The sequence below is a fragment of the Melospiza melodia genome, chromosome Z, assembly GCF_035770615.1.
Source record: "Melospiza melodia melodia isolate bMelMel2 chromosome Z, bMelMel2.pri, whole genome shotgun sequence".
Lineage (NCBI taxonomy): Eukaryota > Metazoa > Chordata > Aves > Passeriformes > Passerellidae > Melospiza > Melospiza melodia.
The window spans coordinates 32,216,765-32,277,712 of NC_086226.1; the positions used below are offsets into that span (position 1 = coordinate 32,216,765).

At 39.7% G+C, this 60,948-nt stretch overlaps 3 protein-coding genes across 3 annotated transcripts; 1 reads left to right on the forward strand and 2 right to left on the reverse strand.

Moving 5' to 3' along the window:
* Positions 1–8,529: 8,529 nt before the first annotated feature.
* ESM1 (endothelial cell specific molecule 1) lies at positions 8,530–17,241 on the reverse strand. Its single transcript, XM_063180092.1, has 3 exons — positions 16,671–17,241; positions 12,627–12,782; positions 8,530–10,545 (listed from the first exon to the last, which is right to left on the reverse strand). The coding sequence occupies exons 1-3, from the start codon at positions 16,993–16,995 to the stop codon at positions 10,445–10,447; spliced, it is 582 nt and encodes a 193-aa protein (XP_063036162.1). The 5' UTR covers positions 16,996–17,241; the 3' UTR covers positions 8,530–10,444.
* Positions 17,212–60,207, reverse strand: CDC20B (cell division cycle 20B). Its single transcript, XM_063181365.1, is given in 10 exon segments — positions 17,212–17,340; positions 30,860–31,903; positions 33,873–34,024; positions 54,332–54,457; positions 55,442–55,670; positions 58,166–58,193; positions 58,196–58,253; positions 59,125–59,168; positions 59,171–59,390; positions 60,181–60,207. Coding segments are annotated over 8 exon segments (747 nt in total). The 3' UTR covers positions 17,212–17,340; positions 30,860–31,903; positions 33,873–34,009.
* Positions 41,376–46,626, forward strand: LOC134431811 (granzyme A-like). Its single transcript, XM_063180009.1, has 5 exons — positions 41,376–41,567; positions 42,273–42,417; positions 44,090–44,228; positions 44,882–45,160; positions 45,934–46,626. The coding sequence occupies exons 1-5, from the start codon at positions 41,507–41,509 to the stop codon at positions 46,123–46,125; spliced, it is 816 nt and encodes a 271-aa protein (XP_063036079.1). The 5' UTR covers positions 41,376–41,506; the 3' UTR covers positions 46,126–46,626.
* Positions 60,208–60,948: the final 741 nt, after the last annotated feature.

A 60,948-nucleotide genomic window follows, 5' to 3' on the forward strand; every position in this document is an offset into this window, starting at 1 on the left:
CCTGGTTTTGAGGAGGGAAGCAGGACTTCCACATTTACATGCCACTGAAATGAGTTTGGGAAATAAAACCTAGGACATACAGTGTTTTTGCAGCAGGTCTGAGAACTATAACAGGAACTGATATTTGAGTTATCTGTCCTTCTGGACTTCAGTGCTTCTACAGTCCTAGCAGGTTCAGAGAGATACGTGGGCAGAGGCTATGGAGAGGATCTTCCTGTGATTTAATTTATATTCCTTGAGAAATTTATAAAATTTAATTGCAGGTGGCAGTCAGTATAATTTATGTGCACCATCTGTCTTATATACAAACATACTTGTGTGAAAAAATGCTAGTTCCCAAAATACCTGTGTGAATAAAAATGTTTTCACATGAGTCTCTCTGGAGAAATGGTTGTAAAGATGCACAAGCCTGCTGGATGCAAACATCTGTCCAGAGACAGAGAAAACATTCATGACTGTTGAACAAACTTGCAGAGTTCTGATGAGTAAAAAAATCGTAGCAGTCTCATGCTCGGAGCTTCTTCATTAAAATTGTTAGGCTTTAGGATACAGAAGAAGTACACACCTTGCACCATAATCAAGTTTTTCCATACCAAATTATAGCAAAGAGAAATAAAGCTAGTTGACGTTCCTCTTCATATTGAACCCCAAGATACCTGAAGGTGTGCCTTGCAAGTGTTTAGAAAGCACTTCATGAAAGAAGATGATGCAATAGGTAGGTCACTGGACTGGTACCCACAACAGCTGGCGAGAGAGCCCTGGCCTTGGCACAGAGTACCAGTGGGGTCCTGGGTGGGAAGCTTGGCCTCCTCTTCCCTCTACTTGCTGCCTTCAGTGCCTGTAGTGCCTCTCTGTCTGTGAGCGTGGCCATGGGAGCACACTAAGGACGGCAGGATACTTGTGAACTGGCGGAGGAAGCAACACATAGGGACAAAAATTTTGTGTAATACATGTTGTTGTTTGCTGGAGAAAAATATTCTTACCTGCCTAACACAGATTCAGCCAAGTTCCTACAGACATGGCATCTGAGCTTTTCAGAGAACAAAATCAAGAGGCAGCTCATCTGCTATTTCTCTGTGTGAGCACTGCCAGCTGAATTCTCAATGTTTCTGTCTCCTCTCTTACTAAGGGTGCTATTTATAGCCCCCTCTGGCTGCATTCCACCTGAAGGTCAGATTGTTTACAGGGAGTAAGGATATATTGTGTTTTTTAAATAGAGAACACATATTTTAATTCATTAAAAAGAACACCAACTCTTTTCCCTGAGCAAGATAATAGACATACCCTACTCCTTACTCACAACAAAGACCTGGCTGCAAATCCAAAGCATTCCAGAGGGCAGAGATGGTTGAAAAATTGGGAAACTTCAGTAAGGGCTTTCACATGCATGCAGGAAAGTGAGGAACATCCAACTAATAAACACAAATAAATAAAGATGAATGCAATGGCATTTCAGTCCATTGAATGCTTAACCCTGGTTTAATGTTTCTTTTTCTTGCAGTGACTCCTGGTCTGCTGCTGAACAGCATATGAAGTTTCATACTTTCCTGCACGCTTTCATACTCTGCAGGCATGGTATTATTTATTTTCCTGTCACAGAATTCTTTACTATTTCCTTCACTGGAAGCAGGATTGGGATTGGCTCAAAAGTTTTTGGGCTCTACTGACCCAGAGAAAAAAGGAAAATGGCAGATATTGCACATATAAACAAAATGTTATTTTAGATATATTGTATATTGTATATATTTTTTTCTCCAAATTTTGTATGTCATACTGAAGTACTTCATGTCCTGGTGAAACAAACAAGTTCCTAAACATGACATATTATGGTTCTCACCTTTCTTCACTGCTTTGTAGTTCTGCATCTTCTCCTTGTCAACAAGGGGGAAAATGTCGCAAAGAAGAACTGGTCCATAAGAACTGGTCTCTCCATTCAAATGCTTAAAAACATAAATAAAGAAATGAGCCATTCTGGTACTTTTATAGACCAGTCCTTTGCAGCATAAAGCACATGGAACAGGCAGAAACTTACACGTGGACCCAGGTAATTTACATCACTGAGCAAAGAGAGCTATTTTTGGCAAATAGGAAATCAGGTGTCCTGAGAAAGAAATCTTATCCAGCGTATGGTAAAAGAGGACAGTGTATGGCCAGTGAGCTGATTATAGGCTCAGGCTTAATTGGAGAAATAAGGTCTTCAGCCTCTCCTCTCCTGCTAATTCCAGCCACTGCCATGTCACATGCAGTTGCAGCAGTACCACCTGCCCCTGAAATGCAGCCTTTCAATAGACCTTTAAATCTGATCTCCTCCTTCCATTACTGAGACTACTGCAAAATTAAGAGCCTAAGGAACAGGATGAAAATGTTTAAAAACAAAATGGTTTAAATTTAAGTGATTGGAAAGGGCTGTGTCATACCTACCACCCTGTGAAGGCATCCAGGGAATTGGGGTTGGAGCAGGGTAGGTAGGTGTGGCTGATGTCTGCCCAGGCATATGGCAATGGTGGCAACTCCCTCCAGTACATGAAGGGAGCATGAAAGCCTTCCAATACCTGAAGGAAACCTACAGGAAAGATGGAGACAGGCTTTTTAAAGGACAAAGGTGAGCTACTTTAAAGTGAAACAAGGTAGGTTTAGATTTTTACTTTTACTGTGTCACTTTTTAGATTGTCACTTTTACTGTGACAGCAGTTAGGCATGGGGACAAGTTGCTCTGAGAAGCTGTGGATGCCCCATCCCTGGAAGTATTCAAGGCCAGGTTGGATGGGGCTCTGAGCGACATGGTCTAGTGTAAAGTGTCCCTGCCCATGGCAGGGGGGTTGAAGCTGGGTCATCTTTAAGGTTCCTTTCACCCCAGACCATTCTATGATTCTATGTAAAGAAAAGATGCAAACTCCACAGCTGAATTTTTTAAAGTACTGTGAACAGGGAGGCTCTCATGGCTCAAGTCAGATAATGAACTCTGTGGACCCAGGACTTAAGGTTGGATGGTGCTTCTTAAAAAATTGCCTGATATAATAGAAAACCATGAGTTTCAAAAAATTTGTCTTATTTCAGACTACAAGAAACTGGAAGGTGCAGGTGGACAACAAGTTCAAGAAGTGATTAAGCTGGGGTCTGCCCAACAACTCTGTTCACAGATGAGTCATTCGGCACAGCACAAGTATCTCTGCTGCTGGCACAGTTTGAAGTACAGAAGAACAATCTTGTTGTTATTATAGATTTGGTCAATAGAAAAAGCTGCCAGATGCCAAGGAAGTCCTGAGAAAAACACTGTCTAGTTTGATGGCTGTTAGGGAGCTAAAGGTCACTATGAGGAATATATTGGGCTAGAAGAACCAATACGACTCTTCTCCCTCCTTATGTTACATTCTTACTGCAGCACTGGATAACTCTATCTTATCATGTGTAAGGGTTGAGCTCAGCTACCACATACTTCCTATTTGAAACCATCAAGTTCCAGGTGTCCCAGTATTTGCACACTTGAATCAGCTGAGGCTGATCTCACCTTCTTCTACTTTTTATGTGTCCATCCTTGACATCAATAGAAAAAAGCCACCACGCTATGATTATCTACTTAGCTACTTATTCAAGACAAAGCAAAGCTACCTACAGACTTGAACACAGGGAGAGACCTGGACCCAGCTATAGTCCAGCTCACTGAATTGCTTTTGTGTGGCCAGGTTTGGTGGAGTGAGGGGACTAGAAGAGTGACTTCTGTGAGAAGCTGACAGAAGCTTCCCCAGGATCCAACAGAGCCAATGGGCACCCATTGCCAAGTGGACCCACCACTGGCCAAGACTAAGCACATCAGAGAATATAATGACACTTCATTAACATATTGAAAAATTGACTTATTTTAGAAGGAAAAAAATATTTTGCAGATATTATTGCACTAACAGAAGAACGGAGTGAAAATATATGAGAGGAACAACCCTGTAGATGCCAAGGTCAGTGCAGAAGGAGAGACAGGAGATGTTCCAGGCACCAGAGCTGAGGTTCCCCTGCAGCCCCTGGTCCAGACCATGGTACAGCAGTTCCCCTGCTGTACCCTTGCAGCCCATGGAGGTCCCCTGGGGATGCAGAGATTTACCTGCAGCCCCTGGAGGAGACCCACGCTGGAGCAGGTAGACACCTGACGCAAGGCTGTGACCCTGTGAGAGGCCCATGTTGGAGCAGGGTCCCAGAAAGAACCTGCCCACCCATGAGAGAGGAGCCCATGCTGGAGCAGGTTTCCTTGTGACCCTGCAGGGAACCCATGCTGGAGAAGTTTGTGCTTGAAGGACTGCACACTGTGAGAAGGGACCCACACTGACATAGCTCCTGAAGAACTGTAAAGCATGGGAAGGATTCAGGCTGAAGAAGTTCATGGAGAACTGTCTCCCATGGGAGGGACCCCACACTGGAGAAGGGAAAGGACTCCTCTCCCCAAGCAGAGGCAGGAACAATGTGTGATGAACTGAGCACATCCTCCATTCCCTATCTCCCCGTGCCACTGCAGTGAGGAGGCATCACCCAGGAAGGAGAGAGAGGTGGGGACAAAATGTTCTTTTAAGATTTGTTTTATATTTCATTGTCCTGTTCTCTTTTTTTATTGGTAGTAAATTCTAATAATTTCCCCATGTCAAATTTGGTTTGCCCATCATAGTATTCAGTGAGTGATCTCTCCATGTCCTTTACTCATGGGTCTTTTATTTTATTTTCTCTCCACTGTCCAGTTGTGGAAGTTATTGACAGAGAATCTTTGGTGGTTATCTGGTATCCCTGGTAATTATTGTAAAGGCTTGATAACATTTTAAAATAATTTATACCAACCTTATTAACTTAATTAATGCCCAGGGCATTTGCACATAGTTTTCATCAAACACTGCTTTATTGGTTGCTTCAAGCCCGTTGTGGTGGTAAAGTGTTGTGGATGGCAGTGCCAGAACTCCCATTGGACAGGGCAAGCCAGACATGGCTTGACATGGCCACTACCAAATTTCAGCGGTTTGAAGAGACTTTGTAAAGTAGAGAAGTGAGAGAATTAGGGAAGGGAAAGAGGTACTCTGCTGTTAACTGTGATTGGTTTTGTACTTTCTGTTGGACAGTGTCAATATCGCCAGCCTCATGCTCGCAGCCTCTTCTGGGAGCCAAGTCCCAAGAAATCATGACATCAGTTTTAATGTGCTAAAGGATTTAGTCTGGGCTTTTTAGCAAAATCTCTTGGACTGAGCACATGGCTGCTGATTTCTGCGTCTCTAAGTGCATACAGGCAAGGAAGTGCATTCCCCTGTAGAGAAGTTCATTGCAGGGTAAACAAAAATTTTCCCCAAAAATCTTCATATGTTTTTAAACATCAGATGAGATTCCTAACTAATTGTTTGCAGATAGGTCCTAGGCTGCTGGCAAAGCATTCAGTCATGACACAAAATTTGTGGTACATTTTTAACAGGTGTAAACATCCTCTGTTCTGTAGATAAGTTACTTGGCCCTATAAGATTACAAGTACTTCAATATATTAACAAAGGAAGAGGGAAAAGATGCAAAACTTCTTTATGATACAAAGTTTCGCCAGAGCTCATTTATATTCCTTTTTTTATTAAATGCCAGGCTGGGGAGTTAAGGTGAGACTGGGTACTGCTGGCTTCCCAGGTGGAAAGTGCAGCTCATACTTGCCAACAGAACAAGCTTGAGTTTTCTTTGTGTGTTGCTCTTTTCTTATGCTTATGAAGCCATAGTATGTTAAAAGCTGAGAACTAGCAATTTAAATTTCCTAAATGCCTTTAGAAAACCAAGAACTCAGCCACTGCCAAGACAAACATGACTTCCTGAAACTGGACAGCATTGCTTGGGTTTCCTTTGAAGAAAAAAAAAAAAGAAAAGGAGGAAAAAAAAGGAGAGCCAGCCAAATGCCTGAAATATGTAAGACAGAGCGATACAGAGTTAAGGGGAAGCTACATAGGAAGCAAAGCAAAGCCCAAAATAAAGGGCAGGAATGGAAAACTAAAAATAACAAACAGGAAAGTGTGACACAGCTGCAAGGGCTCTGGCGCATTCTCCCCTAGCATTGTACCTTTTTTTTTTCAGGAACATACTAATAGTGTGTTTGGATTTCAATGGCATTCCAAACCATTATTTGTTCTTCAAAAATAGATGTTTCTCCTGTGAGGAAGAAAGATGTTTTCAAGTAATGTTCATAGGATTTCTGTTGTTTCAGTTTATCATAAACCACTTTAGTTAGGGTCAGTGTTTGCAGAGCAGAAAAACTGCATCGATTATGTAACTTTTTGAAGAATTAGTCTGTCTCCTTAGAATAGCGAAGATAAGCTCATGCATAATCAATCAACTGCTGCCCTTAATTTCAATTGAGTTTTTTTCTTAATAGCTTTCAGAAGTAGGAAGGGAGCAAGCACATGAATCTGAGATGCAACCACTTTGGAAGCAGAGTGAATGGAAGAGGATCAGGGAGTATTAGGAACACCATGTACTAATAAAGTTAAAGGAAATCTCCATCTTTCTCTTCATCTAAACACAAGTTTGTTTATTTACACAGAGCATTTTGTGGGACCAGGAAGGCAGCTCAGGGGACGTGGGGCTGCCAGAACTGTGGCTGGATCTCCACTGGTGCCTGCAGAACAGCCATTCTCCCCAGGCATGGGTGCCACACACCCACCCAACCATGACTGAGGTACTCAGCACTTGTACAGGTGTGCATTGGCTGCTGCCAATGAGAGGGCAAGGAATACTTCAGCATTTGCATGTCTTGCTGTTTTAACACCTATTTGGTCATTAACTCACCCATCCTGAAATAATTAAGCCAAGTAGTTGAGTTGTGCGTGGTTTCTGGCCACCCAGAAGATAGATGGTGCCACTTTTGGAAGAGAAAAAAAGCCTGAACATATCGGTTTGTCAGACACAGTTTCCTTGGACAGTGACAAACCCTTGTGAATACCATATTTATACAGGCCAAAGTGAAAATCATGATGTTTGTGAAGTTATCTGTCCAATTTGTGAAAATACTATTTTTGGCAGACACGACAAGAACAGGAAATATTTACCAATTTTGCAGGTGTCAGGAAATATTTTCAAAGTGCTGCTGTGACCTGACAGTCCATTTAAATAGATAGCAAGCATGTACATATATTTTCATTTAAAATATGTACTTTGATGTGTTTGCTCCAATATCTTTGTCCTAGCAGGTTAGAGTGGCAAATTCCTATTGTTAATCACGCTGTAGTGATAAATCTCACAGTGATAAATCTCACAATACAAGTGTCAATGCTTTATATCATGAAATCATACATTAGGGTACATTAAAGATGTTTCTCATAGTTGATATTGCTAAGGCTGTTTTTCAGTAAAATTTATTTACACTGTAAATATATTTCTTACATATTATTTGAATTGTGGGTGAAATACATTTGAATATATTTTAGACTTTTCGATTCCGTGTATTTCAGACACTGCTCTAAAACATTTGATTATATATTGTTTGAACTGTAATGGTGTCTGCAACACCCTATAATAGAGACTGTAATACAAACTGCATTATAGCACAGTTCTTATCAGTGTCATCACACATTAGATAAAAAATGAGAGCCTTTGCATACATTATGTAGCTTACAGTTCAGCAGCTGAGAAAGTAACAGCTACCTTCCAAAAATGAGGCCTATTTGCCAAACATGTTCATACTGTAAGTAATGTATGACCCCACTAAAACCAAAATAAATACTAGATGACAGGACCACATTCTGTGATGAACAATTTCACTGCTTTTACTTCAGGAGTAGTAGTGGATTTGGCAGTGTCAGGTTAACAGTTGGACTCAAACAGTCTTAAAGGTCTTTTCCAACCTAAACAATTCTACTATTCTATGTCTCTATGATAATTTCCATTATTTCTCATCCTGGTATAGTCCCATTGTCACTAGTAACAACAGATAAATTTTTCAATGGATAAAGGATAAAATAAAAGGATGAAAGACTCTAATTTCATCTTGAAATCTATTCTGTGTGTAACGAACTATCACTGAAGCAGCTAAAGAGATACAAAAGCATTTTATAAATTTGATGAAAAAGAGTAAAAATCATCCAAAAAAATGTTTTCAAGGCATTCCTCTCCATCTCCTCCTTTCTCCTGACTTGCCAGTTGTGGATTCACAGGTTATTCCTCTATGAAAAATGAAAGAGCATCAAGGAGTTACAGGCTCTGCTCCAGAGCTACATAGTCCCTGGCATGGCAATGGCCAGGCCAACAAGAAAAGACAGCTTCCAAATCCTTCCTGACTGGAATTGGCCAAAGAGTGGCTGCTCCAAGTAGGCAGCTAGGATCCAGCCACCTTGTTTTGAAGGTGGTTGAAGTGGTGGATGTGGGACGCCAGTCATTTTCTGCAATCATGAATGGTCCCAGAAATTTGCTGAAATAGATGCAGATGTCATGGAACAGTTTCTGTGGATTTGAGACCAAAAGCATACCTAACCTGCATGTGGCATGACTGTACCATCACCAGCAGGCTTACTCTTGACAGATAGACACAATAGACAGTGATGCTTTCAGCTGTTATTTTTGTGAGTTTTTTATTGAACAATAACAATATTACACTCTTTAAAACCAACTGACTTATTAGATTTACATCCAAGAACTCATAATGTCATTTATGACACTCTTGCAAAATATTAATAATGTATGCAGTATTTAGTACATTCTTTAAATATTTCTCATCAGTCTGCTGGAAGACCAAGGGTTTGATCCTGCTCTCACTGAAATCAAGAAAAAAATTACTTTTGATATCAGTAGATTAGAATCAATTCACTTGCTAGTAAATAGCCCAAGAAAACATTATTCCCTCTCAGACCCTAACATTCAATACGGGTTAAAATGTGGTATTATGCTAGTTTGAGATTTATGTTTGTATGTCTCCAATTATCATGGCAAGAGAATCTGCACTTTCATCGTGACATTTGGATGTCTACTGCTGTCATCATTCCTCTTGTTCCAGATCAGCAGGATTCATGCCTGCTTTCCCAGGTGAAAGCATCCTGCTTTCACAGATGTTGACTTTGGATCTCTTTAAAGGCATCCAACTTTCTGTTGTTCATAGTTTTAAAAGCATGCTTTTAGATCCTGAACTAAACTCTGGCTGTTGTACTGTGTGTTCTTTCTTTCACTGCAGTCATTGTCACAGCTCAGGTTGATTTCAAAGGAAATGTTAAAATCAAGCCACACTTCCAGAGAGAGTGCCCTGTGTTACAAGGCTGTTCCTAAACTCATGGCATCCAGGATCACTCTGACACAGCAACATCAATTTTTATTATCTGTGGATCTGGTCGTTTTCAGGCATATTAGCAAGCCTTTCTTGGTGGTGATTTTTTAACTTACGCAAATATCATCCAGCTTAGGCTGAATGAGGGGCTGCCCATTCCTGCAGCGCTCTAACACGTGTAAGTTTTTCTCCTGGCTGAAATGGGATCCCTTGCTCATGCAATTGAGAAACAAAGGACTGGGTACCAAAATACTGTAGTCTGTGGCCGCACTATCACTTGCTGAGGGTTCAAGGCTTCCCTGGTTCAAATAAATGCCCCGTGAGTCACATCTGGGCCATAGCCAGCAGTGAAGATGGAAAGCATGAAGGTCCCTTTGCTGGTCTCTCACCATTCTTCCAGAAAAAAATGCAGATATTGCCTTAATGACACCAACTAGCTGGTTTATAGAAACATATATACTTAAATAATGATAAGCAGCTTCTTTTGTTTCAGATCCCCTTCTACAAATTGGTAGAATTTACCAATCTGCTGTTTTTCTGTACAAAATTTAACTTTAGAAATTCAACTAAATACAGAATATGTCTGCAGTGCCTTGCCTAAGTTATTCACAATGTATAAACTGAAGTGCTGGATGTTTTCTCTCTGAAGAAAGGCATATTTGTCTCTCAGGAATTGTCACCAAACTTCCAAAAACTAGAAAATTTTTAACAACTTTTGTTCGTTTATTTAATTTACCCTGTTGTGCTTTTGCTGTCATTATTGTTATTGCACAGGAGTGTTCCTTCCATCTGAGGTGTTGCCTATATGTGTTTCTTTCACAATGGTTCCACATCAATAGTATCACTCACCCAAACAGTCCCCTTCATTCAGTGAGAGCTTTTCCAGCATCAGGTTGGCAAGAGTCAGCCTCTGGCACTATTTGAATGATCATGTTGGGTTTTCAGTATTACTATACATTCAAAAAGCCATAATACATTTCTCTGTTCAAATACTTATCAAAACAAATATCAAAAGTCATATACACTGTACAGTCTATTTTTAAGTAAACATTTTTTTCATTAAAAACAGGTCACATTCGAGCTTCAGAGATTACATATTCATACATTATAGATCTACTTTGTTCTTAAAGTGTGTTGTTGCATATTCAATAATCTGTGAGAAATGCATTCACTTGAAAGTCTTACAAGTGTAAGTAAATATCAGCGAGGATTTAGCCATTTCATTACTGGAGAGCGAATAACTTTCTCTTTAACGAATTCCTCTTTTACAGAATTTCCATCCCCTGATGCCATGTCACTATCTGAAAAAAAACACAAAAATTAAGGTGGATTTCATGAACATAAGAGCTTTAAAATATTATCCTGCAGCATTGTCGTTGGTTTTATGAATACTTCAAAAAATCCTTAACTGGTATGTTTGCAGAAAACTCAGTAAATTACCTCCAATTACTTAGCTGCAAAATTTCTACCAAATTAAGGCACAATTTTTCTAATAGTTTAAGCATAAGGCTGATGAGTTGACTTCAGTTTCCAGTTCTGACTGTAACACTCACTCCAGTGTGACACAGAACCAAGCAACACATCCTCAATAACTACAGCAGTAAATTAAACTCCCCTGCAGCTATTCTCTGACTGAGGCCAGCTGGCATGGAATAGCCTGGTGTGTGCCACCAAACTCTCTTACTCTCCAAAAATAGGTAAAAGATGCTCAGTTTGTCAACTGGAAACAGTCCCTGAGGCTGTCCCTGAGGCTGAGGCTGATTCCTAAGCTGTCACTGGGGTTTTTTGGCACAGCTAGCTGGCTGGGGACACAGTGTGCTGTCCACTGCCCTCCTGTCTGACTGTGAAAGGAGTAAAATTGCAATGTACAGCACCTCTGACACCTTTAAGTTTGTTAGGCATATGTAGGCATATACATAGTGTTTTGTATAAAACATATGGGTCAGAAACTTGCCTGTTTAATGCACAGAAGCATTTACAGCTGTTTTAATTCACTGATGATCACTTAGATGCTATAGTTACTTCTGAAGATCCCTTTCACATGAAACCCTGTGTGACCACCCCATGCAGTACTACTCATAGTGTCCCTGATCTGCTAACAGTGACAGACCTCTGAGGACAGAAGTAATTGGGAAATTTTGCAAGGGTAAATAACACTGTTTGTTTCCATGCAGTGGATATCTCGTCCTGGCTGGGGTATGTCAAGCAGTTAAACATTGAGGCAGCAGAAAATCTGGGACCAAAGGCAAGTGGGGAAGAGAAAAGGGGAGGAAGAAATTATGCAAATGGGCTGTCTGGGAAGGTTTGGAATATAGGCTAGATACAGAAAAAAGCAATCACACTCATTATTTTGACACCCTCAGTAATAAATAGAAGAAGGAAAGACAAAAGAGCACAATCATGCTGAAAAATACAAAAATATCAGAGCTGATTGATCTTGTAAGAGGCTTTTTTGAGATTATTTTAAATGCGATGTAAGCTGCAGAACTTTGCTTCTATCTAACTTTCTCTGAGCAGAGAAAGAGAGAAAGATAAATCTTGTATTAAGACAGCAAATTCTACACAGTTTAATATAACAGAAGAAAACTAAAAATTGCACACAAGCTGCAGTTGGAGAAGAAATGAAATCCAAAAATCTTTAGTGAAACCCTACAAAAGATCCCAGTAGACCTAGAATCAAATCTCTGGAGAGGTTTTCTGACTTCTACACATTTGCATTTATTTTGGTTTCTCTTTATATTTAGAGTAAGCATTGTTCAGTCAAACATACCTTAGTATCATCAGGTGGGGAAAAAGGGGAAAAATTTTAATCCCACCTCTAAAAGCTTCAGTGATCTTTCCTTGGTGCATCAAAAACATTTTTTCTTTTTTTCTTTTTTTTTTTTTTTTTAATTTTAATTCTGGACAGATCTATTACAAGCTTCAGACACAAATGTAAAGGAAATAAATTATTCCAATGATACTGTGACAAATGACTACAATAAAACATTTAATAAAACCTTTCACTGACAACTGAAAACATATAAAGCTCTATCCTCATGGGGGAAATGAAATTCTATTTTTACTATGCATTAGCTAACAATAGTAAATGCAATGTAGTGAAATCCTGAACTGACATGCAAACCCTAGCACAGCCTCCTGCTGCACAGGTGAGGCACTGCTAGCACATGCAACAGTTGCAAAATATTTCAAAATGTTTCTAGCATGTGTCGCGGCTCACCTAATTCCTTGCCTCATGTTAAGGAATAGGAAAAATAAACCTACCTTGTGTTATTAATGGTTTTCACAGCTCCACCAAAGTACCCACCACTCATACACAGAGTGGTAGTAGATCATGTGCAAGGTGTTTTCTGCCAAAATCATCTGTCCCACAAAGTCTCACCTGTGTGTGAAGATATTTTTCGTCGATTTGGAGGCTTTGAAGCAGACAGTTGAAAAAACGGGAACTTCAGACACTTCCCTGTTACTCTGTCACAGATGCCAGAGGGACAGTTGCAGGTTTTCCTGCATTCCATTCCATAGCTACCATAGGGACACTCTGGAAATAAAATATAGCAAAGCAGTTTTCAGTGATCCAAGTCAGCTGCTATCTTAATAGCTGGTCTGCTTGAAAGTGGAAAACCTTTGAGTGGAGGTCAGCTAGACCTTAGCCACAGGATTTCAGCATGCTGACTGCTTTTTTACAATATCTTCTAGTACTAACAAATCTTGACACACTTTACATACATCATTACATTTCCTGTAACTTATTTATACAATGTGCTACTGGTAATCCTTCTCTGAAACACTCTTAGATTTAAGTGCATTCTTACATTACATTGCCTTAGTTAAAGGCAGCATGAATATGTAGGTATGTAATTATAGAAGATTTAGTTAAAGGGCTAGCACTGAATTTAGAAGGGAAGATGACTCCAGAAGTTCCCTGAACTCACTGTGTGGTTCACTGTGATATTATCTGACTTTGATGACCATTGATATTTAGAGCTGCAGTCCGATGCTGGTGCGGGGCTGCTGTGGCCTGGGCCAGCAGCCTGGGAGGAGGATGCAGCCTGACCATGAGGAGCTATCCAGCAAACTCACCATCCACCTGGAGATGCTGCTGGGTCCTCGGGAATAGCCTCCCACCCAACACCTTCTCAGACAGCCAGGTTCTGCCTTCCCATGGCAGACAGCTCACCTGCATCTCCAGCCTGAAGAGTGAGGATGGCCTAAAGGGATCTCTGGCACTAAGGCAGCTCCCTGGTTATGCTGCATCTGGTCACATAATGCCCCTATTCAAACCTCACATCCCTGAGCAAGCTTGGGGAGGAGCACTACAAAGCAGTTGCTAGGATGGGAACAAATGTTTTCCAAAGAAAATTACGTCAGGAACAGAAGATTTTCCCTATCCCATAGCTGACACATATCACATGCTGTGCCATATAACTTCCCAGAGGGTTTAAAGTAGGGGCTATGGCCCTTGTCTTCATCTGCATTGCTGTTGAATAGGATACCTTCCTAAAACCATTGCTGAAGAGGCTGAGACTGGGAAAATCCATGTCTAACATGTCCTTTCCAAACCCACAAACAGGTGATCATTCCCAGGAGAGGTTTGAGATATCCCAGGAGAAAGGCTTTTATGTTCAGACTGTCCTTGCCAACCCAGGGTACATGGTCACCTTAAATGGCAAGGTCTGGAGAGCTTCTGATTCACCTCCTAAGGGCAGATGAAGGATTCAGGGCTGGACCAAGGAACCATGTAGCCCAAGCCTCCACAAAACTCTTAAGGAGGGTGGCCATAGTAAGCACAAATAATACCTCTCCCCTCATTTTGTCTCTCCTTTTCAGCTATGAGACCTTCTATCCAGACATAGTTTTTTTGTATATAACACCCCACAATAAAATCACCTTTTCAGTTTGTTCAGTCTCCTCTTGAGTGAAATACAAACTTTTAGCTTTGCCATACAGCCTAGGTAATATGAAAATCAAGCTATTGCACTACCATTATACAGTTATAGTGTAGCCAACATTTTACAATTCTCTGTGTATCAAATGGATTTATGGATTTATAAGAATAAATCCATAAATCCATTTGATACACAGAGAATTGTAAAATGTTGGCTACACTATAACTTAATTATTCTTCCTGAGGGCTAGGAAGAATAATTTTCTCTCAGCGCACTCCCTTTCCCAAGAATGAATCTTCGATCTGCTGCTTGTCCACATAAAACAAATGCAAAATCCCACCCAAGCAGAGCTGTTCTTGTGTGCATATTCTCCCTGGGAGACAAGCAAAGAGCACACACTAAATGGAGCATCAATCTGCCTTCTACAGGTGCTCAGCCTGGAGAAGTGTGATGCAGAGATGCGCACAACAGCATAGAAACAAGTCTGAGCCCAAAGCACTTGGCTCTGTATGGAATAACCTTGACATTGGTGCTGCTTTTTACATTTCTTGACACTGACAACTGAGTAAATTTGTATTTTAGAAGTTTTTTGTTTAATAGGATTCTGCTCCTAAATAAATTGCAGATAGCTCCCCGTGGTTTAATAGAAGCAAGGGCACCAAAAAGTATTTTGCTTTGGGCTGTAATGACATTGCTATTCATAATAGCACAATGCACTGTCCTAATAATAATAAAAGTATCCCAAAAAATTGTTCTGGAATATATACGGCCCATTTTTGAAACAAGAAGTTGAAAAACAGAGAGTTCAGATAATTTTTGCAGAACTTCAAAGTAAATTGGCAACAGGAAGCCAGGGAGAATTTAGCCATCCTGCATCTGTCAGTTATTACAAACATGGAAGTTATTAAAATGAGTGAGTGACCTGGTATCCTAGCTGCACATGGATATATAAAATAACAATATCTGACTCCAAGGAGAGACTGTACTATCTCAGAGCTGAGATGAAGAAAGAAAAAGAATTCAAAATTATACCTATAATATTTAGTGGAAATAAATATATGGGGAATAGAAACTGTAAGCACCAATTTAAATTTAAAGCCAAGATATGACTTTACTGAAATTAATGAGAGTTTTTCCACAGAACGATTGGGAAAAAAACCCAAACATTGGATTTTGCATTTTCTACAGAGCACCCAAGATTCAGCTATGGGGATTCAGATCTCAACTCCCATAATATTTCTTTTTTCCCATTCAAAGGGTGCTATTGCTAAGAAATTCCTATGAGGAAAGTGAAAAGTACACACTAATTCAAAACAATTGTTAATGGAATTATAGGCAGTATCTTGCACTGTGATTTTTAATAAACTGAAGATCAGTCAATTATCTCAGTAAAATATTTTCCTGGTGAGTGCACCAAAGATATAATCTTTATGTGTAAGTTCTACTCATTTGCAATAAAGTTTTGGGTTTCACATTCAACCATGCACATGAGTTTATTTTAAATAAGGTAAATAAGTGTGTGCTGTATGTGAATCAACCGAAGTGATTTTTGCGGCATCAGGTCCTAAGTCATTACTTTAACTAAGTCTGTTAATACTGTTAATATTTAACTGCCAACTTATTCCCACTTTTAAGGAAGTTATTCTAAGGCTTGTCTGTATCTACTTACTGAAGTGGTACACAAACACAGCAAGACCCACTGCACTAATGCTTTGCAAACTCTCTTTTAAAAATAGTTTATTTTTTAAAAAATTCACCCTGCATCTTACAAATAGAATACATTGCCACCCTGTAAAGATTGCCCTGTTTAAATGGAGTGAGAATAGCTCCTAAAAGAAAAGTGTGATTATAACTTCTGACTAAAGAAATCAGCATGCAACATACCTGGAATAAACTGAACGCAGTGCCTGTCTGCTCATCTCACAGTCAGCTTCTGCTCTGTTATTGCCATCCTTCAGGCAGGAGGGTTTCTGTTTGCCTCCCCTGACCACATCCCTAGGATGACTGAGCACCTCAAAGGCAGACTAAATTAAACAGGACAAAGTCTCCAGGCACTCAGGCTGTGCTGCTTTCTCCATCCCCCAGACCCCAGCGTGAGCACCTGGTCACTGGGCAGGCAGTGCCAGAGGGAGCATCGCCCCCAGGAGTGTGCAGCTGCCACGGGGACCCTGTGACAAGGTTGGACTTGCAGGATTAAAGTTTTTATAATTTATAGAGAGCCACCCACCAAATCAACAGAAAGAACAGGACTAGTGCCTGGGTGTCTCAAGCTCCAGTCAAAAATCTCATCTCCAAGTACACCCTGTCGGTGTTTCCTTACACATGTCCCCAGGTAATATGTAAACAATATCATCACATTAATAAACCTGCCCCAGTACATGTAATGCCTTCTAATGACAGCAAGTATTTTTTCCCTTTTTCCTTGGCTAAGGGATGAGCTGTAAAAATCTCATTTTACTCCTTTCAAGCAAGAAGCGAACTCTGCATGTATGTTGCTGTCAGATTGCCACAGTGGGTACATACAAAGTGAATATCATTACCTTTGCAGATACCAAATTCATCACCAAAGTCATCCTCCTCAGTGTAAAACTGGCACTTCAGCCCAGGGCCACACTTGACACCATCCATACCTGAGACAGTACGATAGCAAGTCTCCCCCAGTGCAGCTGCACACACTCTGCAGCAGCCACAGTCATCCAGCACCGTTCGCTTGCAGCGCGCGGTGCTTTTGCATGCGTTACTGTCACAGGGATCAGGGCAATCTACTGCGTATTTCGCACTCCAGGCAGCTCCAGCAGGCACGGGCAGCAGGAGGAGGGTGAGGAACAGGAAGCCCTTCATGTCTTGCAGGGGTAAATGCTCCATCCCAGAGAGCAGCTCTCAGTGCTCAGCCTGCTGGTGCCTCTTGCCGAGGGAAGCAGCGGTACAGAATCCAAAGTGGTAGCTGCACACATCAGCCTACAAGTTTATGAGCTTTATAAAGTGCGTTGCCCACATGTTGCACCGTCGTCAGCTTCCTCAATCCGGCAGCGCTGCTCCTGCCAGCCTCCCTTGTTTCAGTTTATGAAATCCAGGATGAAGGTTGGATTAGCACTCTGCTGCCATCCAGGAATTGAAAAGCCTGAGCTGATGTAATCTGTTATGTTTAGTTGGTTGTTTTGCATGAGGACTAAAAACTCTCTCACATCCGTTTCAAATGCTCAAGGACGTCTGCCAAGAGTAAAAAAAAAAAAAAAAGTAAAAAAACAATCAACGCCGAGGAGGTTGCATACCTTCCTGCAGGACAGGGATTGCTCTGACGCTGGGCACACTGCTGACAGGAGAGCTCTGCCTGGCTATCACGGCATGCATGGCCAGAAGAAAATCACACTGAATCATCTCACTGCTGAAAGAATAATCTATAATTGAATAAATCTTTGGCATACTCTTTTCGGGGATGTGGATGGTTATTTTGGGGAATTAAATGAGATCATGTCATTCAATAGCCAAGCTCAGATTTTTCAGTAGTTTTTCCTGATTGCATTGAAACAGTACTTTCTAATCAGTATTTAAGTGGAGGTGAATTAAACATTTCACTCAAAGATTACTGCTAGAACTAAAAACTGGTCAGAAAAAAAACATCATTTTGTGGGATCTTCCACAGGAAGTTCAGGAGAATGAGCAATGAGCTACCCCAGCTTCACAAGCAACGGGGAAGTCCCCATCCATCATCAGCACTGTCTGCACAGCATTAACATGGATCCAGGGGGCTGATTCTTCTCCCTCTACACCACTTCTATTCTGACAAACTCTGTGGGATGCTCTGATGCTGCTCTTCAATGAAGCTAATGTAAACAAACAGAAAACAAATCTCAGCTTCCCCTGTCTCCTCTCTTAGACTTACTTTATCCTGCCAGAGCCTTGACAAGAAACAGCAAACAAGTGGAGTCCAGTGAAACTGATGAGCCACTGGAGAGATGAAAATTTCTGCATTAAAAAAAATCTACAGGAAAGGAAAAGAGGAATAAAGCTAGCCATAAATAAACCTCTGAATACCAAAAGTTGTTGCCAGTGAAGTTAGTGGGAACAAAGCAAACTGAACTGAGTATGACCACCTTGTCACTTGGGAGTCTTGTGTCTCAAGTGGGCTAAGGACACTGCTAGTAGGCTGCCAAATAAAATGAAGGACTAGACTAGAAACACAGAAGACCAAGAAAGCCTTTTCTTCATTAACGCAAATGTGAATTGGTAAACCCAAAACCAAAATGCTTAACTCTTCTGTCTCTCCCTCATAAGAACACTTTTTAAGGTGTTTCTGACTGGCCTAGTATGTTTGGCACTCGTCAAAAGTCAATGTAAAAAAAAAGAAATAAAAAATTAAAGAGTTAGGTTGAGGTCTCATGTAAACCAAGGCAGTACTATTGGTAAGCATGAGCTGACACCAATTAGTTCAATTAGCAGTAGATAGCTTTATGTTCAAAATGCAAAGCAACTATCCTCTAAGAGGTGAAAAGAGCACTCCAAAGATGGAAATGAAAATTGCAGCCAAAACCAGAGGAGGAACGCAAGTTTAAGGTTACAATGAGGAGATCAATCAGAAATTTATGTCCTACCGCTGACCCCATCACAACTGGACTATTGCAAAATTCTGTTTAAAAAAACCAACCCAATATTTCTTCCATGGTTCTCAGGTCAGCAGAGTAGTGCGAACCACTGTCCACGTCTGCTGGCATAGAATCTACTAAAACTGACATTGTTTTATATTTATAGGTCAGGCTATAACCTGTGGGGCTGAGGAGCCAGTGTAAATCCCATAGGGCAGTCCCTCATGTGGGAGAGAGATGCTAAATGTTCAACCCGAGAATCAGGGAACACAGCTAAGGCCAACAACCCTCTCAATACCCGGGGCAGATCTGCTCCTAATGGTGAAATAGTCCAAAAAAGAGCTTTGCACACTTGGTGCATCACAGGTCTGCAGCAGTAAGGAGCAGTTAAGAGAATTAAGTGAATTAAGTTAATTCACACCTGCACTTCAAACTCATACCTGCTTGCTCACTCAGAGGAGATAAGAGATGATGTGTAGTGTGCAGACCCATCCACACATATACTTAGACATTTATGCCTGGTATTAACTACCAGCTGGTAAAATCCTATTCTGTAAATATTTATAGGAAATGCTCCTTGTCTAAAACACCAAATGAGATCTTAAAGGGCTATATGTTACATTTGGGCTTCTCACAGGAGACATGTCCTAGAGAGATGATAAATAAAAAAATTACACACAGATGTGGTGAGGAAAAGAAATCGTAAAAGGAATCAGCACACTCCCCTAGCAACTAGCCAATATTATTTGGAATAAGATGGAAACTGTATCCTATGCTTGGAGCTAGAGGCCAAAGTAAATTATTACAATGGATTAAATAAATACGTGTAATGGAATAAAACAATATGAACGGATAAATATCTGGATTATATACGAGTATCATGGAGGAAATAAGGATACTATGATCTTCCACACTGTCCATTGATTAAATAGTGAAATAAATCCAGTGTCACTCTCTTTGGTTTTAATGTTTCTCTGTTGTTTTACCTGTTGAATCCATTAAACTTTCCTTTCCAGTGAAAAGTTTAATCCTGTAAAACCCTGAACTAAGCTCTTCCATGAAAATGGATGCAAAGGGAATTAATGAAGCTTCCCCAGTCATCAGCAGCAGAGAATTTGCCACCACTATTTAACTTGTGGTATAAACATATTTCAAAGGTGGAAGACCTTCTGGATCAGATCAGGGCTAATTTTTTTTTCCAAATTTACAGCACAAATTGTCTTTTTGCCAGCTTATGTCATAATTACATCACCATATATAATGTTTGGCACTTCTTCTAGAAGCAGAAAAGGTTTCAACCCTTGGGTTCCATGTTTTACAGGGGACCAACAATCTAATATCAGTGAGTTGTGTTTCCAGTAGAATACTTCTGAGAACCATTTTTGCATTTCTTTTGTAAATAATCTATTTATCAAGTTAAAACAGTGGGACTGTCTTGAGGTTGCATTTATACACTCTGAAAAGTATGACCCCACCTGTTAAATACCCCCATGAAACGGCAATCTTCATGATTCATTATTAGTCTGTGCTGGTGTATGGGCACAGAATCCTCACTGAGCTAATAGGCTTTGTTCATTTCACTCTGTAGATAGAGAAACATTCACCTCCAGTCTTCTGAATTTAAGTGTTCTGGCCACTGTTGCTATCCAGTCTTTTGAATGTATGAAGTTGGGATAAGCAGGAAGCACTAATATCTCTTTAAACATAGGAAAATATTTAATGCATGACCCTTGTTGCTCATTTCTAAAAGACAGTCCCCAAACTAAAAATATGTTACCACACATTCCTGAACAATCCAACCTTTTCCCAGGCTTCCTCTTCAAAAAGCCGTAAGCACAATGCTATATGAGAAGCAAAAATTCAAAGGGAAACACCGAAAGGAAGCTGAGCTGCAAAGTCCAAAATAAAAAGCCAGAAATAGGAAGTAAGAGATAAGAATCAGGAAAGTGAGATAGCGGCAAGGACTCCCCTTTGTATGATTTCTTTTCTTGTATCTTTTCAATGAATTGCTAATTACCCTTTGTTTCAGCTGTAGCATAGCAACTCCACTCTGGTAAAAATAGGTGCTTTGGGACATTTCCTACTTGCTGAAGGCAAGAGATGTTTACACGCTTTCTCCAGGCAGACCAGGTGCTGTGCAGAGAACTGGGGAGGCACAAACTGCAGGAGCTACCGCAGAAATTACTGGATGTGCTGGGTTACCTGCAGAGAGCCTCAGGAATGACAGCCGCAGCTTCCTTAGAGCATTGCAAAAGTGTGTCCACGTGCAAATACGTCCACATGCAAATGTGTGGCATGTTCAGCCTGGGAGCAGCTAGCCAAAATCACTGCATATGATTTATGCTCTCTGAGTTTGCCATTGAAATTGGGCTGCACCCTGTCAGGTCTGTGCTGCTGGCTGAGCCCACGTAGCAGAGTCCTGTGCTTCCATGGGCTCCAGTCACGGCTGGCTCTGACTGCAGGACCTCTGCCCTGTGTGGCCTCTTCACAGAACAGGTATTCCCAATGATTTTGCAATCACCATAATAATCTGCATAGCGTAAATCTCTGGCTTTCTCTCAAGTCGGTTACAAATAAGCAAAATAGTTCTAAGCTTGGAAAAGGTGTTCAAGAGGCAAAAAAAGTCACAGAGAGGTGTAAAAGTTCTACTACATTGCAATAAGGGTAAATTTTTTTCCGTGGTGGGAAAGTCTGGGTTTGTCACACCCAATAAATATGTAGTTGATTTAAAGAGGAAACATGATGAAAAAACACATTGTGACTCTGTTATGCTGAAAACTTTTAAATGCTTTCAAGACATCTACATGTCCAGAGCAAGAAAGGCCTTTCAGTGCCCAAGACCTCCAAGATCCATACTAGGGAATTTCAGAACAGTACGAGAAAGTCACATACCTTTTCTATACTTCAGGAAATCTGCTTCTCTGGATACGACTGGCCACTCACAGCCCAAAACTCTGCATTCAAACACACACCTTATCAATACTTTTGTCAGGAGGTGCGTCTTTTGTGACACTTCTTGTTTCTAGAAATCTAAATCACCTCAGATAAGTCAAATGTACACCTAAGCAGAAATAAAACCTGTCCGTGCAGTAAAACATATTTTCCGGTCTGATCTTCAGATATTCTGTTTCTTTATCAATAAAAAACTCCAAGATGTGAATGATGGTTCTTTGCATGTTCTGCTTAGAGGGTCAGGTGTCCATAGGGTAAATGGCTTTAATGCTGAGATAATGTGCCTGTTTCATCCTTCACTGTTTGACATAGTTAACTGATGTAACATGCGCTCATTTCTCTATTGTCACAAAGCCTCTGCTCTCAGTAGTTCTCTGCAGAACTAGAATAAAATAATTAGATTTGAAAAAGCATTTTCATCAGGTTTTTTTTTTGGACATGAACAGTAACACAACAGTCAGTAAAATCACAAATACTGTATGGATTTTATCTTTTCTCTATGCGATCCAAATGGTAGTCATACTCCAATTCTATGAGTCCCTGATAACTAAGCCAAATTCCAATTGAATAAATATTTTTTCTTGGTACCTGTGCAGAATTTGAAAGTGCACTGTTTTGGTTTTCCTAGATATAGATATTAGAATCAGATAGTTTAGGATTGGTGGGAAATATACTCTTCCTTGCAACTCAAGTTAATTCTGATCTCTGTTTTTAAGATTAAAAAATTGATAACTTTATAGACTTTTATGGAAATCAGATAATATCTTAAGTATTAATGTGATTTCTACTTTTCTGAACTAAAACATGTCTTTTGAAACTTTCTTGCAGTTAAGTCATGCTATTGTCTTACAACATTTCTGCAAATGTTTTAGCCATGTTTTATACATAGTTTGTACTTGACTAAGTAGCTATTTCCTGTAATGAATGACTAACCTATTAAAAGCTTGTTATCTTCTTGTGCTCTGTGGGCTGCTAACAAGCAAATCTGTAGTCATATGTGTGAAATGTTGAGTTGTTTAGGTTAGGGTTATGTGTTTTCACAAGCTAATGCTTCCATGTATTCTTTGCAATATAGCCAGGATGATTTCCATTGGCAGAGAAAAGGCAATTTGAAGTAATTGACTTAGATATGCAACTATATCAAATTTATATGTATCATCATTTTTCTTTTAGGAGAAATCTCTCCATTTCATAAGTACTTGTCTTTGAAATAGAGAAGTTTTCCAGAATAACTAGGTGATCCCAGAAAGGCCAGAGGAGAGCTTCTGCATTTCCTAAGTAATGCAACTTCAGGGAAGAACAAGAGAAGGTCTGAAAGGAGTAGGGACACCAATGGGAACCTTTTTTCAGATTTTTTTCCAGTGTTACACATACTTTCTTTCCTTGGGATGAGTGGCTATTTCATTCTTCCTTCTCTCTGCCACACAGTCTCTCTGGCTCAGCCTTAGTCCTCATTATACTGTTTTACTCCTTCATTACACTGTACTTTCTCTCTGATCTATGTGCAAGTTTACTTGTGACACACACAAAAAGAACCCTAAAAATAAGAGCTCAGCAGACTATATTCCTTTATTCCATCTTTATTACTTTCTCTTGTTCACAGCTCTCACACTCCATCCATATTGTCTATCCCAGCTGAAGCCTCTGAGACTTTGTATTAACAGGAGCAAAGCCTTGTTAAAGGAGACTTTTGGCAGCTGGTCCTTGGGAATTTCTGTGCTGTATGAATTGGTATCTGCTTCAGTGAACAGGTTTGGAAACAAACTGAATTAATATCTTGGCTTTTCCATGTTCCATGGAAAGAGACACAGGGTCTCCAAGAACAATGCAATTGGAGGGACCTAACACAGGACCGTTTGATTCCCCAGTGTGGCAAAAGGATTTTCACGCACGTTTCCTACATCCTTTTTCCTTTGTTCCATAGATCATATGGCTCTGTTTGCAAATATATTTTTTTTTTTCCCCTGGAGCACACATATTGTGGGTGAATGCTGACCCCAATGACATAAGGGCTGTGTCACTCGTTTCAGCAGGGTCAGGATTTCACATGATGCTTTCAATGTTTTATCATCTTTGCTATGTGTTTTTTGCTCAAAATATGGAAAGGAATGTTTGCAAACGAGCTCTAATCAGAAAGCAATGAGCAACATCTGCATATTTCCTGTGACAAATTTGGTCTCATTAAGAAACAAAACTGCTAGAAATCTTAAAATTATAAGCTATAAACCTACGAAGAGCACTTCCAAATCCATTTTGCCTTGTATTTCATTAATTTCAGCTTTCTTAATGTATTGATCAAAGAGGTGTAATAGCTAGCAATACTGCAAGTGCAGAACACAACCTTGCATTTTTACTCAGAAATGTGGTAATTTATATGCCCCATATACATTCAGCTTATATGAGAGAACAAAATATAATACATAAGTAGTCTTTTTAAAATTTTATTCATTGATCAATGTTAGTTATTTGATCAAATCTTGATGGTAATTTTCAGTCATTTAACCAAATGCCCACAAGATTTATTTTTTAAGAAAACTCCCTGGGAAAAAATATTAGTGAAATATACAGAGCTGGAGCTATCTTTCCAAGTTGTGAATCTGACAGACTGAATATGTGATATCTCCATAATGGCACATTATTCTTCTTTTTTTGCTTTGTCTTCTGAATTGTCATGGACTGAGCATGAGCTATTTTAGGTGTTTCCTTGACCATGATAGAATATGCTTTTTAAGCTAGAAATATTTCTGAAATAGTTCACAATCAGATGCACTTTCTGAGACGATTTATTTAAAACCAGATAGCTGCTACTCAATCCCATGTTTTAATTGTGCCCTGCACTGTATTATGGATCCTCTTCCTGCGCTATAATGTTCTGGACTGCGAACACTGGCTGGGTGCTGGTATTTCACCCAGACTGTAAAGAAGCTGCAAAGTGAACAAAGAGGAGGTCAGCTGCAGATATTTGTTGACAGTAGGAAACAGCCCCAACACCACTGGCTGTGGTGTACAGCATGTTCCCTCCTGGATCCCAGGAGGCCACTTGGGCCAGAACTGGGCAGAGTACCTTCAGTGCTGGCTATGGTGGCTTTTTCTGTTTCATAAAACTAGAAATGTTTGGTTTTTTCATTTATGAAGCATTGGATGTAAAAATAAAAAGTCCGTTTTCAACCATCAGCATAAAGGGAAGGAGGTTTTCTGTTTGCCTATTGCTTAAGATAAGTGCCTGAAACAGGACTTGGAAACCACTGGCTGTGCAGATGGAAACCCTTTCCAAGTCACTGGAGGCATTTGTCTGGGCAGACACTTCCCAGGATGGCTAAACTGCAACCAAGCGCCATGAGGAGGGAAAAACCCAACCCAGCACTGCTGGTGGAATAACAAACTCTTCTGGAAATTGTCACCCAAATATGAGTAGCAAAAGGGGTAACAATTACTGTGACCCTGCCTTCAGTAACTGGGTGCAGGAAAAACTAGGGAAAGAAAAGAGGTTTGGAAGAAAAACAATTTACACATTGCTTTAGAATTCAATCTAGCTTTTGTGTTTTCTTACCACCAGCAGTCCTCTCACCTTGTTCAGGTACTCTCAATCTTTCTGCTCAATGAGACAAAGACCGCTCGATAACATCATTGTTCATAAGACAGAATAGTCTGTTATAAAGTAAGGTGTTTTTTAATAATTCAGGGCTCTGACGTGCAGTCCCTGTCAAATCTCACTGTGGCACTCCCTGACTGATTGTTTCTGCATAAGTCTCATTCCACAGGGCAAATTAACTTCAGCCATCCATTTCTGCTCCTCTGTGAATGTGGTAACTTCTGAAGCTGATGTACCTAGAATCACGAGCACCACGGCACTCTGCATCTGTATCACACCACAGCACTCTGTATCACCCTTTTCAGCACCCTATTCTCACCCTCCTATATTTGATTATAGACCCACACCAAGAAAACTAGCTTAGAACCCACCTAATATTGCCGGAAGAAAATGAACAACACGTTAGTATCAGCAAGTTTCTTCACTGTCTCTGTCTGTGCAATATCTTCAGTGACACAGGCATAATTGCTGCCTCCACATTATTCTTTTCATTATGGTGTGGATTGTATGTAGGAGGAATTTGTTGACAAGTTCTGGCTGGACCACTTTGAAAGATAGGACCTCTCACAACCGCCAGTGAAAGGGAGAAGTGCAAGTTTTTCCACAGTCCTCCACCAGCATACTCAAAGTTCTGATAATAATTGTGAGCTCAGTGCAAATATTTGTTACTTAAACTCTGTTAAGACCTGTACCCAGACAGGACTGTGGCTTTTGGCAAGGGATGTGCATGCCCAATATTTCAATCAGTGAAAGCCATGTCACTGTCAATGTGGTCCATTGCCTTTGAATACATCACAGGTTTTGCACACATTCTAGTCCAAAATACATCCTATTTTCATGCACCTACTTTCAAAGCATTTCTACTTTTTTCTGGTATCAGTTTTTTTGTATTCTTTCTCAGCTCAAAAATATATCTGCTTTAGTTTCGGTCCTAACTGCTTGAGACAGACTGATCCTCTACATTCCTTCAAGACAACCTCAACCAACAGCCATGTACCATTTTTCCATTTAAATGGAAATCATAGAATCATATAATCATATGGATTGGAAAGGGCCTTAAGTATCATCAGTTCCCACTCACCTGCAGTGGACAGGACACCTTCCACTGGATCACATTGCTCAAATCCACACCCAACCTGAACTTGAGTAATTCCAGGGACAGGGCAACCACAACTTCTGGGCAACTGGTTCCAGATCCAGTCACTATCCTCTGAGTAAAGAGTTTCTTCCCAAGATCTCATGCAAACCTACGCTCTCTCAGTCTGAGGCCATTCTCCCTTGTCCTGTCACTACAGGCTCTTGTAGCAAGTCCCTCCCCATCTTTCTTGCAGGCTCCCTTCAGGTACTGGAAGGCAGCAATAAGGTGACCCCAAAGCCTTGTCTTCTCCTGGATGAACAATCCCAATGCTCTCAGTATCTCTTGGAGTACAGGAGAAGTGCTCCTTCCCTCTAATCATCTTCATGGCTCTTTACTGGACTTGTTAATTAATAGTTAACGAAATACTCATACCTATATACTTTTTAGTACAGGAATTATTAAGAGTGAGTAAAATAATATTTAATTTTTTTGTTTATTGATATTGTTTCTGCTCTAATTATTCCTATCTTGATTTTTCTATATGGCTGCAGAGAGGCTTGGTTTTTTGCTGAAGTAAAGGCACTGTAAGAATGTGTTAATAGGGCAACTTTTCTTGCTTTTTACCAAAAAAATGTAGTAATAATTCAGAAGAATTAAGTCTCTGAAACCCTATTGTTTATATATTTAATATATACCTTTGTAAGTAGCTGAGGTATATAAGTTCCTATTGTATTATTATATAAGGGCTTTTATAATAAAGGCTTTTTTGCTTATCTTTCTGTGGTTCCTTGCCTTGAAAACAACCTGTGCCATCTTGTATTGAATTGTGATTAAATTAAACCTACTTGTAATCTGTTAGACATTAACTATGAAATGCATAAGTCAATCCAAAAAGCTCTTTCAGATGATTGTGGAGCTATAAGCATACCAGGGTAGATGTGTCTGAACCAGTTGCCTGGTCAATAATAAGATTATGGTACATTCTTTAAATTTGCAATCTGTAATTAGAAGATATAGCAGACATATGAAAATTACTTGCTGTGATTTGTCTGACTATGATGAACTGATTCTTCTGGCAAGTATTCCAAAAAAATTATCTTGAAAATCTGATGGCTTGTTTTGTTTTAGTTCTGTTTTCTAAATGTTTCTTCCTGGTGCCAGATTGCATTGCCCAAAAGGAAGGTTACTTTTACAGCTTGCTAGATAGCAGGCAGTTCTGTGGTCAGAAGATAAAACAAAGGCTTTGACTAGAAGCTGTGGAGGCAGTCCATGCTCCAAACACACCACCACATTTTCAGGAAACAACAGTTGTTGACAATAGATAATTACACCCTCTGTACTGAGAAGTAGAACCTTGTTTAAAAAAATAAGTAACAAAAAATTGAACGTGCAGCGCATTACATGTACAGCCAAAAGTAAAGCTGTAAACACCAGGCCCTACTGCCCAGCACATGAGCAGTGTGAACCTAGGGACCAAACCTGACTGGCCTCTGCACCCCAGTGTGATGTGTATGAGCTGTCAGTGCCCTCTACAGATAGAGGCAAGGGCTGCGTGTCAGCCCTGAGTGCTCTGCTCAGTGCCGCACATCACCTGTCAGTGCCACTTGTCAGCTCTTTGCACAGCCTGGTCAGCCTTAGGGGCTGCTCTCTGTGCCCAGACATGACTATGTGACAGGCAACAAGCAAGTCAGACCTCAGAAAATAATCCTTAAGGAATATTGCTTACCTGGAAGACCTCAGTAAAAACAGATAGAGAGGCCAAAGTGTGACAGAGAACTCAGCTCTGCAGAGACAAAGCTGAAAAGCGTGAGCATAGACAGGAGCATATGCCTGGCCACGGGCAGAAGGATTCGTGAGGCAGGATCCCTTAATCCACTCATAAATTTCCAGTGGGGACAAAAATGGCACAGGAGAGCTGGTCTGATAGAAGAAGCCAATGTTTAGGAGCTAGGAGGTACTGCCCAAGGGGGCACCTCACGGGCACCTGGAGATTAGTGCTAAGGCATGTTGGGTTCAAAGAGTCAAGACTAAATTTCTGTCACTGAGTAAAAGTGGAATTGCAAATGCTGTATTATTATGTTTAGTAAACTCTGCCACAAGCTGTTGAAAATTAGCTCTTCTGAATCTGGTAAAGAATGTGTTTCCAGCTTAGTTTTTTCAGGCTTTGTTGGTGTCTGTCATTGCAAAACTGTAACATACATGGAGCTACTCTCTGTGGCTTTCCTGCTTTGATTTCAATTCTGAGAATCAGCCCAGCAGTGCTTTTAGCAGTAAATGACACCAGTGGAACTTTCCCCGGACCTTTCTTCTGCCCATCTCTGGCTGCAGAAACAGTTATCCTCCCACCATGTGTTTGCAGAGGTGCTAACAAAGTCCAGAACTGTGGGACACTTTGCAGGACTTCTGCCACTCTTCCTGGCCCAAAGTGCCCCTCCTCACACACAGGGCAGGCACTCCCTCAAGACACTGGTGTTTCAAAGCTAGCAAAGGCTTCCCTCCTATTACACAGGGAGGCAGCAAAGCCTCAGGGTGGACAGAAATTGAGTCAAGGCTGCTGCTTGATGCTGGGAGAGGGGCTGCTGGCCCTGGGGGCTGAGATGGGCTCTGGTAAAGGTTGGGGGGGAGCCACAGGGGCTTGGCAGGAGCAGTCAGGCCTAGCAGTAACACCCTTCCATGTGCTCCATCACCCATAAACATAAAAAAGATGATGTGAATGAAGCAATTGAAGGGGATCACACACAGGAAGCCCAGCATCTGAACTGTAGTGAACCTGCTGGGTTATGGTTTCCAGATTTTATCACTCACTTTTTTCAGTCAGTGACAGATCAGCCACTGTTCACATGAGTGAGGGAGTGAAAGTCTTGCCTTCGCCAAGCTGAACACACCATTGGGCTGCATGGTGTGAAAAGTCTCCAGTCATTTACCTCACAAAGTTAAAAGGGACTAATTTGTGTTGCAGCATCCTCTGAGACCCCCCAGCAATAAAGTCAGAACAATGGTACATTATTCTTTCCACTTTTATATATCTTTTGCTTTTTTCCCTCAGTTTTTCACAGTTTTCTCTGTATTCCAGTACTGAGCCAAATCCCACTGACATCTTCTAAGATCTTCCTTCCCACAACTTTGGACAAGAACTGGGTCTAAGCACCCCCCACACCACAGTGACAGGTTTTATTGCACTATGGTCAATGACTGACCCAGTTTTGTGGTGTTCTGTTGCTTCTTTTCTGCATATATATTCTCTATGAGCTTGTTCTGTCTGCTCAGAACTGTGGCATGGCTCCTGATCAATAATCAAGGCCAGTAGATTGTTTTTCTGGAGCTATTTATTCATGCCTCTGCAACATCTCAAATTTTACAGTACTTGGTGTGTGTTACTGCAATAAGCACAGAAGCAGAGAAACTCTGCAGATGGTCACTTCAAAACTGTTAGTTAAAAAATACTGAGAAAATATTTGGAGGGTGATGGAGTACAGCAAGCTAACCACAGATTTCTTCAGAAACACACCAGGTCCTTCTGTTATTAGAAGTCTGTTGAAATCCATAGCCAGAGTCCTGTTTGTTTTGACAGATGTTAGGAGCTGTGTTAAAGAACTACAATTACATCTATTACAGTCAGTATTTATACTTTTTGAGTGAACTATTAACCGAATGAATGCGATTATGAACCAAGCTCGGAGAAGATTTAGTTGATTTGATCAAGCAAACAAAACACAAACAAACAAACAAAAAAACAACAGACCCAACACCCCCCCCCAAAAAAAAAGAAAAACACATGCACAAAATTTAAAAAAAACAAAAATTAAAGGAAGGAAAAAGAATCTAGGGAAAAAATACAGACATTCTTATCTCTATATTTGTATATTTATAATAAAGACTAATTGGAAAACTGCTTCTCTCTGTTTAACATTTTAACTCTTTGAAATTGAATTTAGATAGACATTGAATAATGGTAAAATGAAGTATTTGTGGTTTAGTAATATCACAGATAAATATTTGAACATTTTTAAGCTTTTGTTCTACTTTTTCTCATTCTGCGGACCTCTTATTCACTGTCATTCTGAAACTGAATTTTTGTGTAAGTACACGTTAACAAAAGTTGCTTTATCCCAGGTGCAATGATTACTTTCCCATCCTAGTAAGAAGTAGAGTGAAATCCAATACAAATTATGTTTTCTATGCGGCAGTTTCCTGCTAAAGCTTAGTAAAAGCATTGTCTGTACAAATATGGATGCTTTGAACTGTTCACAAAAAGCTGTGGTGGTGTCAGCAAAGCTGTAAAGCTGGGAGGTACATTTCAAAGGCAGAGCACTAAAGCAGCAGCATCCAGCTCTAATGCACAGCACAATATTTATTAAAATGCTCTTGTTTCATGAATCTGTGTAACTGGAATTCATTCTTTTTACCCAGTCAATATATTCTTCAGTCAGCCACTTATAAACTCCAGGTGTGCTAGTATTTTTACACATGCTTCTCCAAAAGAAACAATCCCCCAGTACTGACCAGCACAGATTAATGGCTCACCTGAATCTCCCTGGAGGACAAATCAGAAGCAGCTGTCAGTGTGTCCATTTCTCACCAGAGCAGCATGCAGTGCCACCTGCAGTGCACAAGCATGCTTGGAAATGTTGTCTCTAACCTTTTCCAGCCTATGAAATGGAGCAGTTGGCTTACATCATTCGTGGGAATCGGGTGAGGAATAAAGAGAGGTTGCTTTTCAAACCTGAGGGAGCCTTCAATGAAAATGCTGTGGAGCAGCAGGGTGCTATCACAATTCTATTTCAAAATATATTTTTTATTGTTAGTATAAATTGATTCTCACCCCTTTATCTAGTCCCAACCTCCCTGTAATTTCACCCCTTTATCAGTTGTCTCTTCTGGATTCAGCACAGAGAGCATCAAAAGCAAGATCCAAACAGCTCTTTTGAGTATGCAGTTAATGCTGTACTACTCAGAGGTTGACTTCTGGAAAGGATCAGATAATTGAGACCCCAATAGCTCTGCTTTTTCTTCCAAAACTACAGGTGGTGCCTAAGGAGAACACTGTAGCTAATGAAATACACCTGAAGTTAATAGATAATCCCAGCTCAAATTGCCATACTCTTGATCTTGATTGGTACACTGACCTAAACTAAACAAAGCTTTAACAAGTCTTTTTCACAGCAATAAAGTCTTTCATAAATGTCGCTAAAATCACTTAAAACATGATCATCCTCCTAAGATGTCTGACACTGCTTTGTCCCCAGTGAAAAGGGAACCATTGTTAAATATATGTCCCCCCTTTGTAACTTTGCTTCTTACCCCACAAGTATCACTCAGATATAATTTAGTTTTCCCTGTAGCGCACACTACATGTTGTTGGTTATTTTTGGGTCGCTGGCATAATGTTTGTCAGAGATTTTTCTATTGGCAATTTTAAGAGTTTCTTCCAGAGATATTTCAATGGCTTTCCTGGTGATTTGTCTCCCCAGCCAGCCACCCGGCAGAGTGTGCTAGGTTCAACATCTTCAAAAAAGTCAGGCAGAGGAAAAGTTGCACATATTTATTCAGCTTGGCAGTATCATTCAGCTAAAAAGGAAAAGGAAAAAAGAAGGAAAAACAAGGAAAAACTAGATTTCTTATGCAGAAAGGAAGGGAAGCATCACATAGTTTCAATTATCATTTAGTCTCATTTTACCAACACCTCCCTTAAAAATCACTTTTCACTACTTAGGAACTGATCCTAAGCTTAATTGTCCCTTTGAAAATTTACAAAATTTTCCACAGTAGCAGTACAGCAATTTCCCATCTATGTAGCAGTAGTGAGTGCAAGCCCAGATTTCTATTGGATACAGTGGGAAATGTAAAATCTGCATGGGAGTTAGGTTGTTGGATCTATGTCCTGTTCACAAACATTGGATCTATGTCCTGTTCATAAACCTAACTTGCCACTAAACTTTGGTGTTGAAATCAGATTCTGGTGCTTGACTGACACAAAAGTCTCAAACCACAGTGCAATGTGCTCATGAACAAAGATGAAAACAAAACTATAAGCAGTTAGACACAAAAGCAGCAACATGATGGAGGAAAAATCAGGTCTCAGTCTATTCAGACTGCCAATTTTTGCTCTGAGACATTCTAAAGGGGTTAAATGCTTCAGACTATCTGTGTTTTGTTGGCCTTTGCCTGACAGATCCATCCTTCAGCAGAGGTCAGTAAATGAAAACACAGCCAAACCCTGACATATATCCTCAGTGTGCTTGGTAAGGGCTCACAGGTACTGAACAGACATTTTCAGTCTTATGATCACTGCACCATGATTCATTTCACAGGGTGCTGTGTGGTTCTCAGCTAAACAATTCTAGCTTTATACATTTCAAAAAATGCATTCCAACAAATCAATAATTTATTAAAAAAAAAAAAAAAGTTGTAGTTATTGTTGCCAGTGCTGCTGGAAAGTTCCAAAGATGGAAAGCTTATTCCAAGCCGTTGAATACTCCATTGCTGCAGAAGTGTAGAGATGGGAGGTAAGCTAGTATTATCATTGCTTCTGTATCAAATTCAAAGGATTTTGAGATACCTGTATCATTCTGGAACAGAGTTGTGATTTTCAGCTCCAGAAATATTATTTCCTAGTGATCCATTTTGGTTTTGTGTTCACAGATGCCCTGGTGCTCCTGACAAGTGGCCACAGGAGAAGCCAGTGAGATAAGCCTGGTCTATGCTGACAAGGAAGCAGGAATGGAATGCTCCACCTGGGGGAACACCTGGGGGAAGGAGCTCCTCAGAGATGAACCATGATCAGCCACAGATGCCTGTGGGTGTTCCTGCTAGCACACAGAGGGACACGGTTACCTTCCTCCCCATGTCATTGCTATGTCAAATCAGTGATGCCAGCTAAACACTAAATACCAGGTTCTGGTCACAGAATAATGGAATAATAGAATGTTACAGCTGGAAGGGACCTTAAAGCACATCTAGTCCCAACCTCCCTGTAATTTCAAATTCTTACAGTTCTGCCTCACTTTGGCATCAGAAGATAACATTGGCAAGGACATTTTCCATGCTTCATTCTGCAGTGTCCTGAGCCTACTCCCCTTTGTGACTAGTCTGTGCTCCTAGAGCTGAGTCTGTATGTCCTGTATTATCCACACTTTCACTTTACCTGCATACACCAGAAAATTAACAGTAAGTTTCATCTCCATTTTTACTTACTTAGTCCAGCACAAGACCTAATGCTGGGATAGAGATGTGAGCCAGACTGTATTGCATACGTCCCTTCAGCATTGCCTTTGAAAAATTACTGGATAATGTGCTCTGTGGTTTGGAGGGGTTGCTGCAGTGAATGGATTAAAAAGAGGGTTTTTTAGAGCACAGAATGGGCTTGAAATATCATCTCTGCTCACAGAACCTAACTTCATCTAGATTAATACAACCAAAAATAGACTGTTCTGTGATATTGTTATCTAAAAAATGTGCTGTTCAGTACCAAAGAGTAGCCAAAACTATCATCAGCATAATTCCTTTCATAAAAATACAGCAGTAATTAAAACAATACCTTGAGGAGCATTATGTCATTATCAAAGGGAGGGTGGTCAAACTGACAATGAGGAAAGGTTTCCATAATCCCAAATATCTGCTGTTCTTCTTCAGGAATGGATGTCCAATGAGCTCCAAGAACAGCTGTCTTCCAATTTATCTATTCTGGAACTTATAGAAAATATAGGAAGAGAAAGTCACTACAGGAACAGAACAACATTTCTGAGGACAATGAAAAGACATTTAATCATGTTGTTTCACAACAACATGATTAAAACAGAGCAGCAATATCATTCATTTCAATGTTTTGACATGAGCTTCTTTTTCCCTCTATAAAATGATGTTTCTTTACTGCAAATATAGTTTAATGAAATAATCATGTGATAACTGACCTCCAGAGATTTTCAGAATTTGGAATTAATATTATGAAAGACCCTCCCATCTTTATAAGGGGAACTGCTACTGATGCCTTTCATTAATCTCTGAAAGGTCTCCTTTGGATTTATGACCTAATCCTACAAAGGACTTAAATTTGCTGGCATCAGTAGCATGTCAGAACACACATCAACACTCAGTGCTTATCCTGAGCGTTATGCATACAGGTAAATGCTCTGATTAAGTGAGTATCTTTAATATTAGTAAGCTTTTTGTCATTGTAAGGATTCAGCACATTAAGGAATAAGGATGTATGTTGCCTAACCCAAGATATCCCAGAAGTGAATACTAAAAAAAAAATGAGAATATTAAAATTCAAAGAGTTATACATTCACTTCCTGCTAATAAACATTAAGAGTTAAGCAACCAATAAATTCCATTATGTTTCAAGCTCTGTAAATACCATCAGAAATGTATTTATTAATATTTGTCTTTCTTAATTTTGCCCAGCCCAATTATTTGACATGGCAGAACACAGACTGCCAGTTTCCTGTGCTTTATTCAGAACATAATCTCACTATAAGTAGGAAAATTTATTCCAGCCAGAACAAAGACTTTATCAATACAAACTATAAAAGAACAATTTTCTTCATTCAAGATGCATGTGCCACTGAAAGACGTAATTCATTCATTTATACATGAAAGTCTGTTTGTGAGAATATCTGCAAAGGCAGTGTTGCAGTCCAAAAATGTCTCTTTTTATCTACAAAGCACATGTCCTCAGAGAGAATGATATGTCTCTCAAAACTCCATCTCTGTGACCCCCACAGGTGGTTCACAGGCCACACAGAGATTCATGTTGCTGAATTCATGCTACTTTGCCCAAGAAAAAAATTATTTCAGACATTATTAACACATGAGATCCATTAATTAAGAAGTTTTACGTGCACTGCAATTGCACCAGGCATAGAACAGGTGTCGGTGGGTTTTGTGTGAGCACTGTCTTACAGCTCAGGAGAAGGAAACCAGGCTGGTTCAGCTTGCCCCAATAACAAAGACTTAAAGTCAGACCAAAACAGTGTGTTGTAAGAAACCCGAATCAGTTACCAGAGCACATTCTCCCTAGGATCAGAGACAAACAATGCCCTTTCCCCTGAACAGCTAACAAATCTGAATTTTTATAGATGTACCTGACTGGCTATATCTGACATATTGACTGAAGAGTAAGAGACTCCAGATCCCATTAAAAAGTCCCTAAATTCCTAAAAGGAAGACTTGGTTATGTTTTGTAAATTTGCTAAACAGAGAATGCTAGGAATGAATATTTCTACCCTTACAATCAAACCTGATTCAGCTGAAATATAGTGAAAGTCAAATTCACTCTGAAGAAACTGTGTCCTCTATTTCAGACTAACTCACAGAAGAAGGCTGGCCAACCTGCCCTGGCTGTGTTTAAGGAGGTCAGGTTTGCTCTGGTTTATTGTAACTGTTTTCCTTTTAGATAGTCAAAATAAGAAGGAAAAATTGCAGAACTAAAATGCAGTTCCGGGAGCATTTGAAGAAAAACTGGGCATTTTACTTCCTAATGTGAACAGTAGATGTCCCCCTTACCTTGAGTCTGCTGCTCAACAGCAGAGCATCCCACCGGGGGACGAGGAGCTTCCGCTCACATTCAACTTGACAGGAGGACAAGGTTCCTTGTCACAGTCATGAGTGTCATTCTGGATTTGTGAGCCTAGACCACTCAAAATGAGAGCAATAGTGTCCACACCTAATTCGAATTCATCTCTCAGCCTATTTTGAGGCTTAATTCCAGTCATACACCTAAGATTTGTTTAAAATCTTTGGGACATATTCCCTTCTCTAAGACATTGCTTTTTCACATGCATAAATAATTAATTTGGTCTTTTAACAGCGCATTATTTATGCTGTAACTTTGGCAGGATCTCACTAACAAAGATAACTCTGCAATGCAGATCAGTAGTTTATGGCAACTAAAAACAATGGCAAGTTCTAGGATCGTTCCAGGGAGAGAAATGCAGCTATTAACAACCTATTAAAAAAAATCCATATGCACCTTTCTTCATTTGGAGGCTTGCATACCATGCCTCACTTCAATGACAAACTAAAGATACTTTCTCACAAGGTGCTGTTGTCAAAACCCATTGTTTTTCCACAAGAGTTCCTCCACAAAAAACACCTAAATTCTTGTCCTGGAAAGCTGCCATATAAGGCCAGAAATGAGGATGCACTTCATGTCCTCCAACAATGTCCATGCGGCCACCTGAAGTGCAACAGAAGTGCAGTTACATTATGTGTTATCCAGAGGAACTGAGGATTTGATTTTTACTCTTAGGTGAGTATTTACGTCTTGTTAGCAGGGTAACAACAATTAAAGAGAGCAGGAGAGCAGAAGAGCTTCCAGGTGTCATAGCTGCTGCTCTTTGCTGTCAGGGGCACTGTAAATTGCTATGCACTCATTTGTATTCAAATGTCCCCTACAGGAAATGGGTTTGAAAGTTTTTACTAATAGCTCTCTCGCTTGAAATTTCCCCTTACATTGTTAATATTGTTTTACTGCAGATTGATTTCTCAAGATTCTGTCTTCCAGTTTCTTTAAAACTTGCCTGATTCTTGAAACTCCTAATAAAACCAAATAAAGCCTAATCCCTGAATAACACCTAGATGTCTCAGGATGTTTAATGTGCTTGTTGACTTCAAATAGAAAAAAAAAAAAAAAAGAAAAAGAAAAAGAAAGGAAAAAAAAAAGTGAGAATTAAACTAGCCATCTTTAAGCTGGTGGGAAAAAATGGGAGAATGAATGTAAGGGCAACCTGAAAAGGCTTCAGAGAACACCAGTGTGAAGGAACAGTCGGGCATGTGGAGTTCAAAAGTTGCTCCTAAACTGTGGACCCAGGTTGAGAAAACTTGGGGTGCATAAAGTACAAAAGTCACTCCTGTGGACCAAGGTACATCAGCAGCCAACAATTGCTCCACAGAATTCCACTGCCCAGGTAACATCTTCAGTTGAAAGACTGAAAATTTTCATATATAAATTAACAAAAACTACTGAGAACTGTCAAACATCTGTTATTTTATGAGTAATGGAATATAGGATATAAAAGACATGCCAAGACCAGCCACACACATGTAAGATAAAGCAATTTGTATTTTGTTAAAAATAACTTTGTGAGGAGCAGCTTTCAGATACAGAAAACCCTAGAGTCTGAAACTGCCAAACACAAAACAAAATCTAATCTGTGGTCACAAAAATAGATAAATTGGTGAGAAAGACATTTCTGTATTGTAGACCTCTGTGTCTGCATGCATGTCTTGCATACCTTGCTGGTAAACCACTACAAAAAACCCTGTCTGCTCTTGTGTGAAGAAGATACAACACTTGATACCATATTCATTATGTTTAGAAATAACCTGAAATACAACCTGCCCAATATAACTAGCTCTCATTTTTAGTCAAGAATTACAGAATGGCAGCTCTCAATCTCATTGTTGAATGAGATTGTAGCATAGAAATGTTTATTTCTTCATCACAGAATCTTATTAGTTAGAACCCAGTTTGAAAACATGCACATGGTGCAACACAATTCATGTTTCAGAGGACTCTTCCAAAGCTCTTTTAAAAGAAAACAAATTACTATTAGAATTCATCAGCTCTTAAAACAGCCAGCTCCAGTTCCCCAAAGTCATTCTCCATTCTCCATCTAATCCCAGAATTATTCACCCACTGGAGACTCTCCACAGGTAATCTCTGCCAAGAGAGTCCTAAAGGCATAATTATGTTTGTCCTTTATGGCTTTGCCCTCCCAATAAATTGGAAGAGCATAAGAGACCTTACTGGATTGGATTGGAAGCCAGCATAAGAGACAAAATAGGAAACAGATTCATGCTCTGGCCAAACAATAGAAGGCTTGTGTTCCCAGAAGAGAGTATCTAATGCTGGATTCTTTCTGCCAAGTACGAGCAACATCATAGAAGGAGTGCTGATTTGCTGCAAGGCCTTGAGGACTCCCCAGGTTTACTACATCTACTATGATTTTTGTGCTACTACATTTTCCACTGGTATCACATAGCAAATAAATGGAAACAAGGACACTGAGTGGATAGCTGAGGCACAAAAGACAACCAGGTAAGTACTATGAGGCACTGGTACTGGAGAAGGAAATAAAATAGGTATGGCCCAGCATGCCCTCTGCCCTTTCCCCAGCAAGTCCCTGGGAGTTTACCTCCCAGCCACTAAGGGATGTGTTCAGATACACTGGGGTGGGACTGGGGATGTGGTAGCCCAAGGAGAAGACAGGGAAAGCACAGCAGCTCTGCCTTGCTGTGCTCCTGGCAGCTGCCAGCTCTGCACCTCTGTCCTGCCCTCCCTTCCCAGCTCGAGAAAACAGCTCTTCAGCTGAGGTGAGACCGCCTGAACTCAGTTCAGCAAACCTGGAAGGTTTAGAGGCACAGTTTAAATTGGTCTCCTGAACCGGTGTCCTAAAATCACATCTGGTGCTCACCTCAAGCACCAAAGAAAGCATGAAGGAAAAAGGAACAGAGTCACTGTGGAAGTAAAAGGGTCAAAATGACAGAGTATAAGACAAGGGATAGAAGATCTCAGCACAGTAATGCACAGATCTGAAAGTGATCCACTGAGCCATGGGCCTGCAGCCCATAGGAGCCCTTCCCAGAGGCAGAGGCTGCTCACAGAACTGCACATACACCTTGTCCTTTACTCAGGCGGTGGCTTCTGCAGGGCGAGTGGCTCTGCTTTGTGAGTGCCACAGGGAGAAAGGACAGAGTGTTTTACTTACAATACCTCTCTCCTCTTGGAGACCAATTAAGTAAGCAACAGAGGAGCTAATAAAAGAATTTTACTTGAGAAGGAAACTTTGCTTTGGGGTTTCCTTTTAAATGCAAAAGGCCAATAGAATCTAAACTTCACCATAAATTATTGCCATAACCAAAGGAGCCCAGCCAACTAATTGCACACCCTAAAATTTTATGTCAAATTTTCAGCCTTAATGATGTAAATTACAAGAGGAGGATAACTCTCTGACAAAACATTTGGGTACAAAATTGGTACTGGTTATATGCATATCTATCTGATCTTTAATACCTGTGCCATCGGGGATTTTGCAGATTGTCAGAGAGGTCATTCAGGAGTTTCCACAGAAAGTCATCAATTGATACTGATCAATAGTTTAGACTCCATATTTCTAATTCTTATTGTCAATGTCAATAGATCTCTCAGAACTGGAAAGGATTTTTGAAAAAGCATGGATATGCTAGTATCTATGGAGTTTCAGAAGAAACATCTTTAGAAGTATGATTTAGAAGTAAATAGAAGTACAATTAGAAACTGAAAAATAGTATATACAGGCCATAGAAATTAGGTTTTAGATAGCAGGCATAGATTTACCTGTATCTATTTACTTGGAAACCATCTAGGAACATTTGCTAATGTTTTATTCCATGTCTTTCAAAACAGATCAGGCAAACATAGGATGAGACATACCGAACCTCTTTTTACTGGCCGTTGCTCCTCACATAGGACCATCCAAGGATGAATCATTGTAGCACTACAAGTTTAATCACGTCTGAGCACACAGGATTTTTGCTTACAAGTGCTCATCCTGATCATGCCTCTGCATAGTCCAGACAGGAAACAGCTTCAATATTGTAAGAGTGCTAATTAAAACATCATAAAATCAGACTTTGTCAAATAATTGTGTCTGATAAAAGAAAGAATTGTACCTATGATACCTAGTGTCCAGGAGAACAGTGTAAAAAAGAATATCAGCGCTACAAAGTGATTACAATTACGGGGAATGTGCTAGTAATGAAAAGAAAAATTTAAGAAAATTAAATCTTGGTAAATCTGAGCTTTAGCAGTGCGTGGAGCTGTCACCTTGCACATAGGTGACTGCGTCTCAACAAAGACACATCAGTGACAAAAAGCTCCACAGTCTCTAAAATTACATCTACACCTGCCAAGTTATCCTCTGTCCCAGAAGGGAGAGCAACAGCAAATTTGAGCAAAGTCTATCCAAGGTCTTCTACAGGTGAAACTCACATGGTGTTGGGACAATGAGCTCAAGATATGATACAGCAAGAACTCTGCAAGAAGATTTCTGCAAGCTCTTGATTGTGGGCTCCTTTCTGCAGGTTGCCTTTTGTGGGGCTCAAGACTTCAAGAAATCTTCCATTCTGCATGACAGTGACATTTCACTGGTCATAGAATATATGGGTTATAGAATAGTTGATACTCCAAATGATTTAATATTGATGCAAGTTTGTTTTTTTTTTTTTTTTTTTGGGTATATATTTGCAAGAGAGAAATTGTGCCTTTACAAGGCCCTAGATAAGACTTATTTACAGAATCACAGAATACCCTGAGTTGAAAGAAGCCCTACTAGGACCATTGAAGTCCAACCCCTGCCTCTGCACAGGACACCTCAAGAATCACACCATGTGCTTAAGAGCATTGTCTTGAGCTCTGTCAGGCTGGTGCTGTGACCAGCCTGTTCCAGTGCCCAGCCACCCTGAGTTTTCAGGATTCAATTCAGTTGCCTGAAACTCAGCATTTATTCGCATTTGAGATACTGAGGGCTTTCCAGACACAGACACAGAGCTGACAAATCTGACACAGCATCTTCAGAAGACTGATGGCCTTCTGCACCAGATCTAAAACAGTTTAAGATACTTTAAATATCATCATACCCTTAGCTATAGGCTATGAAACCACACTCAGTGCTTTGTGAAAGCTCAGCCAGTCCGAGCCAAACAAACCTAATGAGGTAGGATCAGATCCTGAAATGAGGAAATATCAGATTCCTTGGCCTTGAGGGTCTACTGAGCAGAACAGATATTTCATTAAAGGAGAATGGACTGGAATCCATGTCTGACATGGAAGCCACTTGAGGTGTCTGGAATGAAAGTATACAACTTCATGTGGACAAATGAATCAGCCTAAATTTATGTGAGCTGAGTCCCACTGTGTTTCACCCCTATACTTGTACATCAGTTCTCTGCAAATGCTGCAGACAGAGCACAAAGTGGGGTGGAGCCTGCTTTCACACCACAGCAGATGACGCAGATTCTCAGTAACACTTCTGCTGTAAGGTACATCGTTGGGGAGGCTTTCCTTGTCATGGTTACCCCCTTAAGAGGAAAAACAAAACCCACATCCTCTTCATTTATGCATATATATTGATAGATTGGTAGATAGACGTATATTAAAGAGCAAACAAGAGGGAACATCAGACAGAAATCATGGGTGCTTTCCTCCCTTGGTACACCTTCACTGCTGTCATTCTCCTGGCTATTCATGGAGGTAAGTACACAGTTTAATACTTTTGGAGATAAGTCCTGACGTACAGAATTCTAATTAAGCTAACATGTATTAATGAAAGGAAGTAATAACAATTGTTATTTGAATTCTTATAATTAGTTCCTCTCAACTGTCAGCATGTGTTTGGTCTTTCACACAAACAAAATAATTTCTGAATGGGTCTTAAGTAAAGCTGCAAAGTCTGAGCTGTTTGGAGGAGTTCTGAGTAGAAAACATAATGATTATCTCATCTTTCTTTTCAGAGCCATACACATACCTTAACTGCTTGATTTTCTCTTTTTCTGGAAAACAGATTCACATAATGTGGCTTATACTACATAGTCTAGTTTCCCTGCACAATATTTAAGATATGGGAAATATGGGGGATTGTTACTCACAATGAAAGCTAATAAATTAAACATATCAGTAATGTCCAAGAAAAGAAATCTGTGCAAAAGCAACAAAACTTTGGTGTGGGGTTTTTGCCCAAGCTCACCCCACTGATCTTGTTTCAGTATTATTGAAATGTAATGAAATAATTCTGCTGAGCGGTTTTAAAATTCTACCCTGAAGACCATCATTGTGACATATGTGCATATTTGTGTGTCTGTATCCTTTCTAATTATAACAGCCATGTTTTCTAAGAGACTTGGAGTGTCTTACAGTATTTGTCAGCTCAGCTGTGTGTCTTGTGGCTTACTTTTTTAGGTTTGTGTGTGGATATCATTGGAGGAACTGAAGTAGCGCCACACTCGAGACCATTCATGGCCCAAATCAAGGGACGAAGAGGAATTATTTGTGGAGGAGCTTTAATTAAGGAAAACTGGGTGTTAACAGCTGCACACTGTAACACGTAAGTTCTTACTCTGATTCAGACATTGTCCTTAGTGGGTGTCTGATATCTCTGTTCAAGCAGGAGAGTTAGTTTATCTGGTAATTTTATCCATTTATCATGACCATGATCAAGTTCTAATTACTGTGCATTATAGGTTCTATCATCAAATTTGTTATAGTGAGTAAAAAAAATACAACAAAGTATACTGATCACATCTGTTTCTGAAGAGATATCTAAAAACTTCAAGCTGCACATTAGCATAGAATAGCAATACTGAAGCAGTGAATTTGGGAAAAAGTTTTATCCCTGTTTTCTCAGTCAACCTGTACACTAGATGAGAGAAGTGTCCAGTCTAAGCTGCTGCTCTGAGAAAAAAAATTAATTCTTGTAATTTTATTCTATAAGATATACACAATTGACTGCAGAAAAGACAGCATGTGGTTAACACAGGAGCAAAAATCCTCCAAACAGATGACAGGAGACACTGAGAGATCTCTGCCTTGCCTCGTATGTTGGCTGGGCAGACATCTTTCTTCTCCTGCCCAAATCAAGATGCAAATGGATATTTAGCTCTAGTGAGTCCTTCAGCGAGGCAAGAAGTGAGTTTTGAATTACATCCCACCCCTACTTGCTTTTGTGAGGAGGACTGAAGCTGCTACTGAGCCAGACCTCACACAGGCTCTGTCACCAGGACCAGTGAGCCACTGGACTCTGCAGACACCAGAGAAATGTGTCCATCTGTCCTATCCAGACAGGGAGATCTGTGGGACCTACTGTAAAGAGAGCACTGGGCCCAAAAGCTGTGTGTTAACAGAAAGTAAAGAATGTTTACAAATGAGATTCTGTTTAAGAGAAAATACAATTAATTATGAACCTAATGATGGCTCAGTCAACAGACAGCTCTCAGCAGATGAAAGAAAGGAGCAACCGCTTTCCAGGGTTGCATTTTCCACAATAAGACATGAATGAGTGCCAATATGCACATCTCCTAGAATATTCTCTCATTGAGCTGTGGGATGTGTTGTTTGCCCAAGAGCAGCTGTACCTGTAGTCAGGCAGTAATGTCTGCTTGTCCTGCTTGGCCGAGGAGTGCCAGGCTGCTGGTCTCTGTCAGAGAGCCACAGCAGGCGCAACTCTGACACCACTTGAGGATCTTGGAAGCACAGGAAGTTGCAGAAAAACCTAGAGAAGAGGAATGAACTGTGTCTCACACAGATTCAGAAAATGGTGTTGAAATATGTTAGAGTAAAGCAATGGTACATTTCAATACAGTCAGGATATCTGAACTAACACTGCTGTGGCCTATTTTCCTAAATTTTCAGAACAAATTATAGAGGACGCTGTTGGTGAGACAGTGCCCACAGCAAATCTGGTGCATCCACCAGATCCACCACTCATTCAGTTCCCAAAAGGGAACAACAGGGATGGAAACAGCGTCAAGTACCTGAAACTTTTCTGTGCTCCTGGGAAGATGAAAATAAGATAGTATGAAGTTTGATTCACTGAGTCATATTTTTCTTTTAGCTGTTGTATGAACAAGGTCATCTTTTAGATATTTCTAATTACTGTTCTTTTCAGGCACAGGAAAAGAGACTGTAGCAGCTGGTCATTATAGCACCACATTATTACCAGCAAAAAATTTAGGGTTACATCAAAGTGAATTCAAATAACTATGTAGTCCTTTCCTCAGGAAAAAAAGCAAAGTTATTCTTGGAGCCCATTCATCAAAAAAAAGAGAAAAAGAACAGCAAGCTTTTCAGATTGCAAAACATTTTCCTCATCCATGCTACAACCCCAGTACCAAGGAAAATGACATTATGCTGCTTCAGGTACAGATTTATATATCACTTATGGAATATAACACTACACTGAACTATTTTCTTCCTTCATCTCATCTAGGGAGATGAGCCAAGGGAGTTTCTGGGGCCTTTTTTTCTGGAGTGATATAGTCTGGTCTGCTAATCCAACAGCCTGGGGAATTGGGGATGCACTGGTAACTAAGGCAAGCAACAATTCCTGTAATTGTTGCCACAGCTAGTATACACATTCTGGAGCTTGATCAAGACATTTCAGTTTCTGGCTTTTCCATACAGGAATAAAAACACATGCAGATAAAACATTTGGTTAAAAGCACTAACGTTCTGTCTGAAAAGGATTTCTAATTAAAATGTCTGGCTTTTCTGATCTTCAATTTTGCCAGCATCAGTAATTACTGTTATTTTGTCTTCTAAATGGTCTGAGAGCCAGAAAAGTAAAATAAGATGTTTTTTAGAGCTAATAGATTATCAAAGTGGGTTCTCATGAGACAAAGAATACTCATTTTCCCACTCTTACATTGATGACATAACTGCTGTCACAAAGAATTGAGGAATCTCAGAAAGGGATTTCTTTAATTACCATAATGGGAAAGATCCAATGGTTAATATGCAAGGGCCTCTGTTAGACTCTGTGCCATAATACCTATTTTCCTTATCTTCTACAGCTTCGGGGAAGAGCAAAACTTAATAAAGCTGTGCAAACAATCCCCCTGCCTTCTTCAGATTATGATCCCAAACCAGGAACAGTTTGCACAGTAGCAGGATGGGGTATGACTACAAGTCCTTTGAAAAATCGTCCAGGCAATCTCCCTTCTGCCCTGATGGAAGTCAATGTCACTGTCATCAGGAGGGAAATATGCAACGATAAAAAGCATTATAATGGCAAACCTGTCATAACAAAGAACATGATATGTGCAGGAGCTAAGAATAAGGATTCATGTCATGTAAGTATATCTACTATGACTGCATAAATTGTATAATAAAAATAAAATATAATGTACCAGCATTACACATTCACGATCTCTGTCTCTCTTAAAATCAGTGAAGAATTTTATCAAATGTCAGTGAATTTACTAAAGCTTGTTCTTCCAAGCCTTAAAATCAAAATGTAAGATGAGTAAATTCACCTTCACAGCCTTTCAATATTGCAGTTGTGTCCAGGCATGGCAGATAGCCATCCTCATCTTCAATAAAATGAGTTTAATACTAAAATGTCCACAAAACAGCTTACAAGCCCATTTGCAAGTAGATAATCTCAGTGGAACAACTTATTTGATGTCAGAAGACTTTGAAATAGGTTTTGCTGAAATGCTAAAAAGCATTTTAATAGTGTTCCAAGTCAAGTACAGGACTATGTAATAACTACCACATTTTAAAATATTTAAATATTGCATTTAAAAGAGTTTGAATTTCTGGAGGCTTACACTTTCCATGAGGAAAGTTTTCAGCTTTTTGTCTTCATTTGCAAAGAGACTGTTTCTTCCCTAGCTAGATTCATTCCCCATTACACACACTTGAATGATTAGATTGAATTATATTAAGTCTTTTTTTTCATTTGTTTTGCTGTCTGAAATCCTAATTTCCAAGGAGGAAAAAATGATCCTTAATAACACTGGCTACATTTTTATTTTCTCCATCTAACTAGTGAAAATTTTATTTAAAGGAAACATTTTTTAGCTTTTGTTGATTTGAATGACTGTATTTTCCCTTTTTTTAGGGGGACTCTGGTGGACCTTTAAGATGTAATAATATTATGACAGGCATCACTTCATTTGGGAAGAAGAAATGTGGCAATGCTGATGGCCCTGGTATCTACACTCGACTCACAAAGCAACACCTTAAATGGATAAGGAAAACCATAGGGGGGGCCCAGCAGATTGGGTTTGGGCCACATGGTTTGTGTAAATGAAATGGGCTTTTAAAAACAGCTTCAGTAGTCTGGTAAAAGAGGTATTCTCACACTGAGTTTCGGCAGCTTGATGTAGCTCTGCTACAATGGCATTTATAGCTTACACTGTCAGCCATGGAGTCATTGGGGGTATTTGGGGCTGAGGATTCCAACATCCCTGTAGTGCATGTTCACACTGAGCTCTACACGGACTGGTATCTCAAATCAAGAATCTAATCCTTGTTTGGGTCCTCACTCCTTATTAAGTATATTTAGCACTCTTTTGTACCTGGATTTCTGAAAATTACTGGTGTGCTATGTACAAGTACAGACACCTAAAAACTTTGTTTCTCTGCAGCAAAGCTCTTGGTTTTATAGATGTAGTGGATTGTAAAGCTTCAGAAAATTTAATTGCAGCAATTGTAGGACATAGGTATTAATTTTCTAACTGTCTTGTATTTGAAACCTCTAGATTTTATCCCTTTATGTACTTTGCATTTAATAAAGCAATGGCAATAAAAATCTGCTGCTTTCAGCTGTCAATTTATGTGGAAAGCGCTGTCTCTTGCAGCATAGATGCTCCATGTACTACCTATAGGATCTGTTAACTATCTGTGTAACGTTCCATACATGTTAAATGTTTGCAAAACATACCAAAATAAGCAGCACTGTGTTTAAAAAAATTTCTGAAAGCCCATGCTTCAGAGAAATGACATGACTGTATCAATATGATACAGCACCGTTGATAATATAAAGCACTCTGAATTTTATGATGCCAATAGTGCTGCTTCAGACATGCAGTGAAATTTTTAAGGGCTTAAACAAGTATTTGTCAAGCAGCAAACAGACCTCTTGTGAAAAATGTTTCTGCCTGCTTCTGTATTAACAGATGAGCATTTTCAATGCCATGAGCACCTGGATTGGATTGGAAGGGCTTGGATTTATCTTGTGTTGCTTCAAGAGGTTTTTATTTGGAGGTAGACATTAGCTAAGAGAAAGCAGGGAACATTCAGTGGTGGAGATATTTTGCATTGATTTTAATTTCAAAATTATTACTCCATCCATCCTTGGTAATTAAGCACTACTTACAAACACAAAGAGAAAGCACAAACTAAAACTTTTTTACACAACTGCATTTACCTAATGTCATTAAGAAGAGACAGTAGTTTTCTCATTAGAGAAGATAAAGAAGGCCTGAACTACAGGGATCTCTACTGGAAGTTCAGATGATGAAAAACATCTTTTTTTCCCTGTGTTACAAACTTTACTCAGTCAGAACTTTCCATATTCCTATTCTTATTCATAAATTGTTTTTTTCACTCTTGGTCTGAACACACAATATGTACACACAAAGGGGGACACAAACATAGAAGCAAAGCAGGAGCAGAGAAAAAGACTCTCAGACAAATAAGATTGCATCAGTGAAACTGAGAAGAGAATTTGACCCACTGACTGCTACCAACAACCAAAGCAGTGACTTGATTCTGTGTTTAAACACACAGGAAATAAGAAATTTCAGAATTTTTTATTCTTGCAAACTACCAAACCCCTGCTTAGGCAAAAACTAATTCTGAAAACCTTCAGGAAACAAAATTGTCCTTATCATCTTGCAGCTCACCTAGGCCTGTTTCACCCTTCCCATACATTAGTCTTGCTTCATTTCTTTGTTCAGATTTTCACTGCCTTTCTTTCCTCATGCTGTTGCATTATCTCATCATTCTGCTTCCTCTTCGGCAGGATTTTTCTTTCTCTCCAAAAGTCACAAACAGCACCCTTGTCAGTGGAAAATCCCTCTCAAATCCTGTAATTCAAGTATTTCCTAATTTTCCAGATGGTGGTTCTGAGCCAAGTGTTGGAGAACCTTAGAGATCAGGAAGGATAGGTTCTGACCAAGGAGAAGTTTTTAATGCATGAAGAAATGTGTTGCAGAAAAATGTGGAAAATGTGCAGCTTTCCTCTTATAGCCTCTTAGGACCTACCCCAAAATACTTGAAAAATGGTGGTTTTTTCACATGGATGTTTTTAGTGAATTGTGCAAAATAAGCCTGTAGAGTTGGACTTACAGGGTAAAAACAAAATTTTACCTTCTGTCACTACTGCCAGTAGCATAAACCTGTAGAAAAAAAGAAGCAGCAAGAGAGAACTGCATTTTCCTCTAGATGGGGAGGTCTCTGCTCAAGAGGCATGATATGAGCCCATTCACCACAGAGTTTCACCACTGTGGAATGGAGCCCACACTAGCTAAGAAAAATGCTATGATAATTTAATGTCCCTGTTTTCTTCTCAGTCTGGCTATATGAGATAACTGGAAGGAAGCAACAGGTATAAACCACATCACAGAAACTCACCTAACGCGTATGTAGGTAGCATCAAGTCAGGTCATGTGGGGGCAGAACTGGGCACATCTGCCCGACTCAGTGCTTTTAAGTGTGGGAACAAATGGATTGCTCAGTCATTATACTCCAGATGATTGTTTTGTCATATTGATATACCTGAGAAGAAAGACACTTGTACTGTATGAGCAATGAAGTTATTCTTCAGGCAAAAATTATTTTTGACCTTAAGTTTTGGGTTCTATATGTTGTGCAGTGCCCCACCTTGGACAGGACTGTAGGGATGAAAATCTGATCTTAGTCAACTCAAATTTTCTCAAACCTCTGTGCCACCCCTGGAGACTCAGCTTTCAGTGGATACAGACCACAGACAAAGAACAAGTTGAGTTCTTAGAAACAGGTTCTGATTTCTGTCCATCCTGAGCAACATACCAGGTGTGTAACTGACAGTGAGCTAAAAGAATGCCATATTCTATAGGGAGAAAGCCAGGATTTCAAATTTTGACCAAGACTTCATATGTTAAGACCTCTGCACTGGCAGAATGAGGAACCTACGCAAGAACGCAGCCAGCTTTCAGCAGCTTCACACTCTGCACATTCAGAAAAAAGCACTAGAGTATGCATTTAATTTCACTTCAAATTAGTTACAGTCTGGAATGCACACTTGGATGTCTTCTCAGACATGGATCTACAGGTCACACAAACAAGGTCCTCTCGTAGTTATGGGCTTTTGAAATCAGTGGCTTTTCCCACTTTTAGATATTGTGCTTAAATACATCTGGGGCAATACAGCTTGACTAGTCAACACTGAGCAGTAAGTAACTAAGATATGAGAAGTTCTTAGGCTAAGAAACAGCCTTTCTTATTTTGACAATTCAGCATCCAACAAAATGTGCATGGTTGGTATTGGTCAGGTCCTTCCATACTACAGATTCCCATCTTGTGTCATGCACCTCCTCCTATACTGGATATAAATGATATAAATATAATTTAGGTGCTGCCAAAGGAAAGAGAGAATTTCTGGGCAAATCAAAAAATTCATCAGCAAAGAGACTAGTTCTACTCATTTATTTAACATTCAAAATGGGGGGAAATGTTTTTTACTATTCCTAAAACCTTTTAAATTATTTAAAATACTATTTTGAGTATTTAAATCAGATTCTAATTGTCTGATAAAATCTCTATAAACAAGCTTGTTCATATTAGAAGATAAGCACAGTATAAGCTATTTCCCACATTTGGGCATCAGCTTCTTGGCAGCAATTTCTCAATTGACAACCAGTATTACCATTTTCTGATCTTCTTTGAAGACCACATGAGATGACATGAGAACCCAGTAGCTGAGTAGCAGGTTTATTGCAATCTCTTACTAGCTAAAATACCTGAGGGGTCCCAACCTTCCAGAGCTCAAGTTAGCGACCACATAACTTGCGAGCATGTTTTAAGATGAGGTCTTAAAAATCATGAGAACTAAAGACATGATAGTTTCACATTCATTTACAGAGACAACTTGTGCCCCTGTCTGTTCCTTTTCATGCATTTGACCACAGTGTTATTTTTCACAGACTAGCACTGCCCTAGTCCCCTAATATCCTAATCTTTCCCAGCTACAGGAGATATTCTAAATAAATTTTCAGTTGTGAAAAAAAAAATAAAATAAAATAAAGGACTCCAAACAATACAAGTTTCTGAGCTCAGAGGGCTTTTAATATAAAAATGCAAGAATGAATCCTTATCCCTTGCCTCTGATCATTCCTAACAATGAAAGCAAAGCTCCAAAGGTGTTTGTAAGCAGAACACAATGAATAGCACTACTGATCTGTATCTGAATACCTTCTGAGGCCCTATCTTGCAAGGCAAATATATGTTAAAGTCCAAGGGTTTTATTCCTTGTGAGCACTAAATAAAATTCACAATATGATGACACCTGCACTATTTGCTGGCAACCAGAATTGAATTGGCACCCTTATGAAATGAACTAACAGTTGTGTTCGGCCCAAATAGCATGCTCCTATGCCCATCTGAATTCTTAATTAACTTATTACATAACTAGAATTATTACATAACTTATTACATAAATAGAATTATTATGCAATTTTTTGTATTTTAAATCACTGTCAAATATAGCTGGTGGGTTTAAGGAAAGGAAGCAATTAAAAATCTAGTTAAGACATTTTCCTAATTATGTTAATCATCATTACCGTTATGAAAACAATAAACAATTCCCTGCAAATAATTTCTATTTAATTACATATTTAAGGTAGAACTAAGGAGTATTTAGACAGATTCCATAAGACAATTTATGTGATACAAAGAACAAGGCCTGAACTGGTCTCTGCTCATCATAGTCCTTGAAAAATTCAAGGCAATATATATGAATTAGTATGTGGTTACCAGTGGGGATGCTAAGATAATGTAAAATTTATTGCAAGAATCAAAGATAAAAGCAGGACCTAACACTTTATGCTGGTGCTTTACACAGTTGGATTCCTTCCATGTTTGCTAATATAATTGAAATATACATAACATTATTCTTCAGAGTTAGGATATTTTTCCTTTAGGTTAAGACAAGCTACTAACATTTCACATAATAGACTGATAAGAAAATTTTGTTCTTTTAAATAAAATTATACTGTCCTTTGTCATGTTTTTATTGGAAAGAAGACATATATTTTGAATTATTTAATGGGCTGAATACATTAATCACTGGCTTTCAAGAAAAAAAGTCACAAGAATGAGCTCAAATAACTGTTATTAAAAAGCTTCATTGCTGTGCATGCTCTCCCCAGACACATGTTGTTTCCACAGACAAGACATCCCATCCACTGCCACAAAAATGAACCTACTCTGATCTGAGCTCAGGGTTATATGCAAGACTTTCCTTTTGTTACCTATATAATAAAACATGTACAAAAGAAAAGGAAAGATACATCAGAATTCTACACTGATTATGCCAATCATTTTCACCACCCACACTATGGCTTGTTCCACTTTACTGCAGCAGAGAAACATGCTGCATAGGATGTGGGAAGCTATCATCCTCTATTGACTGTTTTCATATTAATAAGGAGCCAAAGGAAATATATTCTTAATCGGGAGTAGGCTTTACCTGTCTGCACCACTTTGAGGAGACATTTCTGCCAAAGGAACACATTGAACCTGAACTACTATTGTCCATGCATTCACAATGTCAGTCTCATCTGTGCTTTGTAATGTCTCTCACTGCTGAGCCTTCCCATCTGGCTGCACAGGCCTTGCAGACAGCTCGCAGCAGCTGATCCAATAATGAGATACTGTCTCCAGCTGCTCAGTTATCACTGCTAAAGAGATCTTATAACAGGGACTCCACTAAGCCATTTAGTGCAACTGTGTTTTCAGTTTGTCTGCAGTTGTAGTAAATCTTGGGAGCTACACATGGAAAGCAGAAAGCTACCCAGTCAAGCAGCACAAAGAATGTACCAAACTCATTAACGTGGTTGTTGAAAAATCTCACCCACAAGCAGACACTGAACTTGAACTGAAGGCAGGAGGAATCTGTAACTCAATTGAGACTCTCAAGAACTGTGTTTACCTCATAGACTTCTTGTACCTTTTAGGGCTATGCCAATGCCAGGAAAACACGTGAGGTTTTTAGGCACATGGCAGCAAGAGAAATTTGAAGCTTTGTTCCCTGAAGTTACTGGACTTTGTCTTTTCTGGCTGGGTCAGTTACTGGCAGTCACACTGGTAGGCTAAACCCCCAAGAGAAAAAAAATCTTCTGAGTAGTAGTTTCTAAAGCAGAACATATAAACCACATCCTAAAGGGAAGCACGAAAGTAAGAAGTCATGTGTGACATGCTAAAATGAATGTGAGCAACCTGTGTCCTCCCATCACTCGTACCCGAGGTCCCCATGGACACAAGAGAATGGCACTCTTCTAGTTCAAGATACTACAAGGACAAACATGTGAGGAACTGTGCAGCCCTGTGACACCTAATGAAGGTCACTGCTGCCAATGCAAAGTCTGCCCCTAAATTGTGAAGCTGATAGAGTGGCTCACTGGAAACACTATGGCTAAATGCAAATACCTGCTGTCCTGGTGCTGAGCTACATGAGTTCCTGCTAAACTTTTTTATTTTAACTTCAACACCACTAAACTATTTTAGCAGAGATCAATTTTCTAGCTTTGCTCCTTCTTAAGTTATTGAAATATACAGAATCTTTGTCAATATTTAGGATTGAGATTTTACAACTCGGTGAATTCCTTATGCTGTGTCTGTTCAGTGTCTGTAACGACATTGAGGGAGGATGTTGAGTTATAATCTTTGGAGGCACCCAAAACTGTCCATAACACTGATTGAAATTTAATTTACAGTTTAAGTCAAAAAGTAGTGGAGGGCAATAGAGAGAAATCAGACAAGTTGAAATTATTCATTTGCATGGGGTTTGGGTGGAGTTTTCTGGGTTTATTTCATTGTTTCAATACCATGTTCAGGTCAGGTAATTTTCAAAGCAATTACATATTTTGCCTGCCTACAGGCAGGCAACAGCTACAACAACTTTCCTAAGGAGTGGACATTACATCCAAAATTATTCCTTTTCTTTTTTCTTTTCTAGTAAATTACTCTGATAGTTCTATCAGAAGTATCTCAAAAACTGATCCAGTGCTATAAAAAGGTTATTACTTTTCAGTTGTCATTCTGTTCTGAATATACTAAGTGACAGTCACTCTTAATTACTAAAGTGCTCAACTGGTGCTGATAGGTCCTCATTCTTAGCTGGGGTATTCAGCATTTGCAAGAGGTTTATAAAATGAAATTCAGTTACAGTTTGTCAGATCATTTCTGTGGGTGTAAAACTTATGTGGTTAAAAGTGTCTGAGGTTGACTTAGAACCATCTAAGTTGCAATCATGCACCACAGCATTTATTCTGATTGTATCTTGATACTTCCACAATTTTTCCCTGTATTTAATTTCTTATAGTAAGTTATTAGGGGTCTTCATAAGCAGGAATATGTCTGTGTAGCAATGATCTGGTCTTTTCTGTTCATGAATAACACCAGAGACAAGGAGGCTTAGCAAGAAACAACCTCTGCATATGGTGTCGCCCTACAGCACCATGGAACAATACAGAGCTATAAGGAACTCCAGTTTCTCTGTCAGGGTGCAAGGGAAACACTCTGCAACACATTTATTCACAACAAAATCCTTCATCAAAGCACAGACATGTTTAAATAATACATGGAGATTTGGTTTAGACATCATTTGAAAGCTGGTTCAGTATCCTTACATCATGAGATGCAAAATCATCTGTCTATTTATTTAGAAGGGCCATTTACTTGTTTTCAACTCTTCAACATACTGTTGCTTTATTGTCCTATCTAAACATGGTAACAACCTGTTAGTATAAAAAAACCCTCAAAACACATCCTTAGCTACGCTGTAATAGCTCCAGCAAACCAAATTATGCTGCTCCACTACAGCTGAGAACCTGTTCCTTTGTCTCCTAATATTCAAACTCCAGAAAGCAGATGTTTTGTCTCTGACTGTTACACCTCTCCTCACCCTAGTGCTCTGGGAACTTTTCTTCCCCTTCATCATTCTCTCTGCATTTAGAGTTTTGGCCAAGACTGTCATTGCCAGCAAGGAAAGACGATGAAAAGTGTCTGGCTTCAAGACTGTCTCCTCTTCCATCACTTCTGCACGGAGACAGAAGTGGTGAATGAGAAACAACAAACTGCTTCTGAGTCAATCACACATGGTGGAGCTGAGAACACCACAATTGCACATCCAGAGAAAATCCTGCTGTTCCTCTCACTGCTGAACCACCCTCAAAGTCAGTGGCAGTTTGCCAGATCAACACAGCTATACAGAAAGAACATAGCCAAAGTATGCAGACATTTCATCATTTCACCTGTGAATCTGTAATTGCACTTTGGATGATTTTCTCACAATTCATATGCCAGACACGCAAAATCCCATCTTTCATTCCACCTCGTGTAGCAAGGACTTTCGACTGCCAAGGACACCAGGTTATAACCTAAACAATAAAAAGAAAACAGATGCCAGAATAGATTAGGAGGTCAGATGGAAGAACAGAGGCACTTTAGCTTGGAGTCTAGCTGTTAAAATTAACTACTACAAGCACCCAGCATCTACGCTCAGGGCAGAGTAGGACCCCAGAACTCCCAATGCTGCTTCCCTTGCCTTTGTTTCATAGCCTACACTGTTCCACACACCCTCATGAAACTACAACTTCTCTGCTTGCCCTTCAGAGGCCACAGACTCACACATCAGCACAGAAGAACCGAGTAGGATAGAGTCTTGCCTAAGCCAAGCCGTCACACAAGTCTAAGGAAAGTGGCCTACAGGGCTTACAAGAGAACTGGTTTCTCCCAGGATATTTCCAGGATATGTCTAAGGCCCAAAATCTACCTGAAGAAAACTTCTCAGAGCTCAGTTCCACATGTTTCAATAAATTTCCCTGATCCTTTAACCCCAGCACTACAGTCCAACCTCAGTTTCTTTTGGGAGAACAAACAGCTTGTAAATACTCTGCTCTTCTGTCTCTTATTAGTATTACCTGTCCTATCTCCCACACAGACAGACACTACATAAAGAATCTTAAATAATTTTATTTAAAATTTCCTTCTTCCGATTATTTGTCACCAACAATGGCATGAAAACATGGTCAGGAGGGCAAAAGCAACCCCATATATGAAATTAATTGCAGCAGAGGTAGTTTTCCAAAACTCCAAAAATCAAAATATCTTGTTTGCAAACTTGTAAGCATTACACCACCAAACTTTTCTGTGAAGATACATAGATACAAGAAATTGTGATAAATATTATTTGTGTTTGGCAACATATTTACAAAGGCCTACTAATCCAGTATCAAAGCCCTAGCAAGCTTACCTACTAAGAGAATTGGTTTTAAAATTAATTGCATTACGGACAGAAGACTCTAATAGACATCAGTCAGATAATTTGAAAATTGCCTGAGCAACATGCCTTCTTCATATGCTTTAACTGCTAAGAAAGGACGTATGGTTTTCAGTGCCTGCAACTGCAATTTCACCCCAGGGCTGCTAGGCCAGATATTCAATGTACTGCCTCGAGACCAAATTGCCAGCAACATGTTGGCTAGTGAAAATTTCAGGCTGCAAATGATTTGTTTGTTTTGACAAAGAATCCCAACATGGTGCTGAGCACTCTGAACTTCAGAGTGAAGGGCAAATCCTAGTAGTGAACCACTGCAGACAAGAACAGACAGCGGTTTAATGGTAATGGAACATGAAAAGCAACTCCATCACACCAGTGTTTCTTCAGAAGCAAACCACATCAGAGTGAAGCAGCAGAACAGCAGTGTTTCAGTAAGAGGAAGCACAGAACAGCCACCAAAGCACACCCTGGCTGCAGAGGTGCCTGACAGCACAAGGAGCCAAGCAGCTGCCCCATTCCAGCTGGGTGGAACACCTGCTGACTCTCACGTTTCTTTTCCACGAGCACAGTCTATGCCACTAATCTACACTCTGTTCAACTGCTGAGCCATTTGATGTAAACTATTGCCTGTTCTCCATGAAAAACCCTTTCACTAGGTGATTTTTGCCAAAGCCAGGTGTGACTCCATGCCCAACTGAGAGGCAGTGTAAAACTGCATTGTTCTGCTAAAGGGCTTTCTGGCAAGTTACCTGTATTCTTTGGTTCTGTCCCTTCCCTTGCCTTGTTTCTCCCTCCCACTCCAAGGCTTTAGAAAAATCTGCACAACCTGACACTGCTGCACCAGCTGCTTGCTAGGAAATGGATTCACAGTTCTACAATATCATCAGTCTAATACTCTCTTCCAGTGTCAGTCTACCAAAGGCAGGAAGGAATACCCTGACTGGAAACATTGCTACTGACAAAGTTTAGCTCCTAGATATGGCTTTTGCACATTAATATGGGAGTTGAACTGAAAATACTGAAAATACCTTGCAATACATTTTGCCATTTTTTATGAATATTACTTACATTAATCCTATGACAAATCAGAAGAGATTCCTGCTGAAATTCACACTTAAAACTAGTACAACGCTGAAATAAAATCAGCAAGTTCAATACAATCCTTTTAGGTATCTGAGAAACAGGTATATGACATTATTGCAATAGATTTATTTAAGGATTTTAATTATATTAATAAGGGTTAGAAACTGGAAACTTTCCCACAATGACTGTTAAAGGTTTTTCAGATACATATTGAATTAATTAGAAGCACTGAAAATGCACACACAAGCCTGACTTACTGCAAGATATGTCCTTGTGTTGTGCTTGTGTAATGGACTTTATGGTACTGAAATTTATTTACAGATTCATGATGATGCACTGTTGGACTATTTTTAACCACAACAATTACAATGTAATCCCAAAGTCAATTGATACTTTGGAAACTTCACAGCGAAGTTCAGTGTAAGAATGTTGCTCTAATTTTAGTAACAATTAATATTAACTCCATGTACTTTTTTTTTTTCTCCTTGTGCAGTTATTTTAACTATGCACTAATATTAGAATTATCTGGTTAATTTCAAACCTAGTAAAAGAAAACCTAAGGCATCAACCATAACTGTAGTTCACAGGTTCACACTGAATTTTGTCATCAATTTCTGCTCCGAAGTTCCTGTTGTTTTCACTGCTTTGGCTAGGAGGAAATGTGAACCCAAACTATTTCTTACTGCAGTGAGGTTATGCCACTTGGCACTGGCAGGATGTTACACCTGCATCCTTGTAACCTAACCCACACAGCACAATTGCAACTGCAGTTTATTAACTGTTTGTTCAGGTGGTATGCCTGTACCTCCTTGCACCTCCACCTTGCAGACCTCATACAATCACAACCAGAACATCTTGTGAAACCAAACATAAATCTACCACTGCTGCTCTTATCAAGAGATACTAGTTTCATTGTGAGTTAACAATAAAGTCAGCCTACCCTCGCTAGTATCTTTCTATTTAAGTAAAACAGAACACTAACATATGATTTTAAAATCACAGAGGTATTCATCATGCACAAGTCTCTCCTCAGCTCCTTCACGTGAGAGTCAAAGATCTGAAACAGAAAGTGGGATGGAAAAAAAACCACAAGAGTACATCTGATCTTTGTCATCTGAGCCCACATACTGAAATGATACCTAAATGCAAAATATTCACCTGCTACTAAAAATACACCCTTGACAATGCAAAGGTCAACCACTCCATACCTTCTTGGGTTGCAGATAGCAATGAGCTGGCCTTTCCTTGCAGAGAGCTAGAGAGTGTGTGCAACTAGAGAGCTAGGGAGATGTGCAGCTCCTTACAGCCCTGCTCTGCTGTGCATTTGGGAAGACAGATGGAGTCTTGATATCAATGGTGGGGCCATCTAAGTTACACACTGTTTCCCCAGCACTGGGCAGGCCATGGTATTTGAAGTTCAGACCCACTGGACGCAAAATGATTTCAAGCTCAGGCTTTCTCCAAGGCATAGTGAAATTCTGCAAGTGGTGACAGATTTTTGGGAGGAGAGTAAGAAACAGAGACTGCAGAAACAGGTTAAATCCTCTTTGGCCGCTTTCCTGTCATACAATAAATCTACTACTGATTTCTGAGATGGGGGGGAGAGATGGGGGAAGAGGTAAATCACATTTGAACAAAGCCAAGAAAATCAGCTAAAATGAATGAGTCATTTGCCTGAGTAAAAGCAGCAGGGCTCTTTCTGGGAATAGACTTTACTGCTCACCTGCTCAGAATACAATGATTCCAGCCTCAATTACAGACAGGTGGCCAAACATATTTCTCAGCCTCTTTCTGGTTTCAATGTTCCACAACTGCCAATCCAAAACAAACAAGAAATAAAAAATTTGACAGCAGGAAGAAAGAAAAATTTGTTCCTTTCATTTGTTTACAATTTGGCCACTCCCCAGTTCTGAATTGACATAAGGAAAACTTCAAGCTCATTTATTTCACAAGTAAGACCATGAGTACTTCCAAATTTCAATACCTTTATCAGTGATGCAGAAGTCAGACTGAATTGAAGAGGTACATACCTGTGAGTTTAAAGCTATTTATTTACATGTCAGTCTTTGTGAGTTCATACATAGAAGCACTGTACTTCAGTGCCTTCAGATTTCTGACTCATGACTGCAGCAGGTAGGGCCAGGACTTATCTTAGCATCTCAGCTACAGTCACAAAAAATCCTCTTGTTAGTAGTAGTGTCACATAACAGTAGGCACAGATAAATGTGTATAATCAGATTGAAGTCAAATTCTCAAATGTGAACCTATAAGGAGTGTTTTGGATTGAACTGTAAAGACATTGACAGGTAGAGTGATCTTAGCAAAAGACATACAAGAAAAACATAGCCTGTGCTAAACAAAATAATTTAATGGGAGTTCCTCTTACTGATGGAAAAATAATCTGACTGTCACTGGAAAACTGCACCATTAATTCAGCCATCAGCTTTTTTTGTTTTAGGAGCTTCATTGCACGCAGCTAATTCTGGATGTCACTAGGTGTGGATGTTCACTAAGGTAGGTTATGACACTGGGAAGTGCTACATATGTTTTCAGCAGAGTTCTTCCATAGTCTAGTCAACCTTCTCAATTTGTTTCCATTAAAAAAAAAACAGTATCAAATAGTTTGGTAGCCACTTTAGCTAAAAATGGAGAAAGACCAAAAAAAAGTAAGTTATCTAGTACTTGCACTTCTCAATCACTCATCCAAAATGCAAGGGATATTCCTTTTTCATCCAAGCCAGACATTAAATGTGTTAGGAACTGGAATTCAAATCAATGCCTTCAACAGCTTTCAAATCAAGAGTTTGTCCATTCCAGATATGTGCAGCAGGTCCTACAGGCATAGGAATGAGATTCTCAAGGCTCCAGCCCAGCATGTTTAGCTCTAGAAGAAAGCTACTAAAAATTACTGCAAAAAACCAGTAGATAATAAGCTGGGGTAAGGGGCACTATGTTTGGGGGAGAGAGACTATGGAAAAACATCCAGAGAATTCTTCTATGAAATCTTTACTGGCAAGCATTCCACTTACATGAAGGAGAATATCTCTGACAAGCCCAGGTCTTTGTAAGTCTAATCTCCTCAAATGTATATGTTTACACAACAGCATCTGAGTTACAGTTTACTCACTAAAATTTTTTAATCTCTCTGCCACATCACTCACCCTAACTTCTTCCACCAGAAATGAGGCTCCTTCTCCAACAGATACAGACCCAAAAACACCCTTGTTCTAAGGTGATTCTTGTGACTGACACATAGGACAGAGTCTATATGGTACAGTTTGTCCACTGTACTATTTACACTGCAAATGGTAGGGGAAAATGCAAAAAGTTATTAAGGAAACTCTGCTCCTCATCTTCAGGGCTTGCTCAGTAAATGGAGTGGGAGTACTGCCTCCATTGTCCCTGACACAGGGCACACTGCACTTGCAACACAAATCTCTGTAATAATTATCTTCAGAACACCCTGTTATGTCATGTAGGTCAGCAGCAGATGGTGTACAACACTTAATACCAAACCAGGACATTCTCATTTTGCATGACCCCGAAGCAAAGAATGTGCTACCATAATCCAAGGTCTGGCATCTTTTTTTGGTGACTGAAATTTCTCTGGAGAGCAGCTGAATCCATCAGCCTGTTTAATTATAGACCTGACTGTTGCAGCAGAAATCATTTCTGTAGACCACTGTTAATGTTGTCAGTCTCAGCACATACCTTGTGCATTATCAGTGTATATCATACCTGAACATGAACCTTTATCCTGTTCATGGGTATATATGGGCACTTGCAAAGCTATGCTGAAAAAGTCTTCCCAGAGACAATTATAAACGCATATACATAAATAGTTTGTTAGATCTTATGAAGTACTCAAAATCTTCAGACCTAAGATTTACGTGTGTAACTTTTGAGTGTTTAATTTTTGCGTCCTCTCCAAAAAGACCTGAGTGAGAATTTACAAGGTATCCCCCAAACCACAAATGTTGTCACTGCTATCTTCCAAAAAAAGATATTTCAAAGTCCACTCAGTGAAACTGCTGCTGTGGCTACTGGCTGCTAGACAGCCAAGGCTGATTGCTGAAACATTTAAATTAATTTTAAGTGGAGGTACATCTATTTGATTTAAAAGTTGTATTGAGATCTATAGCTGAAGGAAGGTGTATGAGAGTTACATCCCGCTGCTTTTCCATTTTATGTGAAGGGGACACATCACCATCTTTCCTGAAATACACAGAAGAATTCACAGTCTGTGAAAAAAACTAACACATTGGAAGAATTAACTTAATCATTGCAGTCAGTAGTATGAAGCCTTACTTCTTGCTCCAAAGGTGTGGATGGCTTCATGGTGGTAACACTCCTCAGCTCATTTTTGGTCCCCTCTTGACATCCTGCATTTGAAGATTCACCACACATAAATCAGTAAAACAAAAAAGCACCACCATCTTTTCTAAGGCCTAAGCCTTTCACATTCTCATTATATTTGCCTCTACACACCTCAGAGGAGGCTTGAAG

What these genes read in the sequence shown, in the direction of transcription:
- ESM1 (XM_063180092.1), bottom strand. Translation starts at nt 16,995, where the DNA reads ATGGAGCATTTACCCCTGCAAGACATGAAGGGCTTCCTGTTCCTCACC. An exon ending in TGAATTTGGTATCTGCAAAG is followed by an intron (nt 12,783 to 16,670) that starts GTAATGATATTC and finishes TTTTATTTCCAG; the next exon opens with AGTGTCCCTATGGTAGCTAT. An exon ending in AAAAATATCTTCACACACAG is followed by an intron (nt 10,546 to 12,626) that starts GTGAGACTTTGT and finishes GTTTTTTTTCAG; the next exon opens with ATAGTGACATGGCATCAGGG.
- LOC134431811 (XM_063180009.1), top strand. Translation starts at nt 41,507, where the DNA reads ATGGGTGCTTTCCTCCCTTGGTACACCTTCACTGCTGTCATTCTCCTG. An exon ending in ATGACATTATGCTGCTTCAG is followed by an intron (nt 44,229 to 44,881) that starts GTACAGATTTAT and finishes TATCTTCTACAG; the next exon opens with CTTCGGGGAAGAGCAAAACT. An exon ending in AGAATAAGGATTCATGTCAT is followed by an intron (nt 45,161 to 45,933) that starts GTAAGTATATCT and finishes CCCTTTTTTTAG; the next exon opens with GGGGACTCTGGTGGACCTTT.